At 34.9% G+C, this 60,948-nt stretch overlaps 1 protein-coding gene across 3 annotated transcripts; it reads left to right on the plus strand.

The window, feature by feature from the left end:
• Positions 1-6,578: 6,578 nt before the first annotated feature.
• G2E3 (G2/M-phase specific E3 ubiquitin protein ligase) lies at positions 6,579-60,412 on the plus strand. 3 transcript variants are annotated; one of them, XM_063090534.1, is made up of 15 exons: positions 6,579-6,690; positions 17,273-17,313; positions 22,845-22,942; positions 25,542-25,643; positions 28,209-28,333; positions 29,681-29,846; positions 34,451-34,557; positions 35,194-35,310; positions 38,209-38,333; positions 38,436-38,565; positions 41,104-41,411; positions 43,165-43,346; positions 46,642-46,814; positions 58,863-59,053; positions 59,802-60,412. In XM_063090534.1, the coding sequence occupies exons 2-15, from the start codon at positions 17,277-17,279 to the stop codon at positions 60,056-60,058; spliced, it is 2,118 nt and encodes a 705-aa protein (XP_062946604.1). In that variant the 5' UTR covers positions 6,579-6,690; positions 17,273-17,276; the 3' UTR covers positions 60,059-60,412. The 3 variants fall into 3 exon arrangements, with proteins under 3 accessions (XP_062946604.1, XP_062946606.1, XP_062946607.1); XM_063090536.1 differs by lacking the exon at positions 17,273-17,313; XM_063090537.1 differs by lacking the exons at positions 17,273-17,313; positions 22,845-22,942.
• The last annotated feature ends 536 nt before the right edge of the window (positions 60,413-60,948 follow it).

Genomic DNA, 60,948 nt, shown 5'->3' on the forward strand with positions numbered 1-60,948 from the left:
AGATCCCCTTACCGGTCATCTTTTTTTTAAAAAAAAAAAAAAGAAAGAAATTTATTAGCTCTGCTGACAGCATAGGAGATGCTTGACAAACACTTGTTAATCATGGTGTCATACACTAATGATGGTCATATACTTATTTTGTGCAGTATTCTTATTATAGCTCGTACACAAGAGGTTATCGATAATATGAGCTAATTTGTTTTGGAACTGTGGGATGAAAATTGTAGCATTAATGCCATAATTAGGGATATTAGTATATTCTATAGTATTCCAATATTGCTGAGAATCATACAAGAAGGCCTAAGGAACAGACAAGGAGAGTAAGCACAGAGAGGGGGAAAAATTATTAAAGGAGGGAGTGGAAAAAACAAACCTCAGGTGAATATGGAATCAGTAATAAGATCATGAGTAGAACAGGAATAGTTAATATATAAAGTTAATTAGGGAAAAGAGAATTACCTTTGTTTTATGCTTTCAAACACTTGCTAGAGGTTAATAGAGTAGAATTTGGGGAATAGAGTTGTCACAATAGCATGTGTTCTGAGGAGGGACTTACTATGACATTTTAAAGCTGTGCCACTATGATAGCCACTACCCACATGTAGCTAATAAACACTTGAAATGTGGCTAGTACAAATTGAGATGTGCTGTAAGTGTAAAATACACACTTATTTTGAAAACATGTACTGAAAAAAAGAATATCTTATTAATAATTTGTCAATTGTTGGTTACATGTTAAAATAATATTAAAATTAATTTCAACTGTTTATTTTGATTTTTTTTTTTTTTTTAGTGTAGCTACTGGAAAATTGAAAACTGCATGGCTAACATGTATTGGGCAGTGCTGGTCTAAAGATTTGCTCAGGACAGATGAAATGGGACCCATTCTAGAGTTCATGAAAGGAGAAGCAGACGCCTTGCCTACTTGTTTTTTTCCGTCTTGTAGCTGCTTTGGCTCCACTGCACTAGCAGACTAGTAGATGGTGCAGAGGGAAAGTGGCATATAAGGGTTTGAAGTAGAGGGGAGTTGTTCCTCCACTAGCATAATCTCCGAAAAAAGTACTACTCCTCTTTTGCAAGGCAGTATGTTGATGTTAGAGTTAAGTATATAACATAGTAAAAGATGAAGAAAAAAACGTGAAGGCAGGACTGAGAAACATAAGAGTGACCCTTTTTTATGCATTTGCTCACTTCCTCATCAACCAACAGCCCATTCCCTTCCACCAGCTCCCTCTGCCCCTCCCCCACCTTTAACACATAGTTATGCTGTTTCTAGGCCTCTGATTGGACTTTTTGCATGGGTCTTTCTAGAAGTACACTTCTTATAGTATGACTCTACTAGGATTCTGTGTAGCAGGAAACTTAATATAATATAATAAAAAGTTTCATTCCAAGATCTCAGGGATGGTCTCTAGTCAGGGGAGCCGGTAAATGAAGTGAAGTTAGATACCAGATAGAATATTGATAGGGATTGTTGAGCAGAGAGCCTAGACAAAAAGTTAGAAATTGATCCTTGAGGTAAACAGACCAAAAAGAAAAAGAAAGAAAGAAGAAAGGGACATTCAGGGACCTATAGGAGTATCAAAATCTGCCCTAAGTATGGGTCAAGTATCCATGCTGTAGACTATTCCTGACTGTTAGTCAGTAGCCATCACAGTTATTAAATCGACTGTCACAGTATCACAGTGCTTGTGTTCAATTAACCCTTATTTTACTTAATAATGGCTCCAAAGCACAATAGTAGTGATGCTGGCCAATTAGATATTCCAAAGAGAAGGCTGTAAAGTACTTAAGTGAAAAGGTGAAAGTTCTCAATTTAGTAAGGAAAAGCTGAGATTGCTAAGAATGAATCTTCTCTCTGTGAAATTGTGAAGAAGGGAAAGGAAATTCATGCATAGTACATAAGGAGGACTACTGTATCAATTCTGGGTGGGTGCTAATTTAAGAATGAATGCCAGGTTTATCAGCATTATTGTATAGAAGAATATTGTTACTTTTCTTTCTTTCTTTTTTTTTTTTAAAGATGACCAGTAGGGGGATCTTAACCCTTGACTTGGTGTTGTCAGCATCACACTCTCCCAATTGAGCTAACCAGCCATCTCTACATAGGGATCTGAACCTGCAGCCTTGGTGTCATCAGCACCATACTCTCCCAAGTGAGCCATGGGCCAGCCCATATTTTTACTTTTCTAATTAAAGAATACCCATACTTTGTTTTCATTTGTATGTCTTTGGGGGTTCAATAGCCCTAACTTTGGAGGCAGCAGTTTAGGGGGCAAAGCAACACAGCTTTGGAGAGCCTCCTGAGAGAATGGATGTACCCTAACTTATGCTATCATCTCCCTCTTGCTAGTAGTTTTCATTAGGAGCCACTATAAGCAGTGCTTCAAAAAGCACTAGCATGTTTATTTCTATTGGAGCATCCCAAAGTTGAGAAAATTTGGTCAGGGTCACTTTTCAAAGTAGCTGTAGCAGTGTACGCTTCTGTGGATGAGTACACATTTTACCACCACAACTTCTCAATATTGGATGTTATGAATTGCTTTACTTTTTGTCATTCCAATAAAGAAAAGTTGGTATTCGGTTGTTTGGTTTGTATTCCTAAAAGTGTGGTAATGAGGTTGAGTATTTTTTGCTTATTGTCTTCTCTCATTTCCTTTTCAGTGAATTTCTTATTCATTTCTACTGCCCATTTTTGTCACTTTTTGAAAAAATAAAATTATAAAAAGTGTTTGCATTAGAGTTGTTAACTTAGCATGCTATGTTCAATAAATATTTTCTCATAGTATCTTATTTACCTCTTGATGTTTTATGGTGACTTTTGCCATGCAAATATTTTAAACTTTAACATAGTTGTCTCTATTCATCTTTTCTTTTATGGCTTCTAAGATTCCTGCCTTGTTTAAGAATTATCTTCTACCCTAAAGTCATAGATATTCTTCTAATTTTTCTTCCAAGATATTTTTTGGGTTTTTAAGAATACTTTAATCTTTAATCCTTCTAGAATTTGTTTTGATATGTGGTAAAAGGGAGAGGCCTAACTTCATATCTTCCATACACACAGCCAGTTATCACCAGTCCTTATTAACTTATGAATGAAACCATCCTTTTCCAAAAACTGAAATGCCACCTTTATAATATATTAATATTCCCTATATAGTTGAATTTTTCTGGATTCTCTATGTATTTGTCTTTTTTATGCTAATGCTTTTTATCTACTTGTCTTTTTTATTGTTGTTGTTACTACTCTTTGCAGTAGCTTTGTGGTAGTACTGTTTAGTGACACAAATTGTTTACTCCCAGTCTCTTAATTTTTTCAGATAATGTCTTAACTGTTCCTACATATTAATCTTCCTAAATAAACATTGAAATCACTTATGCTCTCCAATTACACTTTTAAAGATATCAGGTCCTATACCTTTTTTAAAAAAATTATTCCTAGGCATTTTACTATTTTTGTCACTCATATTGGTTGTGATAAAAACCTTTCAAAGGAGATTGTAGGAGCTCTTCTGTCAAAGCAGTTTATATTGGCTCTTGGATGTTAGCTGATAACCATTGATCCCGAGTGTTTCTGTCTTGTTTTCTGCTGCATACAGATTGAATAGGAGGAGGAAATCAGGGAAGAGAGGTTACATTAGCTATCATTCAAAATTTTCATTTGAAATTCATATGGATTCAATTCTCAGCTAGTTCGGATTATTGAGGGGTTATTGGAAGTCAAATAGAATTCATTGTCTTTTTTACTTCTTCAGTTTTTGCATCTTTTAAGTTAAATGCTTATCTCCCCCCCCCCCTTTTTTTTCTTTTCTGGCCAATACAGGGATCAAACCCCAGAACTTGGTTTTATCAGCACCAACTGAGCTAACCGGCCAGCTCTTAAGTGAAATATTTATATCATTATTATTTTTAAATGTTATCAGCTATCAGAATGCCCTGTCTGATCGCCTGAATTATTAGATTTAAATATGTCCTATAATAAATATTTTCTCTAAAAGGTTCTTATGTCCATATTTACTCAGGCTCTTTGATTTAGTCAGTGGGTATTTATTGCAGATCTTTTTTGTTCATAAAATGCTGTGGCATTACTTGAATATTGATTGTATTCAAAATCTCCTTAACTCACTCTGGGGGGAAAAAAAAAGGAAGAACAGTTTAAATAGTGCAAATAATGGGATATGCTACTTGGTGAACACTAGCCCTAGGCAATTTATACAATTAACCCTGGCTAATCTTTTTTTTTTTTTTTTTTTAAAGATGACTGGTAAGGGGATCGTAACTCTTGACTTGGTGTTGTCAGCACCACACTCTTCCAGGTGAGCTAACTGGCCATCACTATATAGGTATCCGAACCCATGGCTTTGGTGTTATCAGCACCACACTCTCCCAAGTGAGCCACGAGCCGGCCCTAACCCTGGCTAATCTTATGGGAAGAAAGTGAATGACTTTACAGGGTTGTTGAAGAGAAATGGATCTCGTTGGTCTGATGGCCAGGCTGTTGGGTAATGATGACTTTGTTGATGTTTTAGTGGAAGAAATTAAAGAATTCATTAAGGGTTCTAGGGAGGGACTGACTAACCAGGACTTGGGACAAACAAATTGGAAAAAAAAAATTGCCTATGGAGTTGCATAAAGAAAATCATATATATAATATTTTATGATCTTTTCGGGGCTTTTCAAGGATAATTTGAGTATATTTAACTTTTGCTTGCAGGTCAACTTGACAGTTTAATTCCTGTGAAGGGTAAAACTCAGTGGTGGAAGATGCCAAGAATTATGAAAGATATAGGAAAATATATAATAATAGTTTCTGCCTTTGAGGAATTTCAAGGAACAATATATTTAATGGGGACATATTAGAAATGTGGAACATTAAATAATACAACATATAAATGACAAAATGTGTCATCAAATCATTACTGTAAAACTGTCGAATGAATTGATGAATAAACGAATGAATGAATGAATGGACACTGACTATTTAAACATTATACATTTATACACTTATTAAAACTCAATTCTGTATTCAGAATGTACTCGATTTCAAACAATCTTCCTTTAAAAACAAAGTTGCAAAAGTAAAACATGCTTATTATTTTAAAAATTCAACTGGTTATAAAAAGAAAGGTAAAAGCTCTCCATCTCTTCCTACCACTGTTGGCCAATCCCATTCCCAGAGATAACAGTTTCCTGTTTATGTATCCATCTAGAAACTTTGTATGCCATATACACACACACTTTAAAAGAAGGATACTGTAGTCCTTCTGAAACTTTTTCAATACTAATCTACTTCATTACCTTCGGTACTTGCAGTGTCAGTATATCAGATCCTAAAGTATCATAACTTATTTAACCATTTCCTTATTGGTAGACACGGGTTATTTCCTATTCTGCACTGTTAAAAACGTCACATCAGCTAATGGCTTTACACACCCCGGTGCCAGATTATCTGTAAAATAGATTCCTAGAAATCAAACAAATCTTTCAAATTATTATATATATATATATATATATATTTTTTTTTTTTTTGGTCTTTTTCGTGACCGGCACTCAGCCAGTGAGTGCACCGGCCATTCCTATATAGGATCCGAACCCGCGGCGGGAGTGTCACCGCGCTCCCAGCGCCGCACAGTGCGCCACGGCCTCGGCCCTCAAATTATATTTTTGACAGAGACTGGTGTGCTGTTAAGGCTTGGTTTGAACTAATCAGTTTAGGTAAATCACTATTGGATGTGAGGATGATCTGGTAGCAGCATCAATCACAGCCCTAAAGGTCAGGGTTGTTTACTCCCCACTCCCCACACCCCGCCCCCGCCCCAAGAGCAGGTCCAGTCCTTACCTTCGTTTCTTAAAGCTCCCAGTTGTATCCCTTCAACAGCTTACGACATTCTGGAGCAAGGATATATTGTGGTCCTCGGTAAAAGAAAATGACACCTTTGTCCCAGAAATCTCACAAGGCAATACGTAACAATTTTGTAAAATGATCCTTTATTAGAGGGGGGAAAAGATTTATCGCTTTCTAACACTTGTCTTCAAATATTTTATTTGGGACCAGAAACTGGTCCGACCACTTTCAATTTGTGGCTGGAATAGGGGTGATTAGTGCACTTGGCTTTTTGTTTTCCTCAAACAAGGGAGGGAAAGATGTTAAAAGTCCTGACTGTGCTGGGATAGAACTAAGAAGGCCCAGAAAAACCTGTACTAAGCATGTGGAGGATTTATTTTTCCTTCTTGCTGCTACGGTTATTTACACAAGGGCGAGGGGAGGGGTAGAAAATCTCCGGGCTCCGCTAGTGCTTTTATTTTCCCCACTTGTTGCAGGTGATGAAATTTCAGCATGTCTCCGTCCATTTCAGAAACAAGAGGATTCTCTCCAGAGCCATTGGGCAGTAACCGCCCCGAAAAGACGGGATAAAAGAAACCAAGGAGAAAAGGACACAGTTCGGCCCAGTACAGGGAACCGGTGCGCTACTACGCCCTCCCCAAGGCTGGCGCCTCCGCGGGCCCGCCCCTCAGGGGCGGGGCCGATCGTTCCTTCCGGGTTGCGGACGGAAGTGGGCGATTTTGAATCCTGAGGGCCGTTGGATGGGGCTCCTTGCGGTTGGCGTGAGGCGGCCTGGCGTGAAGCGGCCTAGCGTGAGAAGGGAAAAGTGGCACGGCTGCTGTGGAAATTTTGTTTAGCGCGACTTGGTGAGTAAATTGGGAACGGTAAGAGACGGAATATTCCAGGGCGAGAAGCGAGGCCGTCGGTTGGAACAGGGGGTCTCAAGGCCGGACAGCGGAGCGGGGACCTCAAGATGCCTTTGGGGGTGTCTTGTACTGGGGTCAGGCGTGGAGACTGGGAAGTCGGGGCGCTGGAGAGCTTCTCCCTGGTCAGCGCTCCCGACATTTGCGCACGCCAGCCAACCCTAAGTATGGAGGATTCGGAGGCCCGGCGGGACCCCGAGATGGAGCCTTGGTTATGCGCTGTCTCGGATTTTTTTCGTAATTGCGGTTTAGTATTTCCACCAGTTCGGGGCCAATGCTGAAACTTCAACAGTAGTTAAATCTCATTGTGAAAGCGTTACCACAGATAAAAGAGTCTTCCCTTATTAAAGGTGGAAGCTTGGGGTTGGGTTTAGAATAAGAGATGCTCTACGTGACTTGGAATTCCTCCTAAGAGTAGATACCCAGAGCTGTCTTCATTACTTTGGACCGCAGGGAAGTGACAGTCTTTGAAATGCCTGGTGGGGATTTAAACTGAAATCCGAGTATCCTTTGTTTTTAAAGCCCGGATATTTTTCTTTCACGGTTGACATTTTTCATGTACCGCAAAAATCCTAGACTCTTGCTCATTTAAACTGTCTATAGTAATAGCGGTGATTTACAAGGGTCTTAGTTTGCTAACAATAGGGATAAGGTTTAGTTCCACCGCCCTGCCTTTTCATCCCCTTCATTCATTGGCCAACGGGGTTATTATGGAGTCATTTTGAAGTACTCTGCAAATGCTTCGAGAATCGGGTTTTCTTCTTTTTTGTTGTTTTGTGGGGTTTATTTCTAACGATGAACTACCTCAAATATCAAAGAATGTAACGCCGTAGTAAAGCCATGCTTTCTGGAGTAGTTTAAATGTTTACCCTAAATGTAAATTATAAATGAGCAGTTTAAATTTGTAGAAGTCCTATATCTTGCCTTATTGAAAACTGTCACACCAATTTTGTGTTGCTTTATAGGAAGAGATATTTTAAGTTCCTTTTAAGTTTTAAATTTTTAACATCGGGGTGCTGTACAATATAAATGTTTAAATATCTTTTCTAAAAGTAGGGCTTAATAAAAATTCAGAATAAAGACATTCCTTCATCCAGTGTTGGCCTCTCTGCCTCCTCTTCTCCCCACCCCACAATCCCTGCATCCCTGCTAATGAACTTTTGTTTTTGGTGTTTACCAGGAAGAATATATTTAAATAATCAGTGTTTATAAACATTTTAAATAAGACTGCAACAGAGACATTGGCTATACCTCCCTAAGGACTGCAGACAGCCATTCCGCTCATTTTATATAAGCTACCAGCAAATGGTAATTTTATAAAAATTGATCTCTACGTCCTAATCTGTTCCTTTTCCCTACTTGGACTCTTTTCATTGAGTTTTTGCTTTACCTACCTAAATCAGTGAGTTTCAAACTTTATTGTGTATACATTACCTTGGAGAGGTTGTTACATGCTGATTCTTGCACTTCAAATTTCAGAGATTGTCTGAATCAGTAGGTTTGGAGGACAGGGTTGAAGAATCTGCATATTTAACTGAAAGTTTAAAAAATTCTACCAATTTAAAAAACTGGTCTTTTTTAAAAGATCTTTCCTAGAGAGACATTATAAATTGTTTAATGACATGGAACTGGAGCCTGATTGTCTTGGTTTGAATCCCATCTCTACACAGGATACCTGTTTGACTTTGATGTGCTTTAGTTCCCTTGGCTGTATAATGGGGTAATACCTACCTTGTAAGATTATTGTGAGAATTAAATGGCTTAATACATATAAAGACCTTAGAATAGTTTGTGGCACATAGTAAATCATACATATGCTTCTCCAGTTATATTAAGTTACTAAGCATTGTACAAACCACATTACATACATTATCTCATTAATCTTCACAATACCACTGAAGTAACTATTATTTTCAGATAAGAAAAGAGAGGTTTAGTAATTTGTTCTCATACAGATAGTAAAATATTTGAACTAAGGTCAGAAACTGGATTTAATTGGAAAGTTTATGCCTTTTTTTTAAAAGTGATGCTTCCTGCCTCCTCTCTGCAGTCTTCCTCCACATATTGCTCCGTGAAAATCTCTGATGTCCTTCCATTGTCTATGATATATAATTCTAATTTCTTAGCTTTTTCTTTTTTTTACAAAGACCTTCAGTGTGTGGCTCTAAACTCCTTTTCCAAGCTTCATCTTCATAATATTCCATCCTGCTGATGTTCCATCACACCACTCTTTTGCATCCTGCTGATGTTCCATCACACCACTGTAATTCTCCAAATCGATTCTCTTATTATTTTTATGCATATTTTGCCATTTGTCTTTTCATTTCTCCTCAAGATTTCACCCGAACGGGTTTCAAGACTCCCCAGGCCAATTGCTTCTTTCTCAGTGCATTTTAGTTATGAACAGCACTAGACTGAGAACTCTTGTCCTCTTCGTCTTTATGTCCTTTATGTCTGCAGTGCTTAGTATGGAACAGTGTGTCCTTGTACAATTAACACATTGTGTCTTCTGTTAATGACTGTGATGGAGTTTGGATGTGTTGTCCCCTCCAAAACTCATGTGGATATTTGATCCCCAATGTGGCAGTGTTGGAAACTGATTGAGTCATGGGGACGGATCCCTTATGAATGGATTAATGCTCTCCCTGGGGCGGGGAGTAATGAGTGAGTTCTCGCTCTATTAGTTCCCACGAGAGCTTGTTGTATATAGGACCCTGGCACCTCCTCTCTCTCTCTCTTGCTTCCTCTCTCTTGCTTCCCCTCGCCATGTGAACTGCTTGTACCCACCAGCTGCCTGCGGTTTTCCACCATCAGTAGAAGCAGCCTAAGGCTGGTGCCAGATGCTGCTGTCCCAGAATCGTAAGCCAGATAAACCTCTTCTCTTTATAAATTACCCAGTCTCAGGTAGTTCTGTTATAGCAACACAAAACGGACTAAAACAGACTGAAAAAGTTAAAAAAAAAAAAAAAAAGACTGCTTTTTTTCTGAGATGATAGAATATAATTATATGTAGTTTAGTAGAGAGTTTACTGATAGTGTATGATTTATAAACTTCACAGACATGGAAAAATAAGAACAGTCATGCACCGCATAATGATGTTTTGTTCAACGACAGACCGCATATATGATGGTGGTCCCCTAAGATTATAACAGCTACACTGTATATCCTAGGTGTGTAATAGGCTATATGATCTAGGTTTGTGTTAGTACACTCTATGATTTTTGCACAACAGTGAAATCGCCTAACAAGGTATTTCTCAGAATGCATCCTCATCATTAAATGACACTTGACTGTATTGAAATCATGGGCCCAGAAGACATTTTAAGTGGGAAAAATCAGAAGCAAATATTATTAGTATTCATGGACTTCTAAATGCTTTATACCTATTTTCTCACTTAATCCTCACAACCCTTTTAATATTATCCCCATATTAAGATGGAAAAACTGAGGCACCAATAGATTTAGTAACTTTGAAAATGTATTTTTTTAATATTTAGTTTCCTCCTGGTGCAATTTTTAAAATTATAAGTGATATATGTTAAATGTAATTTAAAAGTAACTTAATTCAAAATGTTAGGAATTAAAAAAACAGAAAAGTTTGCCTTTCCTTTTCAGTTTGAACAGTTAAAACTATTACTTGACCTCCTTGCCCATAAGCTTTTCTTTGAAAACCTGTCTAACAATGTAGGGACATCATTCTAAGGACAGTGTATAGGATTGCTTTAAGGAGCATACAGTCCAAATATGCTCCCATCCCTCACCCCTTCTCTAGCCAAAGTAGTGCAAGTATTTGAATCAGAGCTGCAAATCTGATGCAGAAGAGACCACATTATTTCTTCTTGAATTTTGAAGTCATATATCACAAGACTATTGGAAGCCAAGCTGGAAAGTTCTTTTTGTTTGTTGGATGATATTGTAATCATGAAGAACCATGAACAGTGGGCACAGGGAGCCAATATATGGGAGGTTGAGAGTTGGGGAAGTCTTGTTTCTTGAGGACTAGTTATATATTTAGGTCAATATAAACTTGTAACTTTATTGTTTAATTTAAACGATAAGTTTATTTTCCTTTTAATTTAAAGACATCTTTTTTTTTTTTTTAAAGATGACCGGTAAGGGGATCTCAACCCTTGGCTTGGTGTTGTCAGAACCACGCTCAGCCAGTGAGCCAACCGGCCATCCCTATGTAGGATCCAAACCCGTGGCCTTGGTGTTATCGGCTCCACACTCTCCCGAGTGAGCCACGGGGCAGCCCAAACAGACATCTTTTTTAAAACATGAAAGTTGTTAACTTTTAAACGTCTATTTGGTAACACAATTTTTTTGCAGTAAAATTCACCCATTTTAGGGGTACAGTTCAATGAGTTTAAGTAAATGTATTCCATTGTATGAATATACCACAGTTTGTTTTATCCATTCATCTGTTGATGGATATTTAGGTTTATAGTTTTTAGCTACTACAAATAAAGCTGCAATGGATATTTGTGCACAATGAATATATGCCTTCATTTTGCTTGGCTGAATTATATGGTAGTACACATCTGTCCCTATGTATTTACCTATACTGGATAGTTCATATAAATGGGGTTATACAAAATGTGACCTTTTGTGTCTGGCTTTTTTCATTAAGTGTAATGTTTTTAAGGTTTATCCATGTTATAGCATATATTAGTACAGTCATGTACCACATAACATTTCAATCAATGATGGACCACATATACAGTGGTGGTCCCATAAGATTATAACAGAGCTGAAAAATTCCTGTCATCTAGTGATGTTCAAAGCTTTCCTACTACATCCGTCAGGAAATTTAGGTTGGCCCAGAGCTTTTAATACAAAAGATACGATTCTAACTTAGAAGAAATTATGGATTTACTGAAACTCATGTGAAAAACAGAGAATTAGGTTTGTAAAATTAGCACCTGTTTAGATGGATCACCCTACTTCAACTGAGGGCAAGTTTCTACCTTATGTATATTCAAGTTGGTGGAGTTCTCAGTCATTTAGAAAAATAATCAAAACACATTTTGCTTGGCTTCTGGTAATTTCAGCCAGATTAACATCAAAAAGGACAACTATGAACAATTGTACTCTAATAGGTGAAACAAGTTAGGTAAACTAACAAAACTGATTCCAGAAGAAATAGTAAATTTCAACAAATGTACAACAAAAGATTGAACCAATAAGGAGATGAAATTTGGCTTACTTTCTTGTGTTAGTTATCTATTGATGTGTAACAAATCACCCCAAAACTTGGTGGTTTGAAACAATAAACATTTATTATCTGACAGATTCTGTGGGTTAGGAATTTGGGAGCAGTTTAGCAGTGTGGTTCTAGCATAGAGTTTCCTATGACGTTGCTCTCAGGCTGTTAGCCAGGCCGCAGTCATATGAATGTTTGATTGGGACTGGAGGATCCTCTTCTAAGATAGCTCATTCACATGGCTTAGAGTAGAAGGCCTCAGTTCCTTACCAAGTGGGCTTCTCCATGGAGCATCTTGAAAGACATGTCAACTAGCTTCCTCCAGAACCATGGTAAGAGCAAGGAGGAAGTCATAGTGACTTTTATGACAACAGTCATATGTTGTCATTTCTGCCACAGTCTTTTTGGAGGAAGCAAGTTATCAAAAACTAAGCACATCCACAATGAAGGAGAGGGGGATCAGGCTGTATCTTCTGAAAGGAGTATCAAACTGTATCAATGACTGACCAAGTGAAAGTAAGCAGTGGAAGAGACTCAGAATACCTCTTGACAGTGTCTTCCTGGAACATCACTAAATTGTCGATTTCCTGAGGATGGAAACAGTTTTATATTATTTCTAAGACCAGGTCTGTTATTAAGATTTGAACTGTTATTGTGATATGTGAGGGGTCTTCAAAAAGTTCATGGAAAGATTTGTATTGTTTTTTAATTCTGTTTTTCCACTAACTTTCTGAAGTACTCTCATATACTTACCGTTGTTTTCCTCATTCTACTTAGGAAGTCTCAAAATTCATATACGTGAAGTAAAACATCTGAAACAAATTATAAAATCCCACACAAACATATGTGAGTAGTCATTATTTTTTTTCCAAAGTTTTGTTTTGGAGACTTGTTTGAAAAAAAGTGATCTTCAGTCAGGACTAAGAAACGAAAGTTTTATTTCAGATGCTGGAGATTAGGAAGAAAACTAATGTAAACTGGTCACAAGTATGAATTATGGAATTTCTTTAGAACATTCAACTTTTGGGTAACTTAATTTTGTTATAATTTCAGACTTAGAGAAAGTTGAAAGAATAGTATAAGGAACAACAATATACCCTTTATCTATATTCACCAATTGTTTGTTTTGTGTCATTTGCCTTATTCTTTGTTTTGCCCTGGCCCAATCAGCCTAAAAAGCATCAGAGAAAAACCTGTAGTTGGATAAAGTTAGGTTTATTGACTCACTGCAGTGAGAAAGATTGTAGGCCAGAGGAATCACAGGACTTCTCACCAAAGGACACATTAGAATTCTTGCAGATTTTTAGAGGAGGATAGTGTTTAGGTGAATTTAAATGAATTTAATTCATTAACAGATTTAAATGAAGCAGTGTTTTGATAGGCTGAAAGTAAACCCTGGGTTGTATGTTAAGGAGTCAACATAGGTCTAGACTACAGAGTGGACCCAGAGTCTTGTTTCCTTGGAATCTTTAAGATTAAGGGAAGTAAAGAATCTTGTGTTCAGAAAGCCCTTATCTGAAGCTCTGTACATCTGTTGGAAATCAAGATTTCTTCTTTGTATCAAAGTTGCTTAAATCCTCCCAGTGAAACTCAGATATTTAAGAAATTCTCCTTGTGTCCCTTTTCAGTCATTCCCCTTCCCCCTCACCCCCAGAGAAGCATTGTTCTGATATTTTTCATGATAAAATAATTTTGCCTTTCCTAGAACTTAAGAATGGAATCATATGTATTTGAACAGTGTATATTTTCTTTCCCTTAGCCTGTCTGTGAGATTCATCTATTTCGTTGCATCTTTCAACAGTTCCCTCTCATTGCTGAGAGTAGTATTGTATCAATATACTACAATTTGTTTATCTACTTTCTTGTTGATGGACTTGGGAGTTTCCGGTTTCAGGGTATCATGAAGAAGGATATTTTGAACATTCTTATATAAAATTTTCTGTGGACATGTTATTTCTCTTGGACAGATACCCTAGGTGTGAAATTAATGCATGAAAGGATAGATGTATGGGTAAATATTTAACTTTGAAGAAAATGCCAAAACTTTTCAAAATGATTATTGCATTTTCCATTCCCATCAGCAATTTATGAGAGTTCCCCAGTTGTTTCATATGTTTTCCGGTGTTTGGTGTTGATAGTCTTTTTAATCTTAGCCATGCTTGTGGGTATGAAGTAGTCTGTCATAGTGGTTTTAATTTGCTTTATCTTAACTACCAGAGATATTGACTATCTTATTTGTCTATTAGCCACTTATGTATCTTCCTATTTCTTTGATTGTTCACCTCTATACTGTTAAGTTGTAGGAGTTTCTTTATTCTATATATAAGTCTTTGTTGGATAGATCTTTTACAAATATTTCCTCCCTCACTTTCTTAGTGGTGTCTTTTGATGAGTTTAGTTATATGAGGTATAATTTATTAATCTTTTTCTCAATAGTTAAATGACTCCTGTATCCTGAGAAACTTCTCCCAATCCCCAAGTAATGAAGACATTCTGTGTTTTCTTTTAAAACTTATGTGGTTTTAGCTTTTCATTTAGGTCTACGATCCGAGATTAATTTTGTTTATGGTGTGAAGTATGAGTCAGAGTTCACTTATTTTCCGTATGGCTATCCAGTTTTTCCAGCACTATTTGTTGAAAAGATTTTATTTTTCCCTCATTGAATTGCTTTGGTGCCTTTTTTGAAAATCAGATGACAAGAAAAATATGGATCTATTTCTGGATTCCATTGGTCTGTGTGGGATAGTGTGCATTAATGCACTTTGAAAAACTATACAAAGTGCTTATTAGATATTAACATGCATAGGAAAAACTTTTCCTATTCCTGTATTGATAGCATTGGAGATTTTTGTGATCAGCTTGTAGCCAATGATATTTGGAAGCTTTTCCACATGGTGCTTTATGTACTCTAATGCTACTTTTGGTGTCACGTGAGGTTTATGTTACATTTTTGTTTTTTTATGTTTGTAAAGATGAGAAAGCAGTTGTTTAGTACAAAGTTCTGAGGCTAGCAAGTAACAAGAAATGTCAGATAACTTATTTTAGGTAACATAGTTGTCCATACACATGTTATAGAGACCTAGACAGACCCCTCATCATAATATTCACCAAGAGAGATTCCTTGGGTTCTTTCACTGGGAAAGGGAAGAGGAAGTGAATATGTAACCACATGGAAACTGGGATTTCTTTATAAAGAAAACTTATGCTGGAACCCTTGCCCAGTCATATCACTATCACTAGCATGCATATCAGTCGCATTCAGCAAATATTTATTTGCACTGTGCTAAATGATATGGTGATTTTACCCTCAGAGAATTTACAAAAGTTGCCTATATTGTGAACCTCAATCATTCTGAATTGCGATAAATCTAAAAGTAAGCACTAGATAGTTGTAGTTCCCCATAGAAGGGAGACTGTAAGGAGTTACAGGTTGGAGGGATGGGATCACAAATCTGTGTTGTTGTATACTGACAAAAAGTATCATTTTGTACATTAAAATTTTTATGTTTTCTTTGGGTGAATTTCTGCTTATCATGTAGTGTTTATGGAATTTTCTGCAGTAAATGCTTGTGTATGGATGAATTTATGATAGGCTGAATTCCTCATCAGATGTTAAATTACAGAGAAGTCCTAATAAAAGAGTGATTTTTTTCTTCCTACTGTATTTTATCAATTTTAGGATGGACGTACCCCCTCCCCGACACTCCTTTTAACATGTTTAAAATCACATTCTACAGGCTGTGATCCTCAGTCAGTTTGACCAGCTAAGGTAGTCTGTATTCGTTGTATTAGCATGTATAAATATCAAAAGTGTCATTATATACCCGTAGAGTATTAAAGAAAAAAGAAAAAAAAATCCAGGAGACAATAAAGAATTATTCCTTTAACCCTACATTAATTATTTTGGAGAGGGGCCAGGAAAGGTAAGGCTAGACTTAACTTAATTGCAAAGCCTACTTAAAACCGGTCTCTTAAATTGTTTTATAGATTCTTTTAAGAAATGCCAATTTTGATGGAATAGATGATTTTGTAAGAAAAAAACAAAAAGCATTGTAGGCTTGGAGTCAAAGTGATTCAAAAGAGTTGGACTGTGACTTTTTTTGAAGGTACAAAAATGTTATGTGACCAAATCCGTGTTTAAATCCAAAACGTCTTATAGTCAGTATGAAATAAATATTCTAAATTATAAGAAAGCATTTTATCAGTTTAATTGGGTTACTCAGTCTTCATAAAATAATGTGTGCCCTACATTTTGTGGTGTGTCTTAGGTTGAATGAAATTTCATAGCAATCCTTATTTGTGGTTTTTGTCCTTCCTTTGATATTTAATATTTTGTATTATTTTTTGTACTCTTTCATTATTTTTATGTTAAGTAGCATAGTATACTCTGTAGTCACTCAGTTATGGGCTAGTCTATTCCTACTTACTAGCCGTGTGATCTTGGAGAAGTGTTTAACCTTTCTAAGCATTGGTTTTAGAAACTTAAAATGAGATTACATTTACCTAGTGGTGTTTGGTGATGATTGTAAGTAATTTTATTTGCTTAACTAGTGGGGAGTGAGGAGACGGACAGATTAATGTCTTTCAGTATGTAGATAGGTGAGCGCTACCATACTAGAAGATGTGATGAGACAGTCAGATGCCTGCAGCTCTGTATAGAATCCCTGCAAATGTAACAGCCACAAATGTAGACTAATAAATGATTTTTTTATAGGCTACTCAAATTTGAATAATGACTTTGTTATTGATGATGTGATTTTTTTTCCCTAAATGAACAATACTTGGTAAAGTTTGAGCAAAAATTAAACACAAATTTCCTTGATTTGCATTAGAGTTGTAGGTCTGGAAATATTCATTTTGTCCTAGTATAGCAAGCAAAAAGAAAGACTTGATGTTTATGTGTAAAATGGGCTTGGGTTCTAGATTAACATCATTATAAATAGATGATTTTTTTTTTAAAGCTATTTGAATATGTACCAGGAAATTTGAAAATTTAGACTATTAGACTAATCTTTGCTATGTAAAACTGTTTGGTTCATTGCAGGACCCTGAAATCATGGCCCTTTTCCACTAAATAAAAATAGTCATCTTAATTTTTGACAACTAAAAAACATTCCCTCCAATTTTACAAATGTCCCTAGACTCTACAACTGTTGTGGAGAACTACTGGTCTTAGATGTGTAAAAGGTGAGGAAATTCAGTACCAGAGTACGAAATAGTTATGCGACTTATTTGTCATCATGCATTGACTAAATTAAAATGGATAATTTGAGACTTTAAAAATTAAGATGACTATATTGATATGTTCTTATTTTTCCTAGTAAAATGAATGAAAATAAGCCTGGTGATTCACAGAACCTTGGTAAGTAACTGTAACTGTATTTTTATTACAATATGCCTTTTTAAAGTGCTACTTAAACAATAGGAATGAATTCCTTCATGCATGCTTACTTCATATGTCCTTGTACTAAAGTATAATATTGTATATTCTTTTCAACAAAATCTGCTATCAGTGGACAATTTACTTGCCAAATTTTATTTGCATTCTGTATATGTACTTGTCAGACTTGGTTTGTATCTTGATAAAACCATTTAATTATTTAATAAATATAATTTTTTCATTTTTTTTACCGCCTATTTTTATAAAAGGAAAACTGCAAGTGAGAACAATTTAAATAATACACAAAAGTTTAACATGAAAAGGAAAACTTAATTCTCAGAGCTCACAACATCTCCCCAAATAGTTGTGCTCCCTTTTGACCTCTGCTTTTAGTTGTTGTTTTCTTCATAAATTAGTTATAAACAGTATCTATTGACTTGCTACCATGAAAGATGAGGAATTTAAATTGTTATTTTATACCCCTCTGCTAAACATCTCCTTCATTTGCTGTTTCTTACATCTTTTCTGATTCCTTCTAAAATTAAAATATTATACTTAAAACTCTGTATCTTGACGTTCCCTTTTAGAGAGTATCTGTTGACTTCACGTTATGTTGGATAAGGAAATTAATTCCCCTAAATCTCCTTCCACTTTCCTGCTCTACCTCCAGACTTCTATCAGCTATGCTAATAATTCTGAAACTTTAATAATTCATGGAGTACCTTTATGCATTTGCCAAATGCAAATGTCCCTACTATTATTTACTTGATATTTTTTCCTGCAATTAACTCCGTTTTTCACTTACATGAATGTGTTTAAAGCAGAAACTTTATTTCATTATTATAATGGAAGGCAGTATTATTTGCTATAATAGAAGGTGATCTTAAGAATAAATATAATGAAGTCAGAACAATTTTACTGAATTTTAAACATAAAAATTAAAAACCAGCAAAGTACAGATAAATACAAAAGTAATCTACTTATAAAAATGCATGCCTGGAACCTGGTCTCTTCTTCATTCGCAGCCCTCCATACTAGGTGAAGAGAGGCAAGGAAAGGGGAACAAATGGAAAGCCACAGGTCCACAGCATATAGCAGATAGTACCTCCATCCTGGTTTCTTCAGGAGGACTCCCCCTACTCTCCTCCTGTAGTCTCAGCTAATTCACGAGGACTACTTCTCTTTTGTAGTCTCAGCTCATTCCATGTATTCCTCTTCTTGATGGCTGCATGGATACTTGTGGCAAAAAGTATAGGCACTGGGGAGGAAGGAGTTAATGTTGGAGCTGCTGGTACAATGTCCAATATGAACAATTGGCAATTTGCTAAAGTTAATGTGGACAGCTCCTTTGTATGAGGAAGGAAGAGGAGCTGAAATCTTTTAAAGGGTTAGGGGAGAGGCTTTGCGTTATGGCTTATTAAATTGAAGTGAGGAAGGGCAATATAGTGAGGATATTTTATAATACTAAATATTAACTTATGCTGTTTCCTTACAGTCCTGTAATCTGTTTTGTGAGCAGCCTGTTAACAAATTATAGTACTTTTTCAACACATATGAGTGACATCTGTTCTTGATTACGTGTATTAGTTAAGGTAAATAACACTAGCTACTGTAATAGGAAAATCCTGAAGTTTTAATGGTTTAACATAATAAAAGTTAATTACTTGGTCAGGTTACATTTCAGCATGGAGTGGTTAGAGGAGATGGGGCAGATAGGGAGTTTCTGCTTCATGCAGTTATTTAGAGATTTGAGAATGCGTCCTTCATCTTATATGGATATGCTGCCTTGAGATCCTCAGAGTCTTTTCTCTTTAGGTAATGATTTTCTACTTGTTTCATTAGCATATTAATAAAAATTTTCTGTATAAATAAACAAAAGACAGAAAAGATTAGTAATTATAATACTAACATTTATTCAGTTCTATTTGTCACCCCCTGTTAATTATCTTAATATATACTGTCTCATTTAATCCTCATTAGGCATAGTTTGAGGTAGGTACTGTTGTCCTCATTTTCAAGATGGTGAAATGGAGTCCTAAGACTAGTGAAATAAGCCAGGCACAGAAAGACAATGTGTGATCTCACTTCTATGTGTAATCTAAAAAAGTTGAACTTGTAGAAGCAGAGAGTAGAACGAGTAGAATGGTTTGTTGGGGGTGGAGGTGGGGCGTTGCAAAGATTGGGAAGATGTTGGTCAAAGAATACAAAATTTCAGTTACACAAGAGGAATAAGTTCAAGAGATAATATTGTGCAACATGGTGAATATAGTTAATATATTTTATACTTGAAAAATTGGTAAGAGAGTAGATTTTAAGTGTTTTCAACACAAATAAAAGGCATGTGAAATATAGTGCATATGACAATTAGCTCCATTTAGCTATTCCTCAATGTATGCATATTTCAAAACATCATGTTGTATACTATAAATACATGAAATTTTTTTTAAAAAAAGTGTGGAGCTGAGTCTTAACTCTGACTCCACAAGTTGTCTTTTGCGTGTGCAGGGGGGATAAAATAAACATAATATAAAATTCACCATTTTAACTATTTTGATGTGTACAATTTGGTGGCATTTAGTACATTCATAGTATTGTGAAACCATCACCACTACCAAGTTCCAGAACATTTTATCACCTCCAAGGGAAACTCTGTACTCCTTTGGCAGTCACTCTTCCTTTTCCCTGTCCCCAGCCCCTGGCAGCCCCTAATCTGCTTTTTGTCAATGTGTGTGGATTTACCTAATCTGGATAACGTAATCCATTATGTAAATGCGATCATATATATGTGACCTTTTGTGCATCACTTCTTTCACTTAGCATAATGTTTCTAGGCTTATCCATGTTGTAGCATATATCAGTACTTCATTCCCTTTAATTGCTGAATAATATTCCTTTGTATGGCTTACCATATTTTGATTATCCATTCACCCATCCATTGATGGATGTTTGGTTTGTTTCCACTTTGGCTGTTATGAACAGTGCTTCTACCAACATTAGTGTACAAGTATTTATTTGAACATCTCTTTTCAGTTCTTTGGCATATATACCCAGGAATGGAATTGCTGTATCATATGGTAACTCTTTAACTTTTTGAGGAACTACTGGATGATATTCTAAGGTGCTCTACACCATTTTACATTTCCACCAGTAGTGTATCAGGGTTCCTGTTTCTCCTTGCTTACACTTGTTACTATCTGACATTTTGATTATAGCTATCCTCGTGGGTGTGAAGTTTTAATTTGCATTTCCCTGTTGAGTGATAACTAATGATGTTAAGCATCTTTTAAAATGCTTAGTGGCTATTTGTATATGTTCTTTGGAGAAATGTCTATTCAGATTCTTTGCCCATTAAAAAAAATTTTATGTGTTTTTGTTATTGAGTTGTAAGAGTTTCTAATACATACTAGACTCTTATCAGTTATGTAATTTCCAGATATTTTCTCCCATTCTGTTGAGTCTTCACTCTCTTGATAGTAGTGTCCTTTGAGGTACAAAAGTTTTAAATTTTGATGAAGTTCAATTTATCTAGGTTTTCTTTTGTTATTTGTGCTTTTAATGTCATGTGAATTCTAAGAAACTGTTGCCAAATCCAAGGCCATGCAGATTTACCCCTACATTTTCTTCTAAGAATTATATGATTTTGGCTCTTACATTTAGGTCTTTGATCTGTTTTTAATTAATTTTTGTATATGGTATGAGGTGGGAGGTTCAACTTTATTTTTTTGCTTATGGCTATCCAGTTGTCCCAGCAGCATTTGTTAAAGAGACTATTTTTCCCCCATGGATTGGTCTTAGCACACTTGTTGAAAATCAGTACACCATAGATGTGTGGGTTTATTTATGGAATCTTTCTTATTTATTGATTCATATGTCTGTCATGCTAGTACTATACTGCTTTGAATATGGAAGCTGTGTTTTTAATCTTCTCTCTTTTTTTCTAGGCCAGTCTAGCTAAAGGTTTGTCGATTTTGTTGATCTTTTCAAAGTGCCAACTTCTGTTTTCATTCATTCTCTCTTGTTTTCCTGTTCTCTATTTTGTTTATATCTGCTCTAATCTTTATTTTTTCCTTTCCTCTGCTAGCTTTGGGTTTAGTTTTGTAGTCTTTTTTTCTAGTTCTTTAAGATGTAAAATTAGGTTATTATTTTGGGATCTTTCTTTTTTAATGTAGGCTTGCATGAGCCTAAAGATCAGCCAGAGGTGAAAACTTAGGGTTTCTTGGATCTTTTCTGAGCATGCATACATCCCTAGGCGTGCATATGCCCTTCTGGGTTCTCCATTATATGTGGGAGCTTTTCAAAGTCCTTATTCTCCTTGTATACCCTTTTCCCAGCTTCTTTCTTAGGCTGTTTGGTCTGTCATCCTCTTGCTCTGTTAGTTTCCCTTGCCCCAGGCTACTGCAGCTAGTATATTTGTTTTAAATGCTTTCTGACAAAATGCTGGAGGCTCCAGCCCTGAGGAAGTTCTGAGGCAGGTAAAACAAAGGCAAGCATCTCAGCCCATTCCTCAAGGAGCTACTACACAGGTCAAAACACACAACCACATTTCTTTGAGAACAAAGTCCATATTCCCTTCTCTTGGACTGGCAGTTCAGGAACACAGGCCACCCCAAGGCCACTGCCCAGCTAGGAAGTAGGAAATGGTAGGTGCGTAAGTTAAAATGCTCTCATCAGAATTTAGCAGCTCATTTCTTCATTAAGCATTCTCCTTGTTGGGAAAGTAGAATAATCAGGCCCCCTCGCCTTGGGGCAGGTTTGGGGTGGTGCGGTGCATTCTTTGTAAGCAGGTTGTGTGTGGGTGGAGTTAGTTCACATGGGTGGCGCCACAACCCTGGCTGGCATCTGCCTTGGGCGGACACCACCCGAGGCAGCCATGCTCTCAAACCTACAGCTTCCAAGGGCCTGTTTGCCGGTTACCTAGTTCATAGATCTGCATGTGAGGGGTCTGGTGACCCAGCCTGGCGTATGAGGGGTCTGGGGACCCAGCCTGGTGTTTGAAGGATTTGTGACCCAGTCTGGACAACGGGGTTGAGGGGTCTTTGAGCTCCAGACCCAGCCCTAGCTCAACAATTGGCCCAGTCTGCAGGATTATGGGCAGGTAAAAGAGCTCAACAACTGGCATAGTCGTGTAGCTCAACAGTTGGTGAAGGTGACAGGATTCCGACAGAGCCAGAGCACTACACTCCTAGTTTTTGTAAGTTTTTAATTAGATTCTAGAGCTTCTAAAATGTTGATTCTGACAGTTTTTGCAGTTTAATCATTGCTTTGGTGATGATACCGCACAAGTTGCCATTTTAACTACACCCTGGAATGCATCGGTAAAGACTTACGAAAAATGTAAAGTCTCGTTAATATTTTAGAACTAGGTATTGGAAATTTTGTTACTGATAACAATACAATATGATTTGCTCTCTCAGAAAGAACTTAACACATTAATTGAGAGAAGCTCCAATTCCATAGAATTCTTTTGAAAATTTTAAATATATTTTTATATCTATTTACTTTCTCACTGTTAGCTTGTGTTTTCTGTCGAAAAAATGATGACTGTCCTAATAAATATGGAGAAAAGAAAACTAATGAGAAATGGAATCTCACTGTACATTACTGTTGTTTGGTGAGTATAATTTATATTTAAATTCTAGAAATTTCGTGTTCTAAAGAGGAGAATTAGATCCTGACACTGATTTCTGAGAATTGGTTAGGTTGTTTAACTTCTCTGGATCTCATTTTGCTTACATGTAAAAATAGGATTTTTTTGTTTATCAAATTCTCAGGTTTAGGGTCGGCCCTAGGCTCACTTGGGAGAATGCAGTGATGATAACACCAGGGCCATGAGTTCAGATCCTATATAGGGATGGCCAGTTTGCTCACTGGCTGAGCGTGGTGTTGACAACACCAAGCCAAGGGTTAAGATCCCCCTACCGGTCATCTTTAAAAAAAAAAAAAAAAAAATCTCAGTTTACTTGGTACAAATAAAGTCCTGTCATCATTACCTGTTTGTTTCTGTCTGTTTACGGCCTAAGTTTAAAAAGAAGAAAATGGTTAAGTCAATAAGGAAGGTGTTCTTTTTACCACTTTCTTGTTTCCTATGTTGCTTTTGATAAATCTCAGAAAAGACTTATTTGAATATTCAGGGAGTAGAAGAAAAGTATTTTACTACACAGAGAACCTGGAAAGAAAAGTTCTAATTAAAGGTGATAAATATTTGTGGCAAAGAAAGTAGGTTAAATTATGGGTCACTTAGAAGAAAGGAAAAGAGTGATTTCATACTGAGAATTAGTTGCTTATTAGTTCCTCCTTCCTTTCACCAACTTCTCACTTCACTGAATCTGTGCCTTAAGATATTAGTGGCACCATTACTACCTTACCATGCCAAGGTGGCATTAGTACACACAGTGTTTCACAACATTGTATTAGTTCTATATGGTTGCTTAACAGATTATCCTGAAATTTAGCAGATTAAACAAGATATATTATCTCACACAATTTCTGAGTGTCAGTAATCTGGTATTGGCTAAATTGTGCAGTTTTGGCTCAGAGTCTCATAAGTTTACAATCAGGATGTCAGCCAGACTACATCAGAAGGCTTTACTGGGCTGGAGGACCACCTCCAATGGCTGACTCATTTGAACCATGGCTTACTCCGATGGCTTCTGGTCTCCGTTCCTCCTTAACAGGAGGCCTCAGCTCCTTACCTTCTGGGCTTCTCACTAGGGCTGCTCATGGCATGGCATTTGACTTCCCCCAATGCAGATGATGTGAGATATATAGACAGATACACAGATATACACCGAGGTGGTATCATATGACCTAGTCTTCACAGTCACTTTTGCTTTATTCTCTTTGTTAGAAGTGAGTCATTAAGTCTAGCCCACACTCAAGTTGAGGGGAAAGGAAGTAAGCTCTATATCTTGAAAGAAAGAGTGTCGACATATTTTTTAAACTACCACCATCCATGTTAAAACTTTTTCAATGCTTCCTTGAGAAACCACCTTGGTGGTGCCTTAAGACTACGGTTTTGTGACTCAGGTACCCAATGGGTTAAATAGACTTTGTAGACTGGTCTAGGAACCTAATCACTTTGTAACATGCCTTAAGGGAACGTGAAGTTAGCATTTCAAACATGTTTGTAAGTTGGAGTCTATTATGATGCAGTTCAAAAGAAAAATTTTTTCATTTTCCTAAGAGTTTGTTTTACTTTTCATGCAGAAGAATTAGAAGAGCTATTTTACTAGTCAGTGGGTCATTTTTCATAACTAATTCTTAAGTAATATGTATCCCTTTTGTTTTTCTTTAGGATATACTGACTAAACTTCCCTAATCATAAACTTTCTCTATGAAGTTTTTAAAAATTATTTAACATATTTAAGTTGATCATATCAAAATTTCCCTTATCTTGTCTTACTTTATTAATGAGTATAATATTTCACAAAAAGTAGTTACCTCAGACTCAGCCCTTTTAAGATTCTATTTCATTATGAGCAGGAAAGCATAGTAATGTTACAAATGGTAATAGAATGTTAGAGCTGAAAGAGATGTAGAAACAATCTAGTCCAATGTTCTTATTTTCATGTTTAAGATCAGAGAAATTAAACTACTTGCCTAGGGTTCCATAAGGTTAAGCACAGAGCCTGGTTTGCAAGCCATGATTTCTTATTCACAGTCCACACTTTTTCTTGATTCATATTTTCTTAACATATTTAAACTATGAAGTTTCAATTAGATTTTTAAACATTTATATTAACTACAATTCCATAGGTTTCTTTGTAAATATGCTTTTTATGATTCAGAATTCAGCTGGATTTAAAAGGTAGCCTAAAATATCACTGACAATCTGAGTTTACTCCATCTGTATTTACCACTCCTTTTTTCTAAAATTTATAGGGTTTTTTTTTTTTTTTTTCTGTTTTTCCCCTCCTACTTACCCTCCTACCCACTCACTCCCTTCCTTATACCTACCTTCTTTTCTTTCTTTTTCTCTTATTTCCTGGAATACCTTTAGAAACCAGTTCTGGTATACAAACTATTAATACTCCAAATCAGACAATGTGAGTAGCTTCTTATTTTGAACATGAAGAATAACTATTACAGATAGGGGTTTGAAATTTGAATCATTTTATGTCCATTTTTTATTAGAATGAATGTTATGGATAGATTTTTAATTCCAAACTAGTTTCTTAGAGTTTATTTTTTAATTGAAAATATATTCATAGTTGATGTCAAGTGGAATTTGGCAGAGAGGTAAAGAAGAAGAAGGAGTTTATGGTTTCCTAATAGAAGACATCAGGAAGGAAGTGAATAGAGCTTCTAAACTGGTAAGTAAATTATTTTATCATTACACTAAACACCGTAAATATTGTCAATACTTGGGAAGTCTTTTCTGTCAGTTTCTGTGTTAGAAATTTATGACTTTGATTTTATGTTCCAGTGCATATTTTTGTCAAATATGATAAGTTTTAGAAGAACATTTTGTATTTTTGCAAATGAAAAAGAGCTGAACTGACCTGAATACTACATGTGACAATACTGACTTCACTTCCTTACCTTATTGCAACCTATATATCATTTCATCCACTCTTACTATCAGAATTGTGAACATAGTTCCACTCTGCTGTTCTGTAAACCTTCAATCGTGAATCAACAGTTCAGGATTCAATTACGAATCCTGAGGTATATTCCTGTACCTCAGTTGCTGAGGTTGTAGTGATGGATTGAAGTAGAAATTACATAACTATGTAGACTGGTGATTTATCTCCGAAACCCTTTTGGACCTTCTGTGACATTGTGTACTTGTTTTCAGTGTCCTCTTCTCCAAGATGTTATTCTAAACTTTAACCCCTTGCCCATTCAATTATCATCTGTGAATCTTCTGTATGATAATTACTATGCTATGTGCAAGGAAAGGACTGTAGGTTTCCATAAGGTTTGAGTAGAAATAATGAGCATTAGAAAAAAGAGAATTCTGTTCAGAGAATGTTATACTGGAATTATTTCCATGGTGGAGTAGTTTGGGTGATGAAGGGATTCATCATTACAGTAGAATGGAGATGAATGGCATTGACACATCCTAATTGAGGAAGTCAACGACAAGTTATCTCATAAATGCTGAAGTTGTTTAGGATGATTGCAAGAGTTAAAATACTGATCCAGGTGCCAAAGTCTTGAGGTAGAAGCGTGACCAGGAAGTTAGTAGGTAGATGTCATTAGGCTTAAAGGTCCAACTTTTTTTTAAGTATTAAGATAGAGTAGTGGGCTACAGTCTGTAATAGAGAACTAAAATAATGTTCTGTTTGTCCCCCTTCCTGCCATGTTCATGTGCCACCCCCACCCCATGCCGAGTCTGGAAATTAAGGAGGATGAGAAAATAAGCTGCTTCATTCAAGAAGGTCTACAAGGAAAGCATATAGAAACATTTATTTTAGTTGAGGCAAAGAAGTGGAAGCAATTATTTTTGAAGATGTTGAGGAGGCAGGGGAGGTGATGGTTAAAATAGAGGCTCTAAGTCACAAAGGAAAACCTTGGGGAAAAGGTTAGCATGAGTCTAAGAACCATGTGAGGATATTCGGGTCAAAATTTGTTAGCCTACTGATGATAGTGAGCTTGTGGTGAAGGCTCGGAACCGTTTTTTTAATACATCTGCGTCCTCTCTGAGTGCATTATGAGCCTTTGAGAATATCATGATCCTGAAGAGGAGTCCCCATTTGTGACCTTAAACTAGAATTCTTTGTGTCAGTTCATTGGGAGAGTTTCAGGTTAGCCAAGTATTCACCTGTAATCTGGGTGGTTCTTAAGGGGTCAGCAGTAAGACTCTGTAATCCCAGAATCAGTGACTATTATAATGACCATCTTAAGGGTTCCTAGGTGTTTCAGGTACTGCTCTGTATTTTACTAATGATTGATTCGTTTAATAGTCTTTCTGTTTATGTACCACTGTTATATTTCAGTTAGTGGCAGAGGTAATGTATTTATTCCCTAGGGCTGTCATAACAAATTGGCTGCTTAAAACGAAATTTATTCTCTCGCACTTCTGGAGCCCAGAATTGTAAGTCAAGGTATTATAAGGATTGGTTTCTTCTGGAGACTCTGAGGGAAAATCCATTCCATGCCTCTCTCCTAGCTTCTGGTGGCTGCTGGCAACCTTTAGTGTTCCTTCGCTTGTGGCAACATACCACCAATCTCTGCTTCCATCTTCACATAGCCTTCTTCTCTGTATCTGTCTTAAATCTCATTCTCCTTTTTCTTATAAAGACACTAGTCATACGATTTAGGGACTACCCTAAATCAGGGATGGATTCATCTTGAGATCCTTAACTTAATTACATTTGCAAAGACCCTATTTCCAAATAAGTTCATATTCACAGGTACTGGGAATTAGGACTTAAATATATCTTGGGGACCACTGTTGAACCCACTGTAGGTATCTAACACTTTTTCATTTGGGTAGGATAGAGTGATCTTAGCCAGTTTTTACAAATTGGGTTTTAGTATTTTCCTATTGTTCTTCTTGGTATTTCCTAATTTATGTGCTTTCTGTTGAGTTTTCAATGAGACTTTCATGCATAGCCATTATGTTTATAAACTCTTTGGCTTAAAATATTTTAGCAGATAGGAAGGAAAAAGGGCTTCTCTGTCTCATCCACATGTTAGGTTAAAGATGTTTCCCTTATCAGAAATCGTTATAGGAGTTGTGTCTTTAGACTGTTTCTGGGTAGAACAGTTTTCTTTTAGGAAAATTTTTTTCCATATAGCATTATCACAACTGTTATGATGAAAATAATTTTCAGATTCCCCACAAGGAATATTCATTTCATTTATACCTTGATCATATTACAGTACTCAGATTTTGTGTGTGTGGCCCCTGTTTTCATATTTTCTTCTAGAAATGCTGTATTTGCAAGAAAACTGGTGCTTCAATAGGATGTGTAGCACCCCGATGTAAACGAAGTTATCATTTCCCATGTGGACTTCAGAGAGAATGTATTTTCCAATTTACTGGCAATTTTGCGTGAGTTATTTAACTGTTAAATGTGAAAGATGAATGTTAAAGAATGGTGGAAAACAGGTATCCCAATGATATAATTCCCTTGTAAAATTTACATTTAAAGCTGCACTAAGATTATGCATATACATTACACACACATACACACACACAAGGGTACTTCAAAAAGTTCATGGAAATATTCGGGGTTTTGTTTTTTGTGGTGTTTTTGGTGGCTGGTTGATATAGGGATCCAAACCTTTGACCTTGGTGTTTTGGTGTTATCGACACCACACTCTAATAGGCTTTCCCCCATATTATCTCTTAATTCTATTTTTCTACAAACTTTTTGAAATTAATTATTTTAAATTATTTATCATATATATTATTTTATATAATATATATATAATGAGGATATATACACACACATATATATGAAAAAAGAGGGTGTGTGTGTGTGTGTGTGTGTGTGTAGTCCCCCACACACCTTTACAGGGCCATTTCTATCCACAAAGTCTTGAGAATTGCCATGTCTAGAATGGGCCTAGTGATTAACAAACACCTTCAGCTTTTGGCTCTAGCATATATCATAGAACTGTTAATTTATTCATATTTAGTGAAAAATTCCACGTTTCATAATTCTAGATTTTTATGTCACTCTTTAGAATTAATAGTCTGCTTTTCTTTCATCCGGCCATTTGTATTTCTCATTGAGTAAATGGAAGCATGTAAATTTGGTTGAGTCCAAAAAATCAATATGCCATGGGATGCCCCTGAAAATATTTGCTTTCTCAGTACAACTTTAAACATTAAGATTTTATGAATTTTGGCATTTGGTATCATGAGTGTTCTATTTCTTCTCATTTTTATGTTCTTGACCGATTTAGTGGATTGTTACCATGTAAGAAAACTGCAGTTCAGAAAATAAAAGTCGAAATAAAGTGGATTAGGAATAGATTATTATTTATACTTTATTTGTTATATGATTAAAATGTTTTTAAGTTCCTGCCTCCTTTAATTGTATTAAAAATTAATAAAATGTATAACAATATACAATATTATATTGTAAACAATTGTACTTAACAATTGTTGAGTACAATAGTATGTATGCTCCATTGCTAACAATATTACATAGGATTCTCAACATAATATTAGTTATTGAAATTATGTAAGTCTCACCACCAGAAAGTTCACATTCTGAAGGCCCAGCTCTCCTTGGTTATAGATGGTGAGACTACTTTAGTGTCAAGGCTCTAGTCTGTTGTAGGTTAATTATGAGACAGATACAAATTTTCTCTTAAATACGTGATTACAATGCTAGCCTAGTTATGCTATGCATTCATTAGATATTATTTTAAATAATTTGCATTTTAGGTCATTTTGTTGGAATCATCGACCTGTTCAAATAATTACATCTAATAATTATAGAGACTCCTTACCATGCACCATTTGTTTGGAATTTATTGAGCCTATTCCAACTTATAATGTATTACGAAGTCCTTGTTGTAAGAACGCTTGGTTTCATAGAGACTGTTTACAGGTAAGATATGTTTTGTGAGCTTTCTGATTGATGTAAAATTTGTTACTTGCTGATTTGAATTTTAAATGAGAAAGAATTGACATGTGTATATTAGCTCCTACTACTTGTAACTTTTAAAAGTAGCTTCAAACATTTAATTTGAAGCATATTTTACGTATAAAATTCACACTAAATGTACAATTAACATTTTAATACTTTAGATGAAAACTTTTAGTATATATTTATACATACAAAATTTTGTTGTTTTTAATCTAAGGATTTTATATTTTACAATGAATGAAACAGATTTTAATTTCTAAGTTCCATTTACATATTTAAGCTAGAAACACAGTATACATGAAATTGTTATAGGCTTGATAGCAAGGTAAGATATTGAAGTGTTAAGAGGCCAATTTTTTGTTTGTTTGTTGTTAGAGTGGTAAATACTTGATCATAACTTTTTGACAGGGAGCTGATTACTGTCAGTGAATTAAAAGTATTGGGTCTTTCAGAGTTACCTTTTATATCAAACCTGATGACTAATTATTTTCAAGTAAATAGAATATCATAAAACACATTAAACATAATTTAGTATTTTTTTCATTTAGAAAATACTTGAAAATTTTGAAAAGATCCCAATTATTAAAAACATCAAATATGTAATATACATGTTTGGGAGTGCCAGCTGATAGACATAATAGAATGCCAAATAACAAAGGATTTTCTTAAGTTTGACACTATTTTTTAAAGCTTGGATTTTATTATTGTTTAGTAAAATGAGAGATTATTATTGATTACATATTGTTCACAAACATATTTTTAAAAGTTAGAAAATGTAAATTCTTAAAAGTACTAATAGTAGTCAAAGTAATAAAGCTTGATTGATTACCACCTATTTTTTGTATGGGCCATGAAATTTTATACTTAAAATTATTCAGTTAAAAGTGGCAGAATTGAGCCTATTTTGTTGTGGAAATATTAGAAATTCTGTTCATTCTTGCAAAGAAGTGTTTATAAAAGGATCCCAGAGAGTGTAGTTAATAAACAACATCATGAAGTGTTATCCTTACCTATTGAGCAAGAAGTTCATATTATATGAGAATGTTAAAAAAGTAATTTATCTTAATTAAGGATTTGTATATGAATAAATGTAATTGCTGCCAAATGTGTCATCTTGTTAATTTTGTAACAGTATGTTAATTCTCAAGACAAATAAATTTGCCTCATTTATGTGTGATTAATGAAGCAAAGAGAGGTTCTCAAACTTGACCTAGTATTCATAGGGCTTTTTGAGAACACTCTGAAAAAACTGAGTTTTTAATTCTGTCATTAAAAAAAGAAGAAATAATATTACAAATAAAAATAGTAGATCTACTTTATGCAAATGTAATTTAAAATAAATATCAATAAGCGATTGTTACTTGACCAGAGCATACTAAGACAGGGCTAATTCTTGAGTCACTTTCTTCTCTAAGGGAGCTCCAGTGGCTTTTTCCACTCTGGTACCAGAGTCTTAACTGAAGTAGTATATGGAGTCGACCCCGTCTAGATAGCTATATGTGGTTAAACAAATGTCATTATTTGTACCTACTACAAGTGCTATACATTGGGATTTTGTGAGAAGAGACTAAGATTAATATCAAAGAAACTGGTAAAAACTTCACTCTATATATCTAGAGAATTGTCACTATTCTTATTCAGTTTGGATTTCTCCATCATTGTTCTAGTTTTGTTGGTATCTTCCATGTGTCCTATATTGTTTTTTCTTCCATACCAAATACCTCTTTATTATCGTAGTCCATTTTCTGTCGCTTATAACAGAATACCTGAAACTGGGTGATTTATGAAGATGTGAAATTTCTGTTGCTTTGTGTTGCTTCGCCCCCCACTGATTTGTCACCCCACTTCCCCTGGGTGATGGAGATGCAAAGGATTACTCAAAGCCCATCTCTTCTGAGCAGTGAGAAGCCCCAAAGTGGTTAACTTCCCTGGGACCCTCCAGCAAGAGGCAACCCTTCTTTGGGAAATTAACCCCAAATTGGGTTCTCTTCCTGCATTTATTTTCCAGACCAGGAAGTTACAGGAGGAGACATAGGTGGGGTTATAGTTTAACAATATAGACTAGTAACTTTCGGTGAAACAAGCCAGATGACGTTCCAGTAAAGCTATCAACAAAAGCTTGATCTTAGCAAACATTCCTTCTTATAGCAATTTCTCAGTATCTTTACATAACAATCAGTAACTAGTCTGTCCTTGAGCCAGCAACCTTGCTGTGCCACAAATCTTTATCTTACACCAGAGACTTATAGCATGAGGAAAATTTCCAGTCCTCCGCAAGGTCAATATTTGAAACTGCAAGACTTTAGAAAACCAGGCCCTGTGAAGTACATATGCTTTTAAGTATATTCCACAAATTTCTTTCTTTTATTTGGCAGGTATAGGGGTTGAACCCCAGATCTTGGTGTAGAAAATTTAATTCTTACAGTTCTGGAGTCTTTGAAGACCACAGTCAAGGGGGTGCATTTGGTGAAGGCCTTCTTGCTAGTGGGAGTTGTCTGCACAGTTTCAAGGCAGTGCAGGGCATCACACAGAGAGGGGGCTGAGTGTGCTAGTTCAGGTCTCTCCTTCTCCTCTAATCAAGTCACTAGTGCCCCATCTTCATGACCTTGTCTAATCCTTATTACCTCCAAAAGGTCCCATCTCTCAAATAACATAGATTTTCCACCCTGATAATACTGTTACAATGGGGATTAAGTTTCAACATGAGTTTGGAGGGGACAAATATTCAAACCATAGCACTTGAATCACATCCTATATTTAGTAGGACCTCAGCATCTGCCTGCAATTGCTCAAAGATCCGTTAAGTTCAAAGATTTTAGTACTTTTGCTTCCTTCCCATGTGTTCTGTGTAAGGGTGTGCCCCTTGTTAATTGTCCGAACCTGGATCCCTTTTCATTCACTTCTTTTTTCACCACGCACAAAACATTCCCTAAGTATATCAGATCTACCTACCAAATATTCTTTGTTGCACTCTTACTCTCACTGCTTTAACTTAAGACACTCTTTTTGCAGGAGCCTACTCATTGGTCTTTCTCCTGGGTGCCTTATTCCTTATCAATGCTCTACTGGCTTTGATTTACCTGTCTAGATTCATTACTTAGTTCAGTTTGGCCCGAAAATTGTATGTGGTATTATTATTAAATGTGGTTTCCTAATCACATGTTCTCTCTCTTGTCACTAAGACTTGATATTATGCTATTCCCTATCCTTGGAATGTCTTTTGTCCCATTTTCCTGGCAAACCTCTGTTTCTTCTTTCAAATTTAGCTTTGGGCTCTATGACATTTTTGTCAGCGTAGACATAGGTACTTCTTCCTATTTCTTGCATGTATTTACTAAACAAAACGAACAGAAAACACATTTACACAGTGTTATAGTTGTATACCTGTATGCCTACTCACTAGAAGTCAAATCTAAGTCATTTTTGGTTTATTTTTGGTACATGGCATAATGTTTGGCACCTATGAAGTAGGGATTAAATATTTTTTAAATGAATGTGTGCTGCTAGTTTTTTATTGGGGACCGGCTACTCTTTCTAGTAGGCTTATAGTTTCTTGTTTCCTTCTGAGTACTCTCTGTCTGCTGCTTCTGTATTTGTGTTTGTTGTAGCAGTGAGAATACGTTTTACACTTCTCCCTTTGAAGGAAGAAAATTAACTTAGAGAATGAATTAAAAACAGAACCAGGGATGGTTTATATGTAACACTTATTTGAACATCCTTTCAAGGAAGTAACAAGATTTTCACTTTTTTTCTCACAGTGTGGAGAACAACACAATACTTAGGAATAGAAATCACCTGAGGAACAGAAATGACATAAGACACACACTGTTGAGAAAAATATATGGGTGATGGATGTAAAGCTAAGAACAGTTTATTCATTAGCTTAATTTTTTATTTTATTTTTTACCATCGGGAAACAAAGATCTCCAGATTTTAGCAGGAGGATAACTTAGTTTATAAGGACAGAGTTTAAGATCCACTAGCATAGTATATTAGTCCATTCCTGCTGCTTATAACAAAATACTTGGAACTAGGTAATTTATAAGAAAACAAAACTTATTGCTTACAGTTTCTGAGGCTGAGAAGCCCAAAGTCCATCTGGTGGTGGCAACAGTGACCCAGGGGTCTCACATTGCAAGATGGTGGAAGCAGAGAAAGCAGAGAGAGAGAGAGAGAGAGAGAGAGAGAGAGACAGAGAGAGACAGATACTCTCCTCTTCTTTCAAAGCCCTCAGAACCTCACCCCTGACCACCATGTTTAATCCATTCGCTACTGCATGGTCATACAATCCAATCACACTTCTTCAAGGCTCCACCTTTCAATTACCATAATAGGATTTCTCACCCTCTTAACAGTCACAGTGGGGGCTAAGTTTCTAATACATAAAACTTGGGAGATAATTTCAAGCCTCAGTGAGTTTTGAGGGGACATAACTCAATCCACTACACATAGAAAATGTTTTCATAATACGTTAAATGAAAAATAGCACATGTTCTTTTAGTTATGTAATTCATAACCTGGTAATAGACTTTAATTAATAACAGATTTTCTATCTTTCACTATAGGTGCAAGCAATAAATGCAGGAGTGTTTTTCTTTAGGTGTACAATATGCAACAATAGTGACATCTTTCAGAAGGAGATGTTGAGAATGGGAATTCATATTCCTGAAAAGTAAGTAATATTTAGCCTTTTGACAAAAAGATATTTCAAATGTAAGTTTAATAGCAATAGAAATAACTTATGTCTGAGTGATCATGTTCAGGTAGCTATTTCAAATGGTAGAATGTAAAGCCTCCTCTTCCTCCCTAGATTGCTAGTTCTTGGAGAGCAGGGACTATGTATCTCATTAGTTGATTTATAGTCTCTTAATAAGAACCTCAGGTGTGTCCAATTTTAATTGATTGATTTATACACAGTTATAGGCTTCAAAATGGTATGTATAAATTAAGAGAATCAAGATGTAATTTAAAATTATAAGAAGAATTTTCTTAATGCTCAAAGATGAGGAATCCAGAAATAATGACAGTAAACTTAAAATTAAAAATTGGAAGTGAAATATTAGGGGAAATGTAAGTTTTAGAAATTTTCTGCTTAATTTTCATTTGAAAATTCACTGTGAGGCTAATTAACTGTAGGCTAAAATGTCACTAATGGATTTATATCTTACAGAGAATGATTGATTTTTAAAAGGACAATTTTTATCTTTGTTCCTAAGTATGTAAAAAGTTTTTATTTTTAGATTCATTACCATTCCTTTTATGTAACATTTCAGGACAAAATACATTTTATATCTTGCTTAATTTACAGAGATGCATCTTGGGAATTAGAGGAAAATGCTTATCAGGAGCTTCTGCAGCACTATGAGCATTGTGATGTCCGAAGATGTCGTTGCAAAGAAGGGCGAGACTATAATGCACCTAATAGGTATTTCTGGAAGTTCAGTTGTGCTTAGTGATTCCTTATTTAAATCTTCAGCTGAGAAAATAGGTTTTCTAGTTAGTGAAACATAGTTTTGCTCTTAGGATGTTTAAAGTTTTAACTTGAAATGAAATATGTTTATTAAATGTTTATTTACATTTGTTTACAGAGAACTTTTTACAGTCAATATAGTTGCAAACTATTTCTCTGGTATATTTTCATGAGGCTCTATTTCCTAGGGCTACAATGACCTATATGTAGCCACTAACATATGTGGCTACTGAGCACTTGAAATGTGGCTATTCCAAGTTGAGAGACCACTGTAAGTGTAAAATACATGCCAAAGACTTAGTTCAGTAGGGTTGCCACTGACTGGGTGGCTTAAACAGAAATATATTTTCTCACATTTCTGAAAGCTAGTATAGGTTTGGTTTCTTCTGAGGCCTCTCACCTTGACTTGTAGATTTCTGCCTTCTAGCTTTGTCCTCACATAGTTGTCCATTTGTGTTATCTGCGTCCTGATGTACTTTTCTTATAAGGACACCAGACTTATTTGTTTAGGACCCACCCACATGACCTCATTTCACTATAATTACCTCTTTAAAGACCTTATCTCCAAATACAGTCACATTCTGAGGTGCTAAGGGTTAGGACTTACATCAACATGTGAATTTGGTGGGGGGAACAAAATTCATGCCATAATCATATGAAAAAGGACTTAAAATATCTTGTTAGTTTTTTATATTAATTATATGTTGAACAAAATGATAATGTATGAATATTGGAAACCAAATATATTCAAATTAATTTCACCTGTTTTTATATTTTTTAAAGTGGTTACTGGAAAGTTTTTAATTATGTTTATGGTTTGCACTGTATTTTGTATTTATATTGGACAGCAATAGAAGTTCTAGAGAGTAATTTAACTAGATTAATCTAGCAGTACTTCTTTTGAACCACTATAAAAAAGGTTTGGCATTTGAGATTTATTGATTTATGTTTTGTAATGTAAGTAGATATTGGCTCTTTTCTTCAACAATCATTTTGTGCTTTTTAAAGTACACTGTACTGTGTTGGATACTAGGAACCAAGAGTGTCTTCATTTTTTAAAATTGTAGGATAAAAAGTAACAAATCTGGTTTTGTCGAAATTTATGCAGGAAATTTCAATGAATTGTTATCTCTGTTATAGAATCTTAATGTGGTAAGTTTAGAGTGCAGAGCAGAATATTGAGTGCCTTGTTTCTCATGGCAAGTGATTTGACTGGGTCAGCTACTACTTATTTGCAAAGATTTAGCTGATGTCTGACCAGCTTTGGAAAGTTTTTCTTAAGCAGTTCTTCCCACTACTGATTCCCCACTCTGGGCTCAGGATTTCCTTCGTTGTGCTTGTTACAATATAATTGGCATTATTTAAATTTAATGCTACTAAATTAAAATTTTTTCAAGAGATCTCATTGAACGTGTCAAGCAGTGTGTATTTTTGCCCATGTTATTTGACCTAGTGGCACAATTATTCATTTGTAAACACAAATAATACTACTCATTGTGCTGAGGCACAGATGAGATAATGTATATAGGATTCTAAGAAGCAACACATTCATTAATATTGATATCTTCTAAATTCATTTTAGGCTATTCTTAATGAACTTATACATATTTCTTGAATAACATTGGTCACCCAATCATTAGTTACAGAACTCCCCTTTCTTTCTGACAGCTACTTCTTGAGATTATTATCATTTTTTTCTTTTTCTCCTGGGACACATATATCTGCTATCTGAATGCTTGCTTTGTTATCTTTCTCTCATCCAGTGAGAGAAAGGCAGCATGGTGTAGTGGTTGGGAGCATGAGTCTGAAGCCAGGTATACTAGTTTAGAAACCTCACTCCAAGATTTGACTAGTGTGAACTTGATTTGGCAAGTTATTTACCCCTCTGTACCTTGGTTTCCTCTTTAAAATGGGGGTAACAATGGTTCTCTCTACCTTCTAAAATTGCTAGGATTAAACTTTCCATGTAAAGAGTGATAGCTGAACCCGGTGCATAATAAGCACTCATCTCGTGTTAGCTGTCATCTTCCTCTTCTTTGTCAGTGGGCAGAACTATTTGGGGAACAGGGGCAGACAACCACACAGAGGATGATATGCCCACACTTGCAGGGTGGAGAGAGTATCTAGCTACCTTTCTTGCCACCCACACTTCCACACACTCAGGGAATTATATTCATTTCTTTACGAAGAATATATACTCATACCCACACAAGGAGGAGGGATCCCATACCACAATGCACACCCATACCCATACCAGCAATATGAATAGAGACTGGCATGTATCACACAACAGAGTGGGGAAACATGGAGGGGTGGGGGGGGCACAGATAAGAGAGAATATGATTATGTGCCAAATAGGAAGTCTGGATCCTATTGAGCTGCATAATATCTGAGGTATCTGAGCAAGCTTATTTTAGGAAATATTCCTCACCTTGAAATTTACTGAATGCTTTACTGTATCAGAACACACTGACACAGCAGTCTCCCTGTCAACATAGTCATCTCCAGATATAAAGGAAAAATTTTTTTCTCCCTCTTAGTCATATTCTTTCTGATGTTTATTTATATTCTTTGTGTATGTGCATATGGGTGTATATGTTGATACTAAGTTCGTGTAGGTTTTTAAGTTAGGGGCTATTTAGAGGAGGCAGTTAAAAGCATAATAAATAAAATAGAAAAAAATACTTTAGGAAAAAGTAATGAAGTATCAAAGCAGATAATCTAGATAATCTGTTTTCCCTCTTTTGGTAAAAGAGTGTGTGGTGGAGGGCTGGGTCTGCGGTGGTGCTGGTGGTTGGAACTAGACTAAATTAATACCGAAATATAAGCATCTGCTTTTCTTTATGTCCTTAGCAAATGGGAAATAAAGCGCTGTCAATGTTGTGGTTCTAGTGGAACACATTTAGCCTGTTCCTCACTACGATCATGGGAACAAAATTGGGAGTGTTTGGAATGTAGAGGTATTATCTACAATTCAGGTAATATTTTGTAATTTTGAATGCAGGTGTTTTCATTCAAGTGCATATTAAAAGTTTTTACTTACAATTCTGTTATGCTAACATTGGAATTTTAATCCATAGGAGATTTCCAAAAAGCCAAAAAACATTCATTACCCAACTCTAATGTGGGAATTGCTGATTGTTTGTTGGAAGAATCATCACCTAAATTACCTAGACAGTCACCTGGAGCCCAGAGTAAAGATCTATTGAGGTGTGTATTTTGAATTGGAAAATAATGTAAAATTAATTTAATGAAAATTATGATAAGAAATTTTATATACACGTAGAACATCAGCTGATCATACAGTAGTCTAGAAGAGTGTTTTTCAAACTACAGGACCCAGCATTTGATCATGAAGTCAATGCAATCAGGATGAAAAAAAACTAAATGGGCTAGAATAGAATACAAAATATTGGATGGCATTGCATATAGAAAGAATGTATGTGAAATCTATTTTAGTTATTTTATTGTGTTCTGAGTCATGATGTAAAATATATCTTTTGTTAGGGGTCATTTTTAAAGTAGTTTGAAAAAACACTTATCTGGAAAATGTGCCTAAGATGTCATTTGATTATAGAATAAGAAAGAAAATTAAACTATCAAGCATACCATGTCACTTTGTTTAATGGTAGGAATCCTGTTTAAATCTAGAGATGGTTTATTTTTTGATGTTTTAAATCATTGTTTGCTTAATATATTTACTGTCAATGTCAGAAATCTAAATGTCAGCTCTTCCTTTTAGAAGTTTAAGGCATTCTTATAAATATTATCACATTAATTCATATTTCCATAAGATAGCAAAATAAGTAACTTTTGAAATCATTTATAAACATTTAAACAAGACTGGAATTTCATCTTTATACTGTGTCAGGTATTTGTTCAGTTGTAGTTATGACTTTTAAGTTTGTGAAGTTTTTAGAACCTTGCTTTACCCAGTAGGGAAAAGGTAAAAAAGTGATAGTAATGGTTAAGCACGAAGAAGTACTTTCTTGTTAAAAATATTTTCAACTTTAAAAACGTAGAAGATGGTAAAGATAGTTTTCATGAAAATATTTGGTAAGTAGATTTCAGACAGGTAGAATATTAAATACTATTCAAAAGTTAAGAATTGCTATTTTATTTTTTGGCAGCTGGCCGGTTCAGGGATCCAAACCTGTGACCTTGGTGTTATAAAGGCTGTGCTCTAACCAACTGAGCTAACCGGCCAGCCTAAAGAAGTGCTGTTATAAAATTCTACTTGTATTAACTCTACTGAAAAATCTGTTATAAAAATTGTTATAATACTTTTAGTGTCAAAAAAGATGTTCACATTATTTTAAAGTAATTTTAATATTTAGGTTTCCAAAGATGTTACACCAAGGAAGCTTGACTTCTTGCTCTTGCTTTAATATGCTGTCAATTCTAGAAAAATAGCATCGGCATTCCTGCTGATCCAGGCAGGAGCAGGGAATCAGATTGCTCTTAGCAGGTGTATATCTGAAGAACAAGTCTTCTCTTGGTGTCTGTGGGGGATTGGCTCAAGACACCTTACCCTGCCCCACCCACACACACACCAAAAATCCATAGATGCTCGTCTGATTATAAAATGGTATATTGCATGTAACGTATATATATCCTGTATACTTTAGATCATCTCTAGATTACTCACAATAACTAATTCAGTGTAAGTGCTATGTAAATAGTTGTTACACTGTATTTTAAAATTTGTGTTATTTTTATTGTTGTATTGTTATTTTTTATTTTTATTTTTGATCTGCGGTTGATTAAATCTTCAGCTGTGGAACCCCAGGTATGAGGGCCGATTGTATATTTCTTCCAGAGGACTTTGGTTTTTCTTCAGTTTGAGTTAATAAATAGAAGATCATGTAAAAAAAAAAAAAAAAAGAAAAAGTACACTCTGGCTCACACTGGAGCACTGTAATGTCAGGATGGAACAAATTTGTACTTGGTAGAGAAAGATGATACATGAGTATTGTCCAAAAGGAGATTATTTTGAGTACATTGATTCCAATTACAGATGGAGAAACTGAGGTAGGGAGAGATTAAGCTAGTCTGTACAATCACCTGGATTGTTAAAACACCAGATTGCTGGACCTCATGGCCAAGAGGTTCTGATTCTGTAGGTGAGCTGTGGGGCTCAATAATTTGTATTCCTGAGAAGTTCCTATTTTATTCTGCTGCTGTTGGTCTTTGACGACACTTTGAGAATTACTGGTCTGGACTAAAACATACTATTTAAGGGATTGTGCACTCTATTTATATTATTAGCTCTACTGTTGATAATAACTTTATTATTAAAAATAAAACGCATTGTGTAATCCCTCATAGGTTTGTCATATAGTAAGCAGAGATTACATTTGCTTTTTTTTTTTTTTTAAAGGAAGTAGTGAATATGAAATAAGCTACAATTAAGCAAGTTTATGTTATAGCCAGTAGCCAGGAAGGTGAGGGTTCGAGTTTTTGACTCAATCCTGTGTTCACTGAATTGGTCGTATTTGACATAATCATTTATCAAGATTGTAAATCTAATTTGGTAGAAGATTGGGGTGAGGAATCGATTTATAATTAAGCTTATCAAATAACTGTTTTTGGTTCCGGTAGCAGCCATTGTTCTGCTTTTGGGTGGAAGTTGGGGAAGAATATCCTTTTAATCTTTTTTTTCTCTACTTTTTCATTGGCTGTGTAACTGCTGTTTCACATAAAGTACTTTAAAGTACTTACCTCTATGTTTAAATTCATATTTTATAGGCAAGGCAGCAAGTTTAGAAGAGATATATCAACTATACTGGTAGAGTTAGGATTCCAAATTAAAAAAAAAACTGTAAGATTATGTATCAACAAAGCCAATATCTGGAATAGTGCCTTAGATGGATTCAGAGATCAGAATTTTAATCCTTCATACACAATTGAAGTAGCATATGTTAATGAAAATGATAATTTTGGAAAAGAGCATCCTGGATCAAGGCAAGAATTTCTAAGTCTCTTAATGCAACATCTTGAGAACTCATCATTGTTTGAAGGGTCCTTGTCAAAGAACTTGTCTCTAAATTCTCAAGGTAACTATTTTATTTCTTATTGTACATACTGAATATCGCATGTGTTAAAACAAGAAATAGATAGATGGTTAGAATTGATATTCAATACCTGTGGTCTAAATATATAATTCACTTTGTTATTAAACTGCTGATAGAATCACAGGAAAAGGAGTGGGGAGTGATATATTAAAAAGTAAATTTTTTGGTGAAACATTTTTTTATTTAAGAATATCTGTACTTTGGTTATAGCAATATCCTTCTTAAAGTGATTCCATAATTATTTGAACTCTTCTTGTTCATATATTTGGTATTCAGTTGGCATGTTTCTTTACAACATAGGATTTTTATAACATAGTTTTCTCGTCCACATGTAACAGATTTTTCCGTGTACTTTTGTTCGCAAGCATTTTCTTTTTACTTAGTTATGTATATACTTTTTTGTCTTTACTATTGGTGAGGACTTAATGTGATTAAAACTGGCATCTCAAGCCAGTGGGTAATTCTAGCATTCTTTTTTATGAGCTTTTACAGCACTTTTGCTGCAATAGGAAATTTGAAAGTGAGTGAGAAGATTTATTTCATTCCATTTGACTTTCCGCCTGTATTTTCCCTACGACTTCCTTCCCATTCCTTAGCACATCATTTTTAGTATATACAGTACACAGTTTAATTCTAAACTCCCTTAAAAAAACCTTCCAAATAATCAGTAATGTTGACTCAAGGCAGCCAAAGCTGCAGTGAAGAGTGCATGAATGTAAGTCACAAAATCTGAATTCTAGTTTGTATTCATCTACTTCAGTAGTTTTACATCCCTAGATTAATTACTTACCCTCTCTGCATCTCAGTTTCTTCATCTGTAAAATGTGATTACTAATATACAGCTTAATGTGTATTGATGAGATTTATAATAAGTTCTGATATTGTTAATGTTACTTATTAATAAACTGCTTTCAATAATTAATAGGAAAAATGAAGGGAAATTTATATGATATCTTTTTGATCCATCAAAATGGCGAAAACATTTTAAATGACAATTTTAAAAATATTTAAAGCTGTTGAGGATATGGTGAGATAGAAAATATTGGGAGTAAACTTGCTCCCTTTTAGAAAATAATTTAGCTGTATATCTTAAGAACCTTAAAAATGTTCATATCTTTTGACCCACTAATACCATATGTAGGAACTATCCTAATCAAATAATCAAATATATATAAACAATAATTTGTAAATAGACGTTGATTATAACATATCTCAAATAGTTGAAAATGTCCCGCAAATATGATAGACAGTAGTAAGGGGATGGTTTGCATTGCAGTGCATCTCTAAGTTAGTTTTAACACATTAATTAACTGTAGATTTGAGTAATTTTGAATAATGTAAGAAAAAGCTTTAATACAGGAAGTGGAAAAAAGCAGAAGTCAATGACTTATGGATGTATTTATATACACACAGAGACACAAATACACCAGAGTGTTTACAGTGGTTTTTATGGTGGTAGGATTTTAGGCGTTTCATTTTCTTTTTTTTTTTTAAGATTTTCTGTATTTACAGGTTTTTTTTACAATAGGTGATTATATTCAGAAAAATACATATTTGTATATTTTAGGTGAGGTCTATGTTTTGTGCATGATAGTAATTTCTAAGAATTGTTATTTTATGTTTATTGCTTAGGTTTTTTTGGATTGTTTTAATTATTATATATGTATTCATTTAGAATGATAGTTATTAATAATAAAAGAAAGTGTATTCGATGTATTTTCATCTGTATTTACAGCTCTGAAAGAGAATCTTTACTATGAAGCTGGCAAAATGCTTGCCATTTCTTTGGTTCATGGTGGTCCTTCACCTGGTTTCTTTTCTAAAACCTTGTTTAACTGCCTTGTTTATGGACCAGAAAATACCCAACCAATTTTAGACGATGTTTCAGACTTTGATGTGGCACAAATTATAATCAGGGTAAGAAATGTACCTGTTTATTAAAATGCAGACTACATTCTAGGTATATTCTAACAGAGTAATAATGCCTTCTTTGGAGTACTTAAGGGTTGTCAACATATAATGTTTCTTTTTACCAGCAGAGTGCAGAACCATTTTAAGGGACAAGAGTAAAAGTCTGACAGCTGGAGATTAAAATGCCAGGTTTAATGTTGATAAAATCAGTTGGATAATGTGATCACAGTTTGATCTGTGATCAAGATGGCTTGCTAACACTCCTCAGAAATAACATGGGTTTATCCACCCTTCCAGAGACAATATGAGTCAGGCTTCTTATTGCATGCTAGAGAGCAGATGAGTGTATTTTCTTACAGGCAGGTGGATCTGAAGACAGAAAGGTTTTGGCTCACCAATCCTCCTATGGCGGGGGATGGGGGGTGGGTATGAGTGATAGGTGGAGAGAAAGAACGGGCTGAATTTCTTCCATATGGAAATCAGTGGGGGGGGACTGAATGCTTCCACATAAAAACAGTTACTATTAATTTAGCACTTATAATGCACCCTGTAGTACACATATCACATGTATAAACTCATTTATCATAATGTCCAATGAGATAAGTATCATTGCCTACAAGTTACTGAGTCAGAAACTAATTGAGACAATGGAAGCCATTTATCTTTTTCTCCTTAACCTCCCTCCTACTTAAGCGTACTCATACATTGTCTCAATTAATAGGCAGTATAGTTTAATAATTAGAAGCATAGGCTCAGAAGTGAGATTTTACTTTGAATGCCAACTCTAATAATTGCTGTAAGCTATTTGACCTTGGGCATGTTAGTTAATCTTATAAAGCCTCAGTTTCTAAACCACAAAGTAGTCACTATGGAAGTGTGAGTTGCTGTATCGTGTTATAACAGTTCAGCTTATTTGACTCAAGACTGCTCATCCTAAAATCATATTTTAAATTCACTCTTTAACTCTTTATTTTTTCTTTTGTCTTCTTTACCAAAAAATGTACTTCAACTTCATTGTCCCCACTTCTATTTCCTGTTCATTTCTTCTAGTAATCAAGCTTCCGTTGCCACCACCGCTATTCCAAGTTAGCTAGTTCATAGCTTATATCCAGAGATCTAAATTGGTACATTCAGAGGTCTTTCTTCTCTAATTCTACATCTTCTTTGACTTCTGCAATTATTACTTCTTAGAATTTCTCTCTGCTCTTTAATATTGTACTCCTTCCTACTTTTGACTACTACTGTCTTTAATGCTTCTTCTTTTTACTACTGAAACGGGCATTTTTCAGTGTGTTCTTAAGTCCTATACTCTTTGGAGTGACTGTTCTCACCTATAAACTTTCTCAATGATTCACAGATCTATATTATTGAGGCTCCAGACTTTTGTATGCAGATAAGATCTAGGTCTTGCTAGCAGATTGAGCCCAACATGTTTAAGACAAAACTAATTTTTTTTCTGAGAACTTGTGTGTGTGTGCACACTCGCACGCATCTTTTCTTTCCAAAAAATTTCTAGTTTCCAAGCCATCCTAGAGAAGGAGTCATTTTCATTCATCCATACTCCTTTTCCAGTTATATGTCAAGTCATCTCTCTCCAAGAGTGGCTGATCTTCAACCTTTCCATCTTATTTCTAGTGTGCCTACCATACAAAACCCAAATTTTGTCTATCTAGGCTTAGACAATTAAGATTTTATTCTAATATTTTTATTCAGGGTGATTTCTTCCAGAAGTAGAGGTTTGACCATATTGCTTCAGGAATTCTCAGTGGCTTCTCATTACCTAATGAACAAAGTTTAAGCTCTTCATTAGGACATTTAAGACTTCCAGCTCTCTTCATGACTTTATCTACTCCAGTTTCTATACTTACTATCCAGTATTTGTTCATTCATTTATTCAATAAATACTATTTACCCTGTACTGTTTTATCACTGAAGATAGGCTAGTGAACCAAAGTCCCTACCCTCTTGGAATTTATGTTTTAGAAGGAACATAGAAGATAAAACAAATAAATATAATATACTGTCATGTTGTAAAATGTATTATAAAGATAAGTACAAAGAATAAAAGGAGATACATAATGGTTGGGGTATATGTAAATTAGGGTTTATGCTAAACTTCTGTAACAAATAGACTCAAAAAGACAGTAGCTCACAAAAGGCAGATGCTTATCACTCTCTAAGATTTTAGAGTTGGGGTTGGCAAATTATGGCAAGTCTAGCCTACAGCTTCTTTTTGTAAAAAGTTTTATTGGAACACAACCACACCTATTGGTCAGGCATCTGACTGCTTTCACACTACAGTGGCAGAGTTGAGTAGTTGCGACAGAGACCATATTTTTCATAAAGCATAAAATACTATCTGGCTATTTACAGAAATGGCCCCTATCTTAGAGGTAACAGTTTTGATATATGATATCGTCTAGGGAATTGGACTCCTTCTTCTCATTGTTGTGCAGTCACTTAGGGTATTGTCTTCATCCACATGGTTCATGCTTACTGTTAAGGGAGAAAGTGGGAATAGAAAGCAGGGAAGTCACATTCATTGTTTTTGCTCTCATCCCATTGGACATGTTAGTCACATAACCACACCTAACTGTAGGCAAAGTTTGGCTATGTACCTACCTCAGGGTGGAAGGTTTGGGAGGTTGAAGAAAGATATATCCAACTATTAGTCTCTGACAGAATGTAAAGGTAGTATTTTTGAACAGAGTAGTCAGGAAAAGCTTGTGAGATTTCAGCAGAGATTTGAAATGAAAGAAGGAATCATGTGAATCTCTGAGAGAAGAATGTTGACAGAAGAAATAACAAGCAGATTTTCCATTAATGGATTATTGATTGCTTCTTATTTTTTTTCTCCCTCTGTACCTGTGTTTAAGAAAAAAGTGTATGAAAGTATCTAGCACATATATGGTCAAGTATTTCATTGTTTATGCTGTTCCCTGAAATACTCTTTTGATAAAATTCTATCCATCTTTTCAGTTTCAGCTGACATTCTTTGCTTTCTTGAAACCCCTCAATGCCTCTCTAGTGCTGTATAACTTTTCTATGTCAATTATTTCTTTTTATATAAGTAGTTTCCTATATTAAAGTGACATTATATTCTAGGTCTCTTGAAGACAGAAATACACGATATTTGTTGAACTGGATTGTCAGACATTTTTTCTAGAAAAATGTTTCTTGGTATACTTTCACTCTACCCTGATGTACTAAAAAATCAAGTATAAACTAATGTGTCGTTTGAAATGTAAATGAAACTCACAAGTAAATGGGTAAAGTGAATGTATTTTCTCCTTCATTACAGATAAATACTGCAACAAATATGGCTGACTTAACCTCAGTAATAAATGAATGCTATAACTACCTAGAGCTTATTAGATGTCTAAGACTTATAACGACATTAAGTGATAAATACATGTTGACCAAAGACATACTTGTCTACCACGTTATTAAGAGAGTCCAAGCACCCTTTGAAAGGTAAGTAGTTTATATGTAAAAGATTGTCTCAAATTACATGTTTCAAGTGGTTATTGTCTTGTACTGTGAGGTATATTTGGTAATAATTGTAAATGTTTATCTTAGGGAAAAATTTAAATGCTATGTAAAAATAATATTTTAAAATTAACCTCTTAAGGATGATTACTGTTCTGATCATTCTGTATAAAATCGTGTAAATGTATGATGCTTTGATAGGAGAAATAATCATTACTTCAATTTATAATTATTTTTCCAAATGAAAAATTATTTTTAAAACTCTTACCTCATGAGCCAATTATTCCATCTCTCCTCTTTTATATAATAATTATTTATTGAGTGCTTGTTGTCTGCTGGGTAATTCAGGTACTGACCATCCTTTGATTAACAAGGTAAATGCAATTCTTGCTTTTCTTTAGTTTAGAACACTGGTCTTCTAACTTTTTCTTCCAATAACCTTAAGTTTGGCAACTTAATTATCTCGTCATAATCTTCCAATTTTTAATAATGGAAAATATCAAATATATATGAAAGTAGCTTTTGTAATCACCACCCACATCTCACAATTAACAACCTGTGGCTAATCTTGTTCATCTATACCCTACTTTTCTTGTTGACTCCAGTATTATGGATAAGCAAATACTAGATATCATATCATCTCAAAAGGGATCAGTTCTTTTTTTTTTTTTTTTCCTTTTTTTGGCAGCTGGCCAGTCAATTCATTTTTTAAAAATTTATTATTCTTTCTAAAGTTGATGTTGTCTTATCTTTGGCCAGTGTAAGCCTTTTTATGTTGTTTCTTTTGAGTTCTTTTGATGTGACCTTTAATGGTCTTTCATAGCTTTTTTGGTATATGGTATGGAACAAGTTGTTTCAGAATCATTTTGTATAATCTGTTCTAAGGAACCTTTGTTTCTTTTAGTGGGTAGTGGTATTTCAAAACCTCAGTCTGGATGCTAGGGATGCTCATTTTTGCTAGGTTGGCCATTGTATCCAGGCCTTGTCAGTGGACCAAAACCAGAAAATATAGGGGTTTTTTGTTGTTTTGGTTGGTTTTTTTTTTTAAGATAAAATACATCATGAGTTTATAATGATACTTCTAATTCAGATTTGCTACTACATGATTTTTACGTAACTTTTTATTTGTCTCTTGTTGAGAATCCTAGCCAACGACACTGGAGAATTAGAGTATGAAGTAATTGTTCAGTTGATTTTTTCCATTTTTCATAAGCAGTAGTCTCAGAATAGCAATATTAACACTATCACCAATAACAAACATAATATTGCTGAAAACAGGTTAAAATTATTTTTCCCTTTGTTCTAGGGCTGTAAAGTCAAATTACTGTGCTTGTAAGTCACTTGGAATAGTTATTATTCACTGTGTCGTTATGCTATTAACTGGGTATAAATTTTGTTTCTATTTTCTGTTTTAGTTTTTTATTTTTAGTGATTTTTATTAAAATTCGATTTTATTTTAAAATTATATAAAGTGTTTGCATATTTCCAAAGTCAAATCTACTAATAAAAGTGTATTGAAAGAATTTAGCTCTATGATACAAAGTATATTCAAAGAAGTATAGCTTTCATTTTTATCATGTCCACCTTCTGTATCCCCTCATGAAGCAACCATTTTGACATGGTTTATCCTTCCATTATTTGTTTTTCTTTTTAATAATAGCAGATAAATATATGTGTGTGTATCTATGTATATGCATTCATTTCTTTTATTGGATAAATAGTAACATCATTAATCATTTTTCCTGTTCATTTTTCACTTGACAATATATTCTGGAGTTCACTCCATGATAGTAAATAGGCATATTTCTTATTTCTTTTTAGAGCTATACAGAACTCCATTGTTTAAATATATCACTGTTTTTCAAACAGTTCCTTGTTAATGGACATTTGGGATGTTCCTGGTACTCTTCTGAGTTAAAACATAATAGAAGATCATAATCTTAAATAGTTGCAAAAGATGTGATTTCCAATATATTTTTAATATTACAATTTAAAATAACACTGTTACATAACTCTTTTAAATGTAAGACTCTACAAGTAACACATTTTTCTTATGGATAGAATTACTATTTGAAATAGTGATTAGTGCACAAAATAACTCAAAATCTTGCATTAAAAGACAGAGGATCTTAAATTGGATTATTTTTTTTTTAAAGTAATGAGACTAATAATCTTTTTTTTTTTTTTTGGTCTTTTTCGTGACCGGCACTCAGCCAGTGAATGCACCGGCCAGTCCTATATAGGCTCTGAACCCGCGGCAGGAGCGTCGCTGCGCTCCCAGCGCTGCACTCTCCCAAGTGCGCCACGGGCTTGGCCCAAGACTAATAATCTTGAAAAGACCTAATCTTAAAAAATACCAATAGTTTTTAATAAAATATTTAGAAAGAGTAAACAGTCTTGAATCTGTCTGTACCTAACAACACAGTGTCAAAATATAAAAAGCAAAAATTGATAGGATAAAAAGATGAAATTGATAAATTTGTGGTGATGGTGGAATATTTTAAACATAGGTCTCTTCAGAGTTAATGGTTTAAGCTGACAAATAATTAACTAGAATCTAGAATTGTAGTGAATATAAGTATCAGTTCTGAGAAGGGTTTATAATACGAGTGCAACATTAAAAAAATTCATTGGAATGCACCTCACTAAAAGATTAAAGAGAAAAACCATACGATTATCATATAATTATAGATGCAGGGAAAACATTTGACACATTTAAACATATATAATTTTGAACTAACAATTTAGGAATAGAATAATGTTAAATTGATAAAATGAAAAATTGGAATATCCTTATTTATAAAGAGTATCTTCGAGGTTCCAATCAAGATGGCGGAGTAGATGGCTCATAGCATCACTCTCTCCCGTAAATCAACCAATTTGCAGCTATTGAAAAGCAACAACAGGAGGGCCGAGAGCCGCGCCAGAACAGGTGGGAGCCACATGCTGCAGGACCCCCAGCCCAGGCCACTGCCCACTGCCCAGAGAGGCCTGAGAGCTGCCAGGCCCACACACCCCAAGGCAGCTGTGCTGGAATAGGCAGGTGCTGTGGGACCCCCAGCACAGGTCAGTCCCTGCTGTCCAGAGAGGCCCAAGAACCACCAGGCCCACATGCCTTGAACCAGCTGTGCCAGAACAGGCAGGTGCCGCAGGACCCCCAGCCCAGGTTAGTCCCCGCTGCCCAGAATTGGCAGTCCCTTTCAGGATCCAGGCCAGACATCAGGATGGAATAAGTGGACCATAATACCCCCTGCCACTGTGACTAAACACCAAAGGAAAGATACCAGAAATATGAAAAATCAAGAAAGTACATCACCACCAAAGGAAAATAACTCTCAAGCTCTAGATCCTATAGAACAGGAAGTCTTTGAAATGACTGACAAGGAATTTCGAGAAACAATTCTAAGGAAACTAAATGAAATACAAGAAAACTCAGTTAGACAACACAATAAAGTGAGAAAAAATATACAGGACCTGAAAGAAGAAATGTACAAAGAAATCAGTGCCCTGAAAAAGAACGTAGCACAGCTTGTGGAGCTGAAGGACTCATTCAATGAAATAAAAAACACAACAGAGAGTCTAATCAGCAGGCTAGAACAAGCAGAAGAGAGAATTTCTGACCTTGAAGATAGGCTGTTTGAATTAACACAGGAGGACCAGAAAAAAGAAAGAAGACTTTAAAATATTGAAGAAAATCTAAGATAACACACAACCTTAAGTGCTCAAATATCTGAATAATAGGTATTCCAGAAGGGGTGGAAAAAGGAAATGGCATTGAAAACATGTTCAACGAAATAATAGCAGAAAACTTCCCAGGTATAGGGAAACTCACAGATCTTGAGATTCAGGAGACCCAAATCTCCCCAGTCATATTCAACACAAAAAGGTCCTCTCCACGACATGTTATAGCCAAACTAGCAAAACTCAAAGACCGAGAATCTTAAAAGCTGAAAGAGAGAAGTGGCAAGTCACCTATAAGGGAGCCCCAGTAAGACTAACATCAGGCTTTTTATCAGAAACCCTAAAAGCCAGAAAAGAATGGGATGACATATTTAAAATATTAAAGGACGAAACTTGCCAGCCAAGAATGCTTTACCCAGCAAGGCTGTCCTTCCTGAATGAAGGATAAATAGTATATTTCTCAGACAAAATCTGCAGGAGTTCACTACCACACGATCAACCTTACAAGAAATTCTCAAGGGAGTACTGGCTTTGATACTTGAAAAGCAACCATCACTGCCATGAATACTCAAGAAAGAACAAAACCTACCAGTAAAACGAAAATGCTAACAATAAAGAGAAAAAATAGTTTATCTACCACACCAAGAAACCAACAAACACAGAAGACAAACAAAATCAGAAAAAAAGAAACAAAAAATACTTAAGACATCTAAACAAAAATCAGTAAAGTGCTGGGAGTAAACCAACACCTTTTACTAATAACTAAATGTAAAAGAATTAAATTCCCCACTCAAAAGACCCAGACTTACTGGATTAAAAAGATGGACCCAACAATATGCTACCTTCAAGAGACTCACCTCACCTGTAAAGACACACATAGACTAAGAGTGAAAGGATGGAAAAAGATATACCATGCAAATAGAAATGAAAAACAAGCTGGAGTACCTATTCTTATATAAGATAAAATAGACTTTAAAGCAAAAACATTAAAAGAGATAAAGAAGGCCACTATATAATGATAAAAAGGTCTATCCATCAAGAAGACATAACAATCATAAATATGTACACACCCAGTTTTGGAGCAGCCAGATTTATAAAGCAAAGACTGTTAGATCTAAAGAATGAGAAAGACACTAACACCATAATAGCAGGAGACCGACACCCCACTCTCAACATTGGATGGGGCATCTAGGCAAGAAATCAATAGAGAAACACAAGATCTAAACAACACTTTAGACCAAATGGACTTGGCAGATATCTACAGAACAGTCCATCCAACAACCTCAGAATATTCCTTCTTTTCATCAGCTCATTGAACATTCTCCAGGATAGACCACACGTTGGGTCACAAAGCAAGTCACAACAAATTCAAAAAAATTGTAATTATTCCATGTATTTTTTCCAATCACAATGGATTAAAATTAGAAATCAGTAACAAATGAAACTCTGGAAGCTATGTAAACACATGGAAATTAAACAACATTCTACTTTATGACATATGGGTCCAAGAAGAAATTAAACAGGAAATCAAAAAATTTCTTGAAACTAATGAAAATAATGACATGTCATACCAAAACCTGTGGGATACTGCAAAAGCAGTACTAAGGAGGAAATTTATCGCATTAAATGCTTACTTCAGAAGAATGGAAAGATGGCAAATAAACAACCTAACACTTCACCTTAAATAACTAGAAAAACAAGAACAATCCAAACCGAAAGTTAGTAGACAAAAGGAAATAATTAAGGTCAGAGCAGAACTAAATGAAATAGAAACCCAAAAAATGATACAAAAAATCAATGGAACAAAAAGTTGGTTTTTTGAAAAGATAAATAAGTGACAAACACTTAGCAAGGCTAACTAAGAAAAGAAGAGAGAAGACCCAAATAACAAAAATTAGAAATGAAAAAGGTGATATTACAACTGGTCCCTCAGAAATACATGGAATCATTAGAGACTACTATAAACCACTATATGCCAACAAATTTGAAGATCTGGAGAAAATGGATAAATTTCTGGACACATACAAACTACCTGAACTGAGCCAGGAAGATACTGAAAATCTGAACAGACCAATAAAAATAAAAGATTGAAGCTGTTATCAGAAGGCTCCCAACAAAGAAAAGCCCAGGACCAGATGGGTTCACTGCAGAATTCTACCAAACATTCAAAGAGGAATTGATACCAATTCTCTACAGACTGTTCCAAAAGATTGAAACAGAGGCCGTTTTCCCAAACTCATTCTATGAGGCAAACATCATCCTGATACCAAAACCAGACAAAGATACATCAAACACAGAAAACTACTGGCCAATATCTTTGATGAATATAGATGCAAAAATCCTGAATGAAATACTAGCTAACAGAATACAGGAAAACAAGCACAAAATTATATACCATGATCAAGTGGTATTCATCCCAGGGATGCAAGGCTGGTTCAACATATGCAAACCAATAAACTTGATACACCAATCACATCAATAAAAGCAAAGACAAAAACCATATGATCATCTCTATAGATGCTGAAAAAGCATTTGACAAAATTCAACATTCATACTAAAGACTATAAGTTAGGTGTAGATGGAAAATATCTCAATATGATTAAAGCCATATATGATAAGCCCACTGCCAATATCATCCTGAATGGGGAAAAGCTGAAAGCTTCTCCATTAAGAACAGGAACTAGACAAGGATGCCTACTCTCACCACTTGTATTCAACATAGTATTGGAAGTACTAGCCAGAGCAATCAGAGAAGAGAAGGAAATAAAGGGCATCCAAATTGGAAAACTTCGATGAAGTTAAACTGTCCTTGTTTGCAGATGATTTGATCCTATATATTGAACAGCCCAAAGCCTCTACAAAATACTCTTAAGAGTTGACAAATGATTTCAGCAAAATAGCAGGATACAAAATCAACACACAAAAATCAATAGCATTTCTATACTCCAACAGTGAATATGCTGAAAAAGAAATCAAGAAAGCTAGCCCATTTACAATAGCCACCAAGAAAAATAAAATACTTATGAAAAACTTAACCAAGGATGTGAAAAAATCTCTACAAAGACAATTACAAACCACTGTTGAGAGAAATTAAAGAGGACACAAGAAGACAGAAAGATATCCCATTCTCCTGGATTGGAAGAATCAACATTGTGAAAACATCCATACTACCTAAAGTGAAATACAAATTCAGTGTGATCCCCATCAAAATTCCAATGACATTTTTCTCTGAAATGGAAAAACCTGGATAGTTTTCCATTTATATGGAATAACAAAAGATCAAACGAGCAAAAAAAATAAAGTTGGAGGCATAACATTACCTGACTTTAAACTATATTACAAAGCTATAATAACCAAAACAGCATGGTACTGGCATAAAAACAGACACACGGATCAGTGGAACAGAATACAGAACTCAGAAATCAACCCATACACCTACAGCCATCTTATCTTTGACAAAGGCACCAAGTCTACACACTCGGTAGGAGACTGCTTCTTCAGCAGATGGTGCTGGGAAAACTCGATATTCATATGTAGGAGAATGAAACTAGACCCATATCTCTCACCATATACCAAAATAAACACAAAATGGATTAAAGTATTAAATATACGTCCTAAAACAATAAAACTCCTTAAAACGGATTAAAGTGTTAAATATACATCCCAAAACAATAAAACTCCTTAAAGAAAATGTAGGGGAAACACTCTAGGAAATAGGAGTGGGTACAAACTTCATGAATATGACCCCGAAAGCACAGGCAACTAAAGGAAAAATAAACAAATGGGATTATATCAATCTAAAAAGCTTCTGCACAGCAAAAGAAACAACAGAGTGAAAAGACAACAAGGTAGGAGAATATATTTGCGAAATATATATCTGACAAGGGATTAATATCCGGAATATACAAGGAACTAAAACAACTTTACAAGAAAAAAACAAGCAACCCAATTAAAAAATGGGCAAAAGAGCTAAGTAGGCATTTCTCTAAGGAAGATATACAAATGGCCAACAGACATATGAAAAAGTGCTCAACATCACTCAGCATCCGGGAAATGCAAATCAAAACCACACTGAGATACCATCTAACCCCAGTTAGGATGGCTAACATTCAAAAGACTGAGAATGATAAGTGCTGGAGAGGTTGCAGAGAAAAAGGAACTCTCATACACTGTTGATGGGACTGCAAAATAGTGCAGCCTTTATGGAAAATGGTTAGAAGGTTCCTCAATTACAGATCTACATAACCCAGCTGTTCCACTGCTGGGACTATACCCAGAGGAATGGAAATCATCATGCCGAATGGATACCTGTACTCTAATGTTTTTGCAGCCCTATTTACAATAGCCACAAGTTGGAATCAGCCCAAATGTCCATCATCAGATAAGTGGATAAGGGAACTGTGGTATATCTACACAATGGAATTCTACTCTGCTATGAAAAAGAATGAAATACAACCATTCACAACAACATAGATAGACTTAGAGAAAATTATATTAAGTGAAACAAGTCAAGCACAGAAAGAGAAATACCACATGTTCTCACTTATTTGTGGGAGCTAAAAATAAATAAATAAATAAACATAAACAAACAAAGGGTGTGGGAGGAAGAAGACAACAATCAGGACCATTCCTCGAACTTGTTAAGACAAGTGAACAGGTGTAGTGGGGTAGGGGGAGGGCAGAAAGGGGGAAAGGAACGGGTAAAGGGTCATGAAAATCAACTACAATGTATATTGAGAAGTTAAAGTTACAAAAATATAAAGTATCTCCTAATAAACATTCAGCAAACATTATCTCTAATGGTAAGATGTTATAGGCATTCCCCTTAAGGCTAAGACAAGCTAGGATACACAGAATTAACTCTTTCAACAATATGCTGGAGGTCCTTAGCCAAGCATCAAGACTAAATAAATAAGTGAATGTTATTAAGAATTGGAAGAACTAAAAACATTTTCATTTGTAGTCAATGTGTTTGTCTACATAAAACATTCCAAGAAATTCTTCTATAAAGGGCTCATAAAGGTTACTGGTTACAAGAGGTAAGAAAGGGATGCTAGCAGTGATGTGTGCTAGTGAAGAGAAATGTTAAAGACAGAAATTGCTAATTAGAAGATGGATTGTACAAAAAGTTAACAATTTAGGAGGTTACAATACAAGGAGAAACAAAAATAATTTTTAAGTAGCCGTAGAAGAGTGAGAAGTATTATAAGTATGTGTTCTAAGATCTTTGTATTGTTCAGAAGAAGGTAAATACACTGATGTACTCTAGATTTCAAAAATGGCTATTAGAATCTTGAGGGAGGAGTAACTTAAAAATAAGGATTAGTATAACTATTAAAATAGGATGAATTAAATTTTAAAAATTAATAAATATAAAAATTGGCAAGGAGGAGTTTAAAAAGCATTTTTGAAAGGCAGTAATAAGGTGATAGAAATAGTTTTCTAATTTAATAATAAGTTACAGTAAGTAAAAATGACTCAAAAAAGCAAGTTACAGAAAAATTAATATACAGTATGATACCATTTATAGAAAGTTCTAACACAAGCAGAGCAATACTAGCTATTACCTAGAGGTACGTATATAGTGCAACTCAAAGGACTATAGTAGGAATTTCAAGATAGTTAAATAACAATTTCAAATAGTAGATTCTTTGGAGAGGGAGAGAAGGGAAAGTGATGAGTAGGTAGGATTTACCTAAGCGAATAGAATATTTTTCTTTAAAAAATCTGAGCAAACATGACAAAAAGTTAATATCTTTTGAAATTGTGTGATAGGTTGTGGTTTTCTGTTTTATTTCCTGGTTTTTTATGTAAGCTCGAAATATTCATAAAAGGCATATTTAAGTTTGGCTGAAATTTGCTTCAAAGATAAGCAAAAGGTGAAGGTTAAAAGCTAGAAAGAAAGTCAAAAGTTGTACTGTGGAGAGCCTAAAGCCATGTTAAGGACTTTGGACTCTGTTTCATAGACAGGGTGTATATTAATTTCCTATGGCTGCCATAAACAATTATCACAAACTGAGTGGCTTAAAACAGTAGAAATGTATTCCCTCATAGTTTTGGAGGCCAGAAATCCAAAATCAGGGTGTCAGCAGGGCTTCACTTTTTCTGGGAATGTAAAGGGAGAATTCATTATTTACCTCTTTCCAGCCTTTGGTGGCTCCAGGCATTGCTTGGTTTGTGGTTGCAAAACTCCCATCTCTGACTCTCTGTCACTTGGCCTTTTCCTCTGTGTATGTGTGTGTGTCCCTCTTTTAAAGACACTTGTAATTGGGTTTAGAGCCAGCCAAATAATCTAGGTGGGATGATCTCATCTAAAGATCCTTGACATAATTGCATTTGCAGACTCTTTTTCCAAATAAGGTCACATTCACAGGTTCTAGGGTATTAATAGGATGTGGGCATATCTTTTGGGGGGCCACCATTCAACTTAGCTCAGAAATGGACTTGGAGATTTACACACTTGGTACACAGTTCCACTGCAGGTGGTGTGTAATAGGGTGGTAGCAGGAGTATGTGGAGAAATGAGCAGATAAAAGGGATTTCATAAAAGGAAATTCCTTAGACTTGGTAATTAGGAATGGGAGAGGGAAGAGTTAAGGATGACTTTCAGATTAATCTATACCAATCTGATGGATAATAGAGCCATTTACTGTCATTCAAGGTTAAGATTTTGCTAGTGAGATGATTTACTTTCTTTGGACTTCATAAGTTTGGGTGCTTGGAATCATCCACATGGTACCCAGTAGTCTGATGGATATATTTCTGGGCTAGAGATAACATATTTTGTAGTGATCAGCATACACCTGCTAAATGAAGCCATGGGAGAAGGTAGGATTGTCCAATCTCTATAAAGGGAGAAGAGAAGATGGCCTTGTACAGATTCATGAGGGGCAAACAGCAACATTTAAGGCAACTTAAAGAAAGAAAGAACCTATGAGAGAGACTGAAAAGAACTGGCCAGAGAAATGGGAGGAGACTGGTGCCATAGAAGATCATTCATGAACTTGGGACAGTTTTTCCTGAGATGTGGATAGTAATGAAGGAAAAGTAAATAGGAAATTAAGAACTGGAGACAGTGTATGTAAATAAATCTTTCAAGTAGGTTGTCTAGGAAGGATAACAGAGATGGGATTGCGTGAAGTGGGTTTTTTTTTCCTTATTCTAAGATGGGAAGGATAAGCATGTGTCTTAATTTGTCTTGTGCTGCTATATCAGGAGACTGGAGACTATGTAATTTATAGAGAGCAGAAATTTATTTTGTCACAGTTCTGGAGACTGGGGGTCCAAAATTAAGGCACCAGCATGTTTGATGTCTGGTGAGGGCTGCTCTCTGCTTCCAAGATGATGCCTTGATGCTGCATCCTCCAGAGGGGACGAATTCTGTGTCCTCACATGGCAAAAGGCAGAAGAACAAAAAGGGACAAATCCCCTTGTGAAAGCCCTTTTAAAAGGGCACCTTATCCCATTTGTGAGGGAAGAGCACTCATGACTCTATTACTGCTCAAAGGCCATGTCTGCCCAATACTGTTGCTTTGGGGATTAAGTTTCAACATGAATTTTTGGAAGGTACAAAAACATTCATGTTTACATTCTCTCAAGAAAGAATCAATGGAAAGGGGAGATAAATCAGTGTAGCAGAGTATCTGATGAGGTGGATAGGGAATTCAGAAAATCAGTCTGATAAACAAAGAACAGAGTTATCATTTTTGCCTGAGTGAGGATGTGCATTTTAAAATACTGATTTGTTATTTCTATTTCTTTTGTTAATTATACATTCATTTTTTTACTCATCTTTTCCTATTGGATTATTGATCTTTTAGAAAAATTATGTTTTTGTATATTAGAGAAATTCTTTTTTTTTGTCATGTATATTAAAATATTTTCCCACTGTTTTATCTTTGTTAATTTTCTTTAAAGCAATATATGTTTTAAATTTTTATGTTGTTGAGATTTACCACTTTTTTCTTTGTACTTTAATCTCTAGGAAACTTTATTTTTATAATAACTAGCATTGAAGTTTTAAATACTTCAGTTGTTTACTTTCCTCTTAATAAAAAATTAACAATTTAAAACTATAAAGCCAAACAATTTAAGCATATAAAATATTCATTTCATATTAATGAATCTCCTTGTTATAGATTTGAAAGTATTATATATAGTATGTCCATGTTTTCTTTTTTTCTCATATCTTAATATATATGGTAGTTTTTTGTGGGGAGTATTGGTGTTTTGTTTTGTTTTTTAAATCATTAGCTGCTTTGAAAAATGCTGGATAAATTAACTAGAAATGTTAATTCCCTTATGTAATACGAAACACACATGTATGTTGCCTCATTATTTTCCTCTCTTAAGTTTTAAGCAGGGTCTGAAAACACTTGGTGTTTTGGAGAAAATTCAGACTTACCCAGAAGCATTTTGTAGCATCCTCTGTCATAAACCTGAGAATCTTTCTGCAAAAATCCTTAGTGATCTTTTTACAGTACATACGCTACCTGACGTACAAGCTTTGGGGTTTTGGAACAGTTACTTACAGTCTATTGAGGGTATGTGGATATTTTATTTTTATTTGTCTCAGAGTGCTTGTTTCAACCTATTTATTTCTTTGAGTTCTACCTTTTATATTAAAAATAGTAAGACTTTCATGCCAAACTCTGTATTTACAAAGGAAATTTATTTCAAAACAAATTTATATGATTCAGTTAAACGTGGTGAGAAAAAATGACAGAGTAAATTTATGTTTTGCAATTTGTTTTCCTCTAGATAGTTGTCGTGAACGACACTTTCCTAGAAAACTTAGAGCAGTCTTAAAGCTGTTTATCTACTTTATCTTTTCAATTTGAAGTTAAGTTGAATTATTCTTCATCCACTGGTTAGGGCTATGACAATATTTATCATTGAGCATTAGCAATGTAAAATCATTTCTGTTATTAGAGTGGAGAAAAATTTTAGTGGAAATTTCATTTAGCTAGGGTTTTGTTTGTTTTTTCACCATTTAATTTTTCTCTCTGCACTTGTTGAAATAGTTTATCAAATAGTGATGATCTAGAAGTGGTCAAATACACAATCAGTAGTTGGAGAAAATGATTTTGAGTTCTACTTTGAGATTCATTTACTGACTGTACTTTTTGCCTCTTACTACACTTGACTCAATAATTTAGTTTGCCCAAGGTGAATGTGGAAACCTTATGCCTTTCAATATTCCCAGTCTAGTTGGGGGAAGAGTCTGTGATGATAGCAATATATAACATGCATTTATTTTTCTTTCTTCTCTTTTATTGGTTAACTTTCTAGATGGTAAATCTGCAACAACAATGGAAGACATTCTTCTTTTTGCAACTGGTTGCAGTTCCATTCCTCCTGCTGGATTTAAACCCACTCCTTCAATTGAATGCCTGCATATGGATTTTCCTGTTGGAAACAAGTGTAAAAACTGTTTAGCACTTCCTATCACCAGTACATACAAAGAGTTTGAAGAAAATATGGATTTCACCATAAAAAACACTCTAAGACTAGAGAAGGAAGAAAATTCTCACTACATTGTACATTAAAATGTTTCTTTGAACAAAGAGATGCTTCTTTAAAAGCTGCTACTGATAACCTCTTGTTTCAGAAATATGTTCATCATCACTTCTGAACAGATTTGTTAGCTGCTTAGCCCAATAAAATTTATGAGAACATAAAGTAAATGTTTGGCCATTTAAGCTAAAAAAAATTTTTTTTGTTAAGGCTTACTAGTCAAAATTGGTGATATTTTTCAATTTTCTTAACATGCTTCATAAACTGCAATATAAATACTTTTAGAATGGTTGTACAGACTTTATTTGGGTATAGTAGCATGGTATATATAAGAAAAAAACTTTCTTGCTATTTTTATAAATTAGGGTTATATATAGGATGCCACAGTTTTTCTTGTTATATGCAATTTTCAAATTATTCCTTATTTAAAGCTTTAAAAAGAAAAGATAATTGGTTAAATCCTGTTATATGAATCAGAGGCATATATTCTCAGGTATGTGTTATATACATGCTTTTCTGGGATGGCACTAAATTAGTTTAAAATGTTATTAGATTATTGATTTATATTAAAGTGATCCACACTAATTAGATTATACCTAGTGAGAAGTATTATATAAAAAGCAGAATTGCACAAATATTCTGGAATCTATGGACATTCCATAGGTTACAAACACTTCTGAGGTGGATAAAACGTAGTTGAGAAAATACCTAAGAAAGTGTGTTTTCTTTAAAACCTTGGCTTTAATCATAGGGTTGGTTTTTTGGAGTTTTTTGTGTGTTTTTTTCTGTATCCTCTGTGTAGTATTCAGCATGCGTGATCCATAATCATTTCAGGTATATGAATGATATCTGTGGATTGCCATGCTGTAGGTTTGGCCATTTGAAAGTTATTTATTATCAAGATGGTTATATGATAGGTAAG

Source organism: Cynocephalus volans, chromosome 3, assembly GCF_027409185.1.
Source record: "Cynocephalus volans isolate mCynVol1 chromosome 3, mCynVol1.pri, whole genome shotgun sequence".
In the NCBI taxonomy this organism is placed as follows: Eukaryota; Metazoa; Chordata; class Mammalia; order Dermoptera; family Cynocephalidae; genus Cynocephalus; species Cynocephalus volans.

Coding starts and splice junctions, on each gene's coding strand:
- G2E3 (XM_063090534.1), top strand. CDS start 17,277: ATGAATGAAAATAAGCCTGGTGATTCACAGAACCTTG. Junction 34,558..35,193: donor GGAATTCATATTCCTGAAAA/GTAAGTAATATT, acceptor CTTAATTTACAG/AGATGCATCTTGGGAATTAG. Junction 35,311..38,208: donor GACTATAATGCACCTAATAG/GTATTTCTGGAA, acceptor TTATGTCCTTAG/CAAATGGGAAATAAAGCGCT.